Below are 72,089 nucleotides of genomic sequence, written 5' to 3'. Positions count from 1 at the left end.
GAGCAGGCACAGGGCAGGCCGGGGCTGGTGAATGCAGTTAGGCAGGGGTCCTCGACCTCAAACTATTTTACGCTGGGACCTCATCAGACAATAAAAATAATTCCAGGACCCCAAAAAAGTTACTACAGAAAGTCTTCACATCACATGTGTAGTCAGCAGACAACACATACATGGCAGCATTGTGGAGGCACAGGGCGAGATGTACTAAAGGGAAAATGCGGTAAAACCCCCGTTTTACCGCATTTTCCTATGTACTAAAACCCGTTCGCAGCCGTTTCGCAGGGCAGGGTATCGCCACCTTTGGGTGGCGATACCCTATAGAAGCCTATGGGCTTCTTTTCGCCGCCCGCCGCGTCGCCGCAACCCGCCGCCTCGCCGACCCCCCCTTTCCCCCCTCCCTTGGGCTTACCTTCTTGCAGGTCCTCCTGGACCCCGGAAGGTAAGCCCTTCCTCCCCCTAGCAACGCAGCCGGACGTCCTTCCGGCTGCAGGGGGAGGAGGAAGCGCCGGGGACAGCTTGCTTAGCTGTCCCCGGCGTGAAAACTGCAGAAGCCGGCTGGGAGGTGACGGAGACCCCCCGCAGACCACAGTACAGGTATCGCGGGGGGCCTCCGTCACCGCATCGCGATGCCAGCCGCATATGTTAGTACATATGCGGCGGCATCGCGGCGGGGGGGGCGCGAAGGGCGGCGATGTATTTTAATACATCCCGCCCACAGAGTGATGGGAGGAGTATAACATAACAGACAATTGAATAGATTTTTCAGACTCCTTGAATCACTGACTGAGATTAGAAAAGTCATCAGCCTGATGTCAGCAACATGAAGTCGCGACCCCATGCTGAGAAGGACGGGACCTTTGGGGTCAGGATCCACAGTTTGAGCATACCTCCCAACTGTCACGATTTTGGAGGGACAGTCCCGATTTTCGGGTCCTGTCCCGCTGTCCCACCCGCGGCAGGCATTGTCCCGCTGCGGGGGGGTGACAGTTGGGAGACCCCCAATCTAGTAGAATAGACGCTGTGCGCATGCGCACAGCGTCTATTCTCGTATGAAAATGAGGGTCGCGGCAAATTAGCATAAGCCGCGCCCTCATTTGCATACGCCCCGCCCCCTTTTCGGGCACTCGCGCGGCGAAGCCGCGCGAGTGTCCCTATTTCATACAGACAGAAGTTGGGAGGTATGGTTTGAGAACCGCTGCAGTTAGGGATGGCCATCGATGGTACATGGCCGATGTGGAATACTTTTGCCATCGATGGGGGAGAACCAGATGGATTGGTCCGGCACCCGCAGGTATTAGCCTGTCTCCTGGGACAAAACTGATTAACCATGCAGCCACAGTGAGTGCGCCACAAAGCTCCATTGGAAAAGCTACGGTCACACTTGGAATCCACTGTGAACCGGCAGGTGCCCCTAGGGCTTGGAGCCCGGAGTTACACGGTATTGCCACTTGTACACGTTGCACCAGGTAGAGTGCTCTGTCGCACCAACACGCTCCCTCAGCCTGCAGCCTGTGCACTACCACACTGATGCTCTCCCTGACCACCCCACAGCTCAGTGTACTGTTTTCATCGGAGACCAGAGATTTTGGCTGACAATTGCAAGCAACTCTGTCTTAATTTTTTTTAACCTCTATTCAAGTTTATTTATGATTGACATGGGTTGCGGGCAGTCCTTCTAGAGGGGAATAAAAAGACAGGGGGCAATTTAATTCTTAGGGCCATATTCAATGAGAAAAATTTGCCGTGCATGGCGAGAGATTTTTTCTCTCGCCGTGCACTCGCCCTGTTCCGGAGGGCTCGCTGCCACTCCTGCTCCCACTATTCAATGTGGTTAAGACTCGCCGCCACTCGCGGCGAGTCTTAACACCTGCAGTGGACGAGCGTCCGCGGCAGGGAGCTGGCAGGGAGCCGGGGGACGGTGGCAGCCAGGGAGATTAAAGTCTCCCTGGCTGCCCCAGAACATATGTGGAGGGGAGGAGGGCTCCCCGGGACCCAGGCAGCACAAGCTGCCCCCCCCTATAGCCAGCGGGGGACCCAGTATTCACTGCACCCGATCGTGCATATGTAATGATCGGGTGCAGTGAATATATGAATATCTAATGAGCGACTCGAGAGCACCGGCCCCCTGCTGGCTGCTCTGTGTAAAAAAAAAAAAAATTTAAAAACTATTTTATTTAAAATTAAATATATATTCATGTGCTATAAGCACATGAATAAAAATAACATGCCCCTTCACAGAAAAAAATTCCTGATTTTTTTTACACAAAAATAAAAAAAAAAACCTTTTAGTTTAAAAGTTCACATTCCAGTTCTCCATGAAAAGATGGCGAAAATCACTTAGAAAGATGGCGAAAATATCACATTGAATAGGGTGGTCCACTTTTGGAGAGCAAAATGCTCCTTCCAACGCGAAAATAGCACAAACTCGCCATAAAACACGGCAAATTTTTCTCATTGAATATGGCACTTAGCAATAATGCTCTGTGGATAGTTTGTTTGGGTTATACCTGCTGGATGTTTTTGCATTGCTATTTTGTTTTGTATTTGGCTGGTATACGGTCGTTCGGTCGAAAATATTATTGTAAACATACATTGGGTCGACTGGCCTTAGGTCGACACATGGATATGGTTAAGGTCGACAGGGTCAAAAGGTCGGCACCAGCATCAGGTCAACAGTCAAAAGGTTGACATGGGTTTTTCACCTTTATTTGAACCGACATGTGCCAACAGGTGGTACAGTAGTTCATGCCCTACCATCCACTATGGTGTGGAGGGAGATTATAATAGTGTGCCAAGCGTAGCGAGGCCCTGTACCTGAAGCATGCGTGGTGCACTTTTCTGGTGTCCATGTTGACTGTGTCAACATTCAAGACAAACAAAACATGAAAAACCCATGTCAACCTTTTGACTGGCAACCTTCCTAATCTCAACCTAATCCTTGTGTCAACTTTAGCCATGTCAACTTAAGCCCTGTAGATTAAAAAAAAAAAACAGACCAAGTTCAGACTCGCTATTTTGACTGAACCATGCACAGAACAATGAGATCTGTGCATGGTTCTAAAGGCCCCCATACATTAGGCCGACTTGTCCTAAGGACAAGTCGGACCCAATTCTCCTATGAGCTGCCCGGCAGCTCTCGGGAGGCTCACATACGATTTGGCACTTGATGTGCTAATTTTTACATGTGATAAATTGCACGCGATTTATCACATGTAAAACCGAGGAGATGCAGTGGGCGGAAGGTGCTGGAACAGGCAGTGAGGAGCAGCAGGGCAGGTGCTGAGCGCTAGCGGTTGTTCAGCAGGACGGGCAGCAGTGGATATTAGAAGTTTAGAATAACATGTCAAATGACTGGCTGGCCACTGAGAGCTCTCAGCCAATAAGAGGACGGCTAGTCATTTGACAGGTTATTTTAAAATTCTAATAACGGCCGCTGCCAATCCTGCTGAACATCAACTAGCACCCGCCGCCCACCCCGCTGCTCCTCACTGCCCGCTGCAGAACCAACTCTCGCCACCCAGATGCAAGGTCGGACATGATCTTATGTGCTGCCCGTCCGACCTCCTGATCTGGTCCGATGCACACGGGACCGCGCATCAGATCGGATGTCACATACATGCGATTCTGGGCCAATTTCACCTGATTTATCGGTCCAAAGTGCCGAAATAAGGTGAAATTGGCCCAAAATCACATGGGCACCTTAACCATAAAAATGTGTAAAATGTAAAATATTTGAAAATAATTAGCGTGAGGTCCCCCCTCCTGAGCGTAGCTAGCCCTGAGCTTATTGACCCGGTCCTTGACCCTGGTTCAAAAATATGGGGGAGTTTTATTGTCCCCCATATTTTTGAACCAGCACAGAGCTCCAACATAGAAACATAGAATTTGATGGCAGAACCATTTGACCCATCTAGTCTGCCCCTTTTTCTACCCCTCAGGTAATCTCAACCCTTTTTAATCCTTATTTCTTTGTCAGAGGTGTCATGCCACAGCCGGGGGACACTTTTTACATAAGGTCCCCCGGCCTTCACACGACCGCCGTGGCAGTTGGACGGGTTACCTGGGTCCCCCCTCAGGCTGCACCCGTCCAGGGCTGAAGCCCAGCATCCCAGGGCAGCGGACGCCTGGCTGATGTGTGTAAAAAAAATAGAAAAAACACATTGCTTTTTACAGGATGCCTGGTTGGTCTCATAGTTCACCTGTAAAAAATGTGCAAATAATGACACAGGACACCCAGAAATGTATAATTTTATTAAGCACCACTTTTACACCAATAATACTTACCTACTACATTCCAGTGTAGTCCTGTTGGGTTCACTGCTCACTGTGAGCTGACAGCACCACAGTGAGCAGCTTGGAATACAGCTGAGAGGGAGTGTCCCTTTCAGCTATATTACAGCCTGCTCAGTAAATCACCATCGATGGGCAGCATGAACATAATCATGTTGCCCGACACCAATGAGGCCCTATTTTTCTACATGGGTGACATACCAAATTGATGTCTGGCTGCATGGTAATGCTCATGCTGCCCATCAATGGTGCAAATCACCAGCTATGGGCAGCATGAACATAATAATGCTGCCTGACACCAATGCCCTAATTTTTTTACATGGGCGACGCGTTATTGATGTCAGGCAGTATGGTAATGCTCATGCTGTCCATCGATGGTGCAAATCACCATTGATGGGCAGCATGAACTTAATCATGCTCCCCGACACCAGTGCCCTCTATTTAATGCCCCTCCTGCCTACTCACTGGTGTGGCTGTATGGTGGGGTGTGCTGCTTGCTGTGCGGCAGCGGCTGTGTGTCTCTGGGTCCGGGGAGAGCTGCTGCTGCTGATAGAGGGCGGGTCCCGGGAGGCGCTAGTGGCTAGATATCGTTGGTCTCAGGTGCACAGTGCATTGTGCACCTGAGACCAGCGATTTTTAGCCATAATTGAAGAAGCATGCTCCTGCAACCAGCGTACCATTAAGGGCTGGTCGAGGGAGCGCGCTACCTACGATATATTGCCCACAGTACATAAGAACACTGGCAATATGGTCCCTTAGCGACCATATTGCCAGCGATATGTGCTAAAATTGCAGTGTGTGTACACGCCATTAGGAGTGTATTTACTAAACAGTGGCTTTTCAATGTCCCCAAATATTAGAAGTCTTGCCTGCAGAATTTAAAACGATAATGCTGTTAATTACATAACCAGCAGAATGTAAAAAAAAAGCTAGATGAAAAGCTTTTTATACTGTAAAACTCTGCTTTATTCTATGTTCATAAACAACCTCCTGTGGTGTACAATAAGACTTTATGATCACAGAATATGAGGCGCAAACATACATTTTACCTACATTAATAGTATCCTGTTTTCTTTACAGCAGGGCCAGTGCAAGGTTTTTCAGCACTCTAAGCAAAACTTCAACTTACTGCTCCCACCACCCACACATCAATACCGGTTCTTCCAGAAAACCAGGTGAAATTGTGGACCTGGCTACTTAGCAGTTCAACATCTGCCACTTGCATTAAGTGTAATAAGGATACCTCTCTCAGGGGGAAATTTAATAAGATGAGAGTTCTATTTTACAAGGTATGTTGCTATGGGCAACTAATCAGAATCTACTTCTTTTTTTATTTAGCACCTTCTAGAAGATAGTAGATAGAATCTGACTACCATAACAACATCCCATGCAAAATAGAACAACCCTCTTAGTAAATTCCCCCCCCCCCTTACAGTCATCCTTAATTTTGAGAAAGGATCAGGGGCGTTCCTCAGATTCTGAAACCTAAATTTGCCTGAGGCTCCCATACACTTGTGCAACTTGTCCAAGGGGAGAGGTCGCACACAATCTCCCGCTAAATCACATGCTGTCCTTTTGCATGTGATATATAGTATGCTATCCCCAGGGCCGTCTTTTCGCATGGGCTTAATGGGCACTTGCCCAGGGGCCCCAGGTGTATAAGGGCCCTATGCTGATAGCTGAGGATGCCCTTTTTCCAGGGATACCAGAATTTTGAAAATCGGCCCTGGGGAACTGGAGATATCCAACTTCAAAGCAGCAGTCCAGATCTGACCTGTTAATTGCAATTCCCAGTCATATTTCTCAGGTTCTCTCTGACTTAGAGTTTTTCTGAGTGTATATTCCAAAAGCTGAGACTCTCCCCTTTCTGTCAACACTAGCGGCTTGTCTCTATCATGCCCAGAACCAGAGATATCAGCCTTCCAGCAGCCGGTCCCTGCTCCAGCTCCAAACGTCTGGTGTACAGTTTTATATTTTTGTCAATGGATTGCTCTGGCTCCTGATCTCTGATCCCCAAGTTCCCAGCACCTCCTGAAAGTTGGGACTCTAGGTTTTTATACTATTGAAGGCTAAGAAATCTATTTCCAGATAATGGAGATATCTGCAGTCAAACAAGCTGCCCTTCCACCGTAAAAAATGACGAATATAAAGCCCGCTCCATTATCCAACCCTCCCCTGCGTATAAAACACCCCCTACCTCCCTGGATGTCATTTACAAGGGAACCTTCATACAGCTCAGTGCCCCCTTCCACACGTTAGTGTTCACCCTCCCACCACCTGTGCAGTAAAGGAGTAATTAGCAGAAGTTACTGCTCCAGGTCCTACACACTGAGTGGAAGATAGAGCACCCTCTGCCACCCGTGGGACATCAAAGCTGCTGCTGATAGCACCCTCCACTACTAGGAGGGGAGAATGGGTAAGGGCCCCAGCGCATTGCTTTGCCCAGGGGCCCACACTGCTGTTAAGACTGCCCTGGCTATCCCAGCAAGTTGTGCCATAGACTGTCCCATCTGACAGATCCTGCGTGCAGCACTGGAGGTGTAGGGCAGTGGTCAGTGAACTCGGTCCTCATTACCCCACGCAGTGCATGTTTTGCAGGTCTCCTCACAGAATCACAAGTGAAATAATTAACTCCACCTGCTGACCTTATAATATGTGTCTGTTAGTAATTAGTACACCTGTGCACCTGCTGGGTTACCAGCAAAACATGCACTGTGTGGGGTAATGAGGGCCGAGTTCCCTGACCACTGGTGTAGGGATTCCGATCCAATGCGCAAGGGACCGCGCATCGGATCAGAGTAGGGTTACCACCTAGTCCCTTTAATTCCGGACACATATTAATTACACAGGTTCTGTGGCTGGCTGACTTCAAGACTCCACTTCACCTGATTTTAAACTGCCACAGAACCTGTGTAATTAACATGTGTCCGGAATTAAAGGGACTAGGTGGTAACCCTAGATCAGAGCGGATCAAAAGCACATGTGATTTTACAGTTTTTTCCCAATTTCTTGGCCAGATGTGTCGGAATGAGGTGAGCTGGCCCTGCTTAACCTGCAAAGCATGGAATGAGTCTACCTTTACTTTCTACGTTTATTGTTTAGTACCTACTTTCTGCACAAAAAAGACTCCCTTTTAGACTCTTCTACTATAAAATTCAAAGAAATATCACATTATATTAAAATGTGTGTTATAAGAAATAATTGCAAAATCTAAATGTATAATTCATGGCTTTATTATAGTATATAAATATAATGTCCATTTATTATTAATGTAGCATTGGTGATCTGGAATAGGTCTCATCTGTTTCTCTTTGATTTGATACTCTGCGGCCTTTTGTGTGTACTTTATGCACAGTTCATACAAGCTACCCTCAGGCACATAGTTGTTGTTCTGAGACACTTGCACATGATTAGAAAATTCTACTGCTTAGTATTATTATTCATTGTTGTCTCCTGCACCAAGTTCATGTAACCTTTGCCACAAATGGTTTTATAGTCACATGTGGCAGATCACTCACATCAAAAGGCACAGAGGGGTACCTTTACTAAGATGGGAGTTCTATTGTATATGGGTTGTTGCCCATAGCAACCAATCTGGCATGATGGCAAGGTAATCACTGTATTATCGTCTCTATAGGGTTTTGCTGATCACTTTGTCCATAAATAGTTTGATTTGGTCCTGGACCACCAAACTGAGGCACCCCTGCAAGAGCCTTATGGCACCCCAGGGTTCATGGCCACACAGTTTGGGAACCACTGCCCTTCACTCTTACACCACCAGCAGTAGCCTGTACTGTTAAGCAAGGCAGGCTATAATACTGTATAAGGGATAGGGTGCCAGATGAACTAAGCTTCAAAAGTGATAATATGGAGAGTGATAAACAACCAACCAATCAGCTCCTATCTGCAATGTCACAGACTGTATTTGAAAAATGTCAGGCAGGAGCTGATTGGTTGGTTGTTTATAGGAGCGAGCGGCGACTAGCCGGGAGAGACCGTAAACTATCAGTCTGTGCTCCCTAAGGCCATGAAGTGCTCCCATTGTCTTGCTGGTATTAGGAGGGGGGCAGGGAGATAGCAGTGAAAGGATAGTGGGAGATAAAAGGGGGGAAGGTAAGAGAGAATAAGGTGGTAGGCGCCTCCCCATGGGAGTAGACCTATACTTATGGACAGGACAGGTAAAGGGGGGAGGATCAGAGAGAGCAAGAGGGCACACCATAAGGATTGAGAAGACTCACCAGCAGCTTTAAAGTTAAAAAGAAGCAATGGACCGTCCTAAGAGATCCAGAGAAGTCCCAGCGAGATTTAAGGGACTGGAGCAGCAGCAGAAGAAAGCAAGGAGGGCTCCAGCAGCAGGAGATCTGAGATCGGCACCAGGAGGGCAGCATCCAGCAGTGGAACGGGCCGGACGAGAGGAGGACTCCAGCAGCGGGCAGCAGCGCCGAAGAGAAGCAGCAGCAGCCGGGACATACACACAGAGTCGGGTAGGAGCATCCCCAGGGCCGCACTCGCAGCCAGAGTGCAGCCCGTCCCCTCCTTACCCGACTCCCAGCAGCAGCGGGCACAGAGCGTTGTCTGTCCCCTGCGCCCCCCCTCCCTCTGAGGGGTTAACAGAGGACGCCCGGCCCCCACTACAATCTCCGCAAGAACAGAGATCACCACCCGACCCCCGCTACCGCACAGCGCCGCTCAGCCGCATTCATGACCCGGCGACTGACCCCCAGGAGGAGGCAGCGCCATTCAGCGGCAGCCAGCGCTTGGCGGCATCACCCGGCCACTATCCCCAGCCTGTGCTCGCCCCCCCCCGGCAGGTCAATAAGTAATTCCCCCGAGCTGTTCACTCCATGGGCGAGCGCACAGCCGGGGGTTCTCCCCAATCAGGGTGCCCAACATGGCGCCCAGCCCTCTGTAGCTGCCCGGACACAGGGACCCCCCTCCCCCCAGCCACACTGTCACAGCCAGGCTACGCAATCAGCAGCCAGGCATTCGGGAGGGGGCGGGGGAGGGTGCAATCACGTCACCGTGTACTCAGAGCCTGCCCCTCCCACCGCCTTTCATCCCCTCCCCGACAGTTTACAGTATCAGCAATCAGCAGCACAGTCAGCTGCTCCCCCTAGTGGTCAGCCAGCAGCATTACATGGCTCCCAATTAACACAGGGCAGCTTATCACAGATATACCAGCAGGGGCTGCAACAACCACCTGTGCACCAAGGATATTTCCCAACCGCAGCACCCAGCGGGCGATTGCAACCAAGCAACCCCGTCATACCAACCCAACAAGGGTACGCGCAACAAATCTCAAACCCAGGTCATCAGGGCAGGCGAGCCACATTAGGTCAGCCCGCACACAACCTTCCCTACCCCCCTGGGAACCCCGCCGCAGGGTGGCCCACACAGGGACCCCCGTCGCAGGCAGCGCCTTGCGCTCCCCACCAATTCGGGGCATTTGGTTATTACACCCAGCCTAGCCACGCATCACAGCATGCAAACCCCCCCAGGGCTGCATTACCCGCAGCCCCAGCCCGGCCATATGCCATATGGGCCAAACAATAATGCATGGCCCTTCCCCGCTGCACCAGCGCAAACAAGCGCAGAGGCACCCGGTAGCACGGCCGCAAACGCCTGGCCACAGACCACCCCCTCAGAGTTCAACCCTGTACCCTCACGGCACCAAAACTCATCCATAGCACCCGCGCAATACGCAGGGTATCAACCCCAAGGGCAACAGGGGTTTGAGCACAGTTTTAGGCAGGCGGCCACTAGCCATGGGGCTTATCCCTCAATGCCAACCCAGTGGCACTACCCCCAACTCGGACATTCTGGGCAAACAGCACCACCACCTTCACAGCATCAAGGGACACAGCAAGCCAATGGGCATTCACGACAGGAAGAATCTACAACCATCAATTGCCCGCCCCAAGGTCAGCCAAGCAATATAATGGATAGCAACAACAGGACACCAAGCTCAAGCACGATACCTACCGGCGAGCAAGGGGCAGTAGGCAACATCACGGCAACAAGTGCAAGACGGATACCAGAGGCAGTGGCGGCAAACACTTCCCCGGAGAATGGGCAAGACAGCACAGGAGCGGCCGAGAGCAGTGGGGAGTCAAATGCAGGGTCATCAGACTCTGATTCCGATACAGGAGACATTGATAGTGAGGCAGAGGCAGCCAACCCAGGACAGGCGAAACTCTTTAAAATGCTTAGAAAGATGAGGAAGAGGGAAAAGGACAGCAGGAAGAAGAGTAAGAAAACCAAGGCCAAAGAATCAGAGGAGAGGGAATCTCTTACATGCGCATCCACAACCATTGACAGGGGGGTGCGTAGCGCAGTGTCAAAGGACATAAAAACTGGGAAGTACGTGGACATCTTCGCCATTACAAAGGAGACAAATAAAGCATTTGAGCTGGCAGCTAACAAGGGGCCAGCAGCCGAAGCCGCGTACAAGACGTACAACAGGTGGCTAAGTGGGATGTACAAATTTGCAGCGTGTTATCTCAAGACCAGGCCGAAGGAGAACATGAATGTGCTGATATACATGAACATGATACATGATATGGTGGAAAACAGCAAGGCAAACACATGGAGGGCTTACGACGAAGCCTTCCACAGGAAGCACAGTGGCCGGAAGGTGCTTACATTAGGAGAGAAAGATGTCGAAATTTGGCTGGATGTGACACAACCCAAGGAAGAGGAGCAATCCAGCGAACAGGGGAATGGGGCGGGGAGGCCTAGTTTTCAAGGGAAGGCAAGTGGCAAATGCTTTGCGTACAACCGCGCCCAGTGCACAAGAGGTCAGAATTGCAGGTTCATGCACGCATGCTCCCAATGTGGGAAGGAGCACCCAGCAAAAGAATGCAGTGGAAGGGCAGGCGGTTTCCCTGGAGAAAAGTCAGAAGGAGATCAGCGGTTTATGTAAGGCCATTACCCCAGTGAAATTGGGATGCATTTAAAAATGGCCAAGCGGATGCAAAGAACTCGTTAAGGCAGTGATGCCCAGGGAGGTATTCACAATACCCTACAGGAACAGGGGTCTCCAGCGGTCTGTTGTCTTTGCAGGAGGAAAATGGGGAATCCCGGAATGGGGTCCAAGGGTGAGACACGGTGGGGAAGCGTTTCAGTTCATGTAGTTCATGTGATAGTTATCATGTAGGTTTTAGTTTGATAGGGCGAGGGAAGGTCACGGTGAGGTGGCGGGCTATGGTTCTAGGAACCTAGCGTTGGCGGAAGTACTGCGGGCCAGCCAAAGTTTGGCGCCAGGAAACGGAGGCACCCCAGAAGAGGGGGTGCAAGATCCAAGGCCTGGCGTCGGAGGGGGCAATTGGGGGACCCCGGGCGGTTACAGGTTTCAGTTGCGAGAAGGGGTCCCCCCCCCCCGGGCGGCTTGATTCAGTTACGTTGGAGGGCTGGTGGATCGCAGTGCTATCTTTGCCACCTAAGAGAGTAGGATGATAATTGTTATCTGGTAAAATAAATGTGACCTCAATTCGCCAAAATAAATGACTCAGTTTGGTTATTCCAGGTAAAGGGGAAAAGGGAGGGGGTGAGGCTTTAAGGGTGGGGTTGCTTACTCTGTTTAAGGTAAATGGAATGGCGGGAGCATCAGACGCTCAGAGGTTTAATAGGAGCGTGCGGCGACTAGCCGGGAGAGACTGTAAACTATCAGTCTGTGCTCCCTAAGGCCATGAAGTGCTCCCATTGTCTTGCTGGTATTAGGAGGGGGGCAGGGAGATAGCAGTGAAAGGATAGTGGGAGATAAAAGGGGGGAAGGTAAGAGAGAATAAGGTGGTAGGCGCCTCCCCATGGGAGTAGACCTATACTTAAGGACAGGACAGGTAAAGGGGGGAGGATCAGAGAGAGCAAGAGGGCACACCATAAGGATTGACCCACGCACCCACCCTTGGACGAAGAAGGAGCAACATCCAAATAGCATTTAGTTACAGCAGAGATTGGCTTAACAGAGGCGGAAGTACTGCGGGCCAGCCAAAGTTTGGCGCCAGGAAACGGAGGCACCCCAGAAGAGGGGGTGCAAGATCCAAGGCCTGGCGTCGGAGGGGGCAATTGGGGGACCCCGGGCGGTTACAGGTTTCAGTTGCGAGAAGGGGTCCCCCCCCCCCCGGGCGGCTTGATTCAGTTATGTTGGAGGGCTGGTGGACCGCAGTGCTATCTTTGCCACCTAAGAGAGTAGGATGATAATTGTTATCTGGTAAAATAAATGTGACCTCAATTCGCCAAAATAAATGACTCAGTTTGGTTATTCCAGGTAAAGGGGAAAAGGGAGGGGGGTGAGGCTTTAAGGGTGGGGTTGCTTACTCTGTTTAAGGTAAATGGAATGGCGGGAGCATCAGACGCTCAGAGGTTTAATCACTGTCCATTTTATCACTTTCGAAGCTTAGTGCATCTGGCCCTATGTGAGGTTGATGAAGGTGTCTAGAGATTAGGCAGCACTTGTCAATCACTAATGGCCTAATTCAGACCTGATCACTTTTGTGCAATTTTGCAGAGGACTTTGATAGTCAAATCATGCCTTGTTCAAATCTGTGAATGGATCGCTGAACTGCAAATTAATTCGCAACTCACTCACTATAGAATGACTTCCCCAGTCTTTGCAAGTGTGCATAACTCTGACCCTTCCACAACTCTGCAACAAATAAAGGGCCAGAGGCACTAAGCTTCATAAGTGATAAATTGGAGAGTGATAAACAGCCAGCCAATCAGCTCCTGTCTGCATTTGTCACAGGCTGGATTTGAAAAATGTCAGGCAGGAGCTGATTGGCTGGTTGTTTATCACACTCTATTTTATTACTTTTGAAGCTAAGTACATCTGCCCCACAAGCTAATCGAGGCCAACGCTGATGTCACACACCCTCCCTGAAAATGGCTGGACACGTCTGCATTTTCCTGACATTCACAGAAAATCGTCGGTTACCATCCACTTACGCAGGCTTCCTGTCAATCATCTTGCATACGGCCAGAGATAAAAATTTGCAGGATGTATTGCATCCATACGCATTCACAGTCTATAGATAATCGTTTGCGCTACAAATTCTCAGCCATGCAATCAGTGCTGAATAACCCCCATAGTACTTTACCATTATTATCTATGCATACATAAATCTACAATCTGATGTTAAGTAGGTTCATATACACCATTTTTCTACATTTTAAATTTGTTACATTTTAAATTTTATGTTTTTTATTAAACTGTTTCTCATTAATACTGTAATTTTTAACTGTATTTTTATCAAATTGTATTTTAATTAAATTCTACCTACTAGCAATGTGCTATATTATTAATTTTGTATATGGTTTGTTACGAATTTTACATGAATTTGTTTCTAGCCAGCACAATGCACTTTGAATAGATAGTATGGAGTTTAGATCTTGAAGCCGGGCTAGGTCAAATACGAGTGGTTGATCCTGCAACATGTGACTGAACAGGACCACTTCAAAAACCCTCCCGGTATCCACAGCGGCACATCTTGAAAAAGGATATACCTGAATATCCGAAACGCGTTGATTGACCCGCTATCAGCAGCTCCAGTGGGACGGACAGATCACAGCGGCGCCACACGTATCTCCTCTGCCGGCGTTTGTCTGCAGCACGCCGTTCTTCAAGGGGATAGCCGCCGGACATCTACCCGCTGCGTCTCTGCTGCTCCTGGACTCCTTTTAACTTGCATCTTTGTCGGATCCCTGTTTGGATTTGGATTTTGTATGAATAAATCTCTTCTTACCTGTTTCCCGACGCCTCCGGTTATCGTTTGATAAAGAAACCTTTTTGTGCACTCGGGACAGAATTAACATGTAAGTTGATTCCTTGTTGGTATTCCCTGCTGTATTGATGTTTAGACAAAGAAACTGCTACGGGAACACCTGATTGAACCTAATTGTAAGTTCAATTCTATACGGCATCAGGAAGATTTCTGTTGCAGGGATTGTCATATCTCACATCCCAGATAACCTTCAATTGTTATCCACCAGCGCTAGTTTTTTGTTATAATTTTGTGTATTCTATGTATGTGTTTGGATCAGGGCGTTGATCCCTACAAGAAACCAGCAGCTAATTAGTCCAGCGCTGGGTACACACCTACAATTTGTTGTACGCAGGCTTCCTGTCAATCATCTTGCATACGGCCAGAGATAAAAATTTGCAGGATGTATTGCATCCATACGCATTCACAGTCTATAGATAATCGTTTGCGCTACAAATTCTCAGCCATGCAATCAGTGCTGAATAACCCCCATAGTACTTTACCATTATTATCTATGCATACATAAATCTACAATCTGATGTTAAGTAGGTTCATATACACCATTGCTCTAGGTACAGTGAAATGGACTAAATGTTTCAGAATCCATGATAGAATGGACTCTTATTTATTTCATATGAAATAAAATATATGGTACTTGTGTACTAGCACGGCACCTATCGCATCGCAGACCATATCGCATGCGATGGTATGCGATGCAACGCGATATTGGCCGATGTTGTACAATGGCATACAATTTTAAAATTGTATGCCATTGTATATGGCATACAATGCCATACAATGCGATGCAATGCGATTATAATTGTATAAGCACCCTAATAGGTGCTTACAATGGTTAAATGCACCCCCACGTGAACCCAAAGCGTGGCGAGCGCAGCAAGCCAGCGAGGGGCGGCGGTACGCGTCCTACGACCTTTTCATACCCCCACTCAGTGCCATATTAAGCCTTCGGGGGGCCCGGGGCACTTTAGACAGGGGGGCCCCCTTGCACTTGTCATTACTGGCCGCAAACTGCATGGGGGAATATTACACTGTCAAAACACATAGTAAAGGCAGTATAAACTTGGTCAATGGGTAACTTAAGGGGATATATATATATATATATATATATATATATATATATATATATATATATATATATATAGCAGGGCGTTTCTTACCGGCACTCCACGGTCTTAGCTCAGTCAATCAAAAAGAATTTTCAAACGGACACAACTGGCTTCATGCAACGTTTCGGGATCCTTTAATCACATCCCGTCATCAGGCAGTGTACTGCCTGATGACGGGATGTGATTAAAGGATCCCGAAACGTTGCATGAAGCCAGTTGTGTCCGTTTGAAAATTCTTTTTGATTGACTGAGCTAAGACCGTGGAGTGCCGGTAAGAAACGCCCTGCTGTATACTTTGGATACAAGGCACCCCGGCAATTGCATTTCTGAAAGGAGAGTGCCGGCTACTCGTCTGCTATATATATATATATATATATATATATATATACTTTCCAATGTTCTCCCGGCACTCCTGGCACCCATAAGGTTGCTTATACAATTTAATATCGAATATGAGTTAAAATCGCGTCGCATCACATTGCATGCCATCGGGTGTATGGCATGCGATGCAATATGATTAAAAAATCGGGCGACTAATAATCGGGGCGTCGTGCTAGTACACAAGTACCAAATATATATACTCGGAAGCCCTCATACACAGAGAAAAACGTAGTTTGTATTTTTTGATAATTAATGTAAGCAGACATATTTTGGTCTTATGTTACACACTTACTACCACAGGAAGTAATACAGGTAGATTATTCCTTATTTAAACACTCGGGTCAGAAGCATTTTGGATAATGTTTTTTTTTTTTCTGTAGTTTGGAATATTTTTATATTTCAATGAGGTATCTTGCATTTATGTTGCACAAACACATCAAATGCATGAAGTATGCAAAAATATATTTTATTTGTGCATGACACAAGGTTTTAAAACATAAAACAAAGGTGTACTATCGCACGCTCTGAATTTGAATGCCAAGCAATCATTTCCTTGCACATATTTAGTGCCAGTTACACATCATATCCCCAGTAGTGCCAGTTACAGATGTACCCAGTAGGTTTAGATGTACCTAAGTATATTTCTGAGTCTATGGTTATAGAATAATTTGGATAAGGGATACTCACCCTGTACAATAAATATTAGCCACAAACTATAGCTTGCCTATACCATTGCACGAATCTGCAAACTAATTTTTTTCTTAAAATATTAATATTTTCATAAACTGTTTATTTGCCTTTATATCTACAGTTAAATCTATACTTTTGGAGGATATAGTTACTTTAGTGAAATGATTTATATTGTTTATATTTAGACAGTGTTGAAATGCTTGAGAACTGCTCCCAAAGCAGGACTTTGTTGTGCGTCTACATCCTTTGTCCCCTCCATTGTCTTCTCTCTTGTGCGATTCAATGAAACCAGTCAGCTTGGAAAGATTTGTTCTCACGATACGCTAGCAGGGAAAGTGGTATTCTAGCCCCTTAGTTACAGGGCAAGGAAGATAGTAGAACTAAATAAGAGCTCATCTTTATTAGGTATTTTCTGATCTTGTATTTAATGCCAGGGTAGATGAGAACATCAGCTGATTTAATGAAGAGCTGTCCCTTTCCTAAACTTCTTTTGGCACATTAATGTGGGGGGAGTGGCTTCTAAGCTGCAGCTGTCCATGGGTTTACTGACAGATACCATTAGCACTCCCAGTTTGTTTGGGATAAGAGGCTCTTAGTCAGTCACTGCTGAATAGTAACTGATCCCAAAGTCAGAAGTAAGCTGCCGGAGACATGCAGTTCTTCTATCTGTTACCTGTGCTTGTGTGCTCACACCTGATACCTGGTGTAGGTGCAGCTGGCAGCACATCAGCATGTGGCCCTTGTAACCTGGATGATTGTAGTTTTATCACCTGTGTAGCACCTGAGCTGCTCACCAAAGATGAATGTGGCTGTTGTGAGCGCTGCCTCAGCATTGAAGGAGAGGAGTGTGGTGGTCAGGATGAGAGCAGAGCTCGATGTGCTCCTGGTATGGTCTGTGTAAGCCGCTCCAGTTATGGAAGTGCATCTTCTTCTTCTGATGGTACAGGATTCTGCTTGTGTGAAGAGGACGGTGCTGTATGTGGCTCAGATGGAAAGACCCATTCCAGTGTGTGTGCTCTCCGTCTGCACAACTGGAAGACACAGAGCCAAGGCAAGGGTTCTATCCACAAGGTCCATGATGGCGAGTGTAAATTTGGTAAGTGTTTTACAATTCACCTGATACCTTCCAACTTCTGCTACTGTACTAGCATAATGTAGTTATGACTTTGCACATTGTTTTTCTCATTTATTTAAATTGAACACTTAATGCAAAGTGACTATACTGAAAGGACAGTTATACTAGTTCCTTCTCATACTGTAAAGGTGCCCATACACTAGTACAATATTGCCCTTTTCTACATTCCCCTCAGACCGATAAATCATGTGAAAAGTGTCATATCAAATGTCATTTACTTCCAATTCTGATCTGATGCCCGGCCTCATGTGCATTGTTTCGGATCCGGTGATCGCCATGGCTGCCACAAGGATTTTTTTGTATCCTGGGGCAGTGAATGGCATCTCATACGATACATCGTATGCAAAAGGACCACATGCGATAGTTGCCGTTGATAGTTGCCAAGATATCGCATGCAAGGCTGAATGCAATACCTCGGCTTAGTGTATGGGGTCTTAAGTTACAGCGCTGATTCATTATTTTGGGAAAATAACTTTGATAGCTGTTACCACCAGCTATGAGCTGACCACTTACATTTCAACAAAAAAGTATGAGTAATTAATGAACATATCTTTTATAGACATTTAAATAAGACAGATGAACATAGTTTTTGTTGTTGTAAATTACTACTGATGAGCAATTTGCTGATATTCTCCACGGTTTATTTGTATCGGATAATTTATGGAGATCAGGGGATAATGACCAGAACATCATTGGGTAAAAATTACAAAATGTATCACTGATTTGTTAACCTTCGTGCCAAAGAAGAAGATTAATAAGATAAATATTCCATCATTTATTTGATTTTTTAGTAGCTACAGTCTTATGATCCAATATTTTATGGCATCCTCATTTGTCATGGACATGTTTGGAGGAGTGACACTGTTCTTTTGTTTTCTTTGTTTGGTGCTTAGTTTTATCTTGTCCTTAATTATCTTTTTGCACCCCTCATTATATCCAATGCAACTGTCTACAGAACTTCCACATGCAGAATAACCTGTCTTACGGCCAGATGTACTAAGCTTGAAAAGTGATAAAATGGAGAGTGATTAACCACCAGCCAATTAGCTCATAACTGCCATGTCACAGGCTGGGTTTAAAAAATGACACAGGTAGGAGCAGGGGCGTAACTAGAACTTGGAGGGGCCCATAGCAGAATCTTGAAAGCCCCCCCCTCACATACCATTGTCACTACAATTAAGCGTGAAGAAGAAAGAGTGGCAAAGAGGGTGTCGGGGAGAGAAAAAGAGAGGAGCGATAAAGAGAGAGAAGGGTGGTCAAGGAGAACACTTCATGGAAAAAGAATGAATGAGGTAAAAGATAGGGGTGTCGGAGAGGGGGGTGCGAGCACGAGAAAGATAGAATGTCAGGGAGGAGCTCAATGTGTGGGCACTTTAAGGGGTGGCTGAGGACAAAGGGAGGAGAGAAAGGGGATTAGGGAGGAGAAGAGAAAGGGGGACTAGGGAGAGAGAGCAGAGGGCGGATGGGGTTAGAAAGGGGGTCTAGGGAGAGCGAGCCAAGGGAGGATGGGGAGAGAAAGGGGGCTAGGGAGAGAGAGAACCGAGGGAGGCTGGGGAGAGAGAGATCCGAGGGAGGATGGGGAGAGAAAGGGGGGCTGGAGAGAGAGAGATCCGAGGGAGGATGGGGAGACAAAGGGGGGCTGCAGAGAGAGGTAGAGTTGGGGGGGGGGGCAGGGAGAGGGGGTGGTAACGCGAATCAAGTACAGTACCGCCTAATCCCCCCTACTCCCTGTGTACCTCTCTAAGTACCTCCTCCAGTTCAAAGCCGCACAGTGTACCTGGTCTCATTTGTGCCATCAGACCTGGTGCTCATGGTGCCACAAGCGCTGGATCTCATGCTAACAGCTCCTGCTGTAGCGTTTGGCAGCACTGGATCTCCCGCTGACAGCTCCTGCTGTAGCGATCAGCAGCGTCTGGTCTCCTGGCAGCCCCAATTCTACCCTTCCTGGGCACCAGGACTCGCAATGTCATGTGGGTAGGAGAGGGGAATAAGAAGGTCAAAAGACCAAAGCAGCCGCTGACGGAGTGCATAGGACGGACAGCAGAGCCGCTGCCACTACCTGGCTGCACTATTTAAAAAACAAACAACTACTTCGAGAGAGGGTGCAGGGGATGTGTGCTGGTCCATGGGGCCCCTCAAACCCCCGGGCCCCGTAGCAGTTGCACCCCCTGCACCCTCCATAGTTACGCCACTGGGTAGGAGCTGATTGGTTGTTTATCACTCTACATTTTATCACTTTTCAAGCTTAGTACATCTGGCCCTTAATATGTTTTAATGCACAGTGAATGCTTTGCTATTAAATGTAAGTTAGAAATTGTTTATTAATTCCTATACATGGCGTTTTTCTTTAGGTTGCAATCCTGCAGCCCTCCCAGGTAAAATCCACCACTGTGCTCAGCCTGTGGACCAGATGCACTAAGCTTCAAAAGTGATAAAATGGAGAGTGATAAACAGCCAGCCAATCAGCTCCTACCTAACATTTTCAAACACAGTCTGTGACATGGCAGATGGGAGCTGATTGGCTGTTTTTCACTCTCCATTTTTTTGAAGCTTAGTGCATCTGGCCATAAGTGAGGCCAGATGCACAAGACTGCACTGGTTTCACTGTGACTGGCCAGTGACCCGCAATAGGGCAGTCCCACTGAGCTGCTATACATGAGCTGGCTTCCTGTAGCGAGCCACTCCCTGCCTTGACATGCAGACAAATTTGGCTTCTATGGGTTGCAGCCAATAGACGCTGGGGGTATGCGCATGCGCAGTACCGTCACAGATAATTTGCATGCTTCGGTCATCTGCACTGTACAGGCGAAACGGGGAGCAGTGTGTGTGTGTGGGTTGGGGGGGTTTGCCGGCAGTATGGCCAGCAGCGACAGCCCCCCTACTTCAATGTGGTAGGATTATGGGATATGTCCAATGGATTTTATATAAAGATATTGGCAAATCACATACATTAGCTTTTTCACTAAAATGCTGGATATTTTTGGTTGTCCAACTTCCATTGGGTCCCCAAAGTCCAGACTTATCCCTTATTTCAGCTCACCAGCTCTGGAGGTTGCGCGCTGAAATGTGTCCCCTTGTTGCTGCTATTTGCGCCTGAATGGAGCAACTTCTGAAGTGCGGCACCATATAGAGGCAGCTGCGGGGCAAAACAATTGAGTTTTTACTTAGACCGAAATGTATTTAGATTCAGTAAATACCTTTAGCTAATTTGTCTGGGACTGTCCAATTAGCAATTATAAGCAGCTATAATAGCCATGAGAGGACCTGGGATCAGGAACTAGATCTTGTGTGTTATCGCATGATCGCAGGTAAATTTTCAGCTGATAAAAATGGTTTACTGACCACGCACGCTGCGACAGTCATTGCTGCGGAGGGTTCCAGTGGAACTCTGCTGGCTAATTTTTGTGTTAATTTTTCAGCTGGAAATGGAGGAATATCAGTGCGGGCCCTTTGTTATACATTTGTGTGATACCAAATATTTGAGGATAACCACAGAAATCTGATGTTTTATGGAAATTTTCAGCAAATATTTAATGATATATGACCTCACTTTGCAATATATCATTCTGATTTTGTAGCACAAGGGGAGAGTTTATTTGGTTACTTTGCACAAAAACATTTTGCGCAGTGTGTGGGATACTCTACCAATCAAAATCCTATACTTTCAGGATAAAAATTGTAATGTGTGCAGCTAGTCTCCTGTAATGTTTAGTTATACTCTTTTTGGAGTCGATTCTATTATTTACGTAAGGTATGTGGTGCTGTTGCTGCAGCCGCATTTATACATCAGCAATGGCACTCGATTTTGCACCCTTCAATGGTTTCAGTTTGTTTAAAATTGCTATTTGCCCTATGGGGTAACAAACACTTTTGAGCAAACTCCGGCCGATGTAAAGTGTGGCCGCTGCTATGATGATTTTTATCAGCGAATTCATACTGCAGCGAATAATAAGATAAACCACTAAAATGTAATCTGTACAATTTATTCCTGGGCATATAAAAGCAAGTTGGCTACAGATGGCATCACATTTTTGGCCAATAACTGTTTCATCAAAAATAACTTTTAAGATTATTTTGTTAAGTTTACTGTGTAAAAGATTCATCACAAATGTGTCAGATTTTCTATCATCTCTTTTGTGTCATATCTAGGAAATTTTTCCACATATTAACCATAGTGTCACTCAAAATTGCAATAGGCATCAGTTCTCAATTCTGTGGAGAACAAAGCCATACGATGAAAAGAAACACAATACACCTGGTGGCACTTGCATGGAGAAGCCGTCTGTAGCAAGCAGCAACAGTGACCATACAATAAACCTTTCATTCAACTCCAAGAATTTCTTTTCAGATAGATCCTTTATCAGTCACTGATGTGTGTACCAGAGGTGTGGGTTAATAAATACTATTACTATTATTTTGCAAGCTCCAATTGTAGTGCCCCAAAAGTGTGTTTTAATGATTTATTTACTACTGTGAATGTTGGAAAAGTCCAAATCACAAAGGACACCCATTGCTTCTGGTTCTTTAGTATTGAATGCTTGAAATTGAGAAATCTGTTTTTTTTGTTTTTTTTAATATTTTGTCAATAAAAGTACAAAAAAGACAGCGAAGACCTTTTATTAATATGATGGCACATAGGGCATTATTCTAGTTCACTCTTTCTGACAAAATACTTCTTAAATAAACAAAATAATGTGCACTGCAGGTGGGGCAGATGTTACTTGTGCAGAGATAATTAGGTTTGGGTGGGGTTTTACTTCAAAGTGAGATCTATATTGCAGTGTAAAAAAAAAGCAGCCAGTATTTACCCTGCACAGAAACAAAATAACTCACCCAAATCTAATTCTCTCTGCACATTTTACATCTACCCCACCTGCAGTTCACATGGTTTTGTCCATCTAAGAAGGATTTTGTCAGTAAGAGTGAACTAGAATAAGGCCCTTAGTGTGTGCGGAAAGAGACAAAGAAGTGCTTATGTATGCTAATTTAATGAAGGCACTAATTTTGTAGGCATCCTTTGGGAGATGTGGTCAAAACACAGTGAACATGAGGTCATATAACATGCAATCTGTTATGTCATTATAGCCTGTAGAACCAATGACCTTATCACCTGGTTCTCTGATTTATGTTTTTATATCAAAGTGAATAGATTTATTCTGTTTTTACATCTATGCTTTGATCATGAACCTGAGCATTCATTTATAGTTTAATGAGGTAGTGTTTGCGTGTTTCTAATTTATTCATACCAATAAATAATATACCAAGATTTGGTAACAAATTACATAATTTGTTCTGATATTTTTGATAATTTTTTTTTTTTTTTTTTCACATAGCTGGGAACTATTTTTAGACTAAATATACGAATGGGTCAGCATTTTTATGTCTGCATATGTGCAAGACATGTATACAATTATAGCATTACAAAGATCTTAAATATTAGGATTTCTGAAAACCAGTTTAAAATATTTTTATAATGTTTTTATTTTCCTTGAAACTGCGCAAAATAAAAAAAAAATCCCACACAAGTACTCATGTAACTTACTTATGTATGAAGTGAAGCTCATCGTCTAGTCTCGTCTAGTTTGTATGTGGCTTAAGATCAGCGTAATGGAAAGGCAACAAGGGCATTACATACAGGTGATTTTACATTGCATTTTGTAATAGCATCACTTACTTTCTATGTTTATTCTGTACATTGCTGATGCAGCATTTTAATCCATTGACAAAGAAGAAAAAAATTTGAAATTTGTGTGGTCTTTGAATACTTGTATGGTTGACTTCCTGTGTGTTGGTGGGAGTACTGTATAGGGGAGCGACCACACATGTAAGCAACACTAAGGGGGATATTCAATCTCCGGCGAGCACCTCCCATTGGGGAGATGCCCGCCGGGCCCTATTCAATGCTGTCTTCCCCGACAGCATTGAGCAGGGTATCTCGGCAGAACGAGCCCGACATCACTAGCTGTCGGGCTCGTTCTGCCGAGAACAGCCGGGAAGTGACGAGCTGCCGGCTGCAGCTCGCCTCTTCCCGGCCGCAACTCGCGGCCACGCCCCCTTTTAGCTCCCCGGCAGGTGGGACATTGAATCCCACCTGCGTGTTCCCGGTCGAGCTGACCGAGAACGGGACTGGGTCATGGCGGTCGAGCAAGCTCGACTGCCGTGACCCTGACATTGAATACCCCCCTAAGAGTTTTATGGATGTGAAAAGAAAACAAAAACAGAGGATGCTAGGGGTCCAGTAACTTATAGTTATGCCCCAGATGCAGTCAATTAGAGCAATACAATTATTATTTATACAGAAAATAACACTCTACTATAAATGCCCCTCTTCCTATACTCTCTACTCTTGTATTTTCCTGTCTGCCTCTCTTTCCCTACTTCCCTTATCGCTGTCCAACCCACTTTCTGCATGTGTCCCTCTTTCCACAATTTTATCAATACAATTTGCCATTTATAATGCGAGGCTTCATATACATGGAGAAAATATGCTACCAGTAGATGCCCAGTGAGACTTTGTTCTGGTTGCAGGTTGGCTATCACACGGGGTACTATGTTCAACACACACCCTTCACCCATTTTATATATGTGTTAAATATGCAGGATAATTTATCAAACCACTTTTTACTAAGCAAATATGAAAACCCCCATTAGTTATATTTGGTAGTGAACCCCCTTTAGTGCTGAGATACACTAATGTCATGTGCCTGCAAGTATTGTGGTACAACCCAACAGGATGACTTCTATACACTAGGGTGAGTTTTTGGCATCTGCAACAAGAAGAGCATCTAAAATGATATCTGATACAGTGTACAACTAGTCAGTAATACTGAGTCCATCTTGTGGTAAACAATAACAGAGATATATTTCTTCCTCAAGCATAATTACCAAAACATTTTAAGTACAACTTCCCCTCCTTATGGTAGTTTTGCTGGAAGCGCTTCTCCCTTTCACTGTTTAACACGCGGCTTCAGATAAAGTCCTTTTAATTATATGGGAAATTCCACTCTTTTTACATGATGCGCTTCTTTCCCTTCTCTTCTATATAATGGTGGCTCTTTGGCTTATAATGGCTTTTCCCTGCTCTTGGACTCTCTAAATATCAGACCTGTACATTTCTGCTTGCTGTAAGATGACACAGATAAACCTATGACATTATAGTCGTTATGAGGACCTTATCTTTTGCACACACCTATTTTGTGCTTCACTGCTGATTCCTCCCACTCCAGTGATGCTGTGCTCACTTGGCCACTGAAAACCGGCATCAATGGTATTCCGGGCTAAATCCGGCAATGTTTCCAGGCTATTTTGTTCAACTCTAGATAGTCCTCATCATTAAGCATTTTTCTATGTATCTTAATGTGTCATTTTATGAACCGTTGCTTGATAATCATATAAGCTTATGGCAAGAAGGGTGCATCAACACATTTTTAGTTAATTAAATAAGATCTCATGCTATGCATACTTTAAACAAAGTAATTAATACATTGGAAAAGGTATGGGTGATTAGGGCGACAGTGTCTAGGTTGACAGTCAAAAGGTCAACCACTATTGGTCGACAGATAAAAACACATGACTAAGATCCACATGGTCAAAAGGCCAACATGGAAAAATGTTAGCATAAGTTTTTCACGGTTTTTGTTGTCTATGTTGACATGGACACTGTATTAGTATACCCTGTCCCCTCGCATTGCTTGGTACACTATTATATTCTCCCTCTATGCCCAAATGGTAAAGTATGAACAAATCAGTTTAAAAAAAGAAAAGAAAAACCTCATGTCGACCTTTTGCTTGTGTTAACCATTTGACCATGTCTACCTTTTTCATGTGTCAACCTTTTGACTGTCAACCAATGGTGGTGGACCTTTTGACTGTCGACCTAATGACTGCATACACAATGGAACACAGAAAATGGAAACATGTAATAAAGGTTGTGCTGATGGGGGTTATTCTGATTTGTTCGGTCCCCCGTGCATTCTCATTAAGGCTAGTGATTCCAGACAGTCCACTACCTGTGCACCATCATATCCAGCAACAACACTTGTACCAGCCCTATGACGGGCACAGTGAACATGGACACTAGAAGAAACTATGGACCTTATTCTGATTGACTGGCAAGGCTGCCCTCTGCCTGCATGGCCACCCGCCCCTCCCCTCGCACGCCTCAATCTCCCCGCAGATCTCTGAGCACCCTGTGCGGTAATCGGGCAGGCAGCTGACTTCAGCTGTCTGCCCCCTGCACCCACGTTACTGAGTCATTACCATGGGAACGCCCAGTGTTTCATGGGCGTTCCCATGGTAATGACTCAGTAACTGCCGCTGCCCCACTCCCCCCACCCGCTCTGCTAGGTGTGAGTGGGGCGGCGAATGCAGATGCTAAAAATCAGTCTCCCATGCGAACACACGGGGGAACGATTACATCAAAATACCCCCCTATGTATTAGAGACTGCAGCCATTTTCTGTGACGCACCTGTAACACACCCAGGTGACAAATTATTTGTGTTCCATCAGGTCACCTCCCAGACTTCCCCTAGGAATGCTCATTGCTTTTCCTATATGATTTCTAATGCCAGCTCTCCCATACACAATAGCACATTAGAGATTTCTTGGATATTTCATGCAATTGCTTAAATGTACCTGCATCACCATGTGATTTGCATGCACAACTGAATACGGACCAATGTTTTTGTTTTTTTTTACTAATTTTAGAGTTAGCCTTTGTATAATGCAGTGGTTCCCAAACTGTGTGCCGTGGCTCCCTGGGGTGCCTCGGGACACGTGCAGGGGTGCCCTGGGTTGGTGGTCCAGAAACCAACTCAAATTATTAATGGTTCATTATGTATGAACAAAACCAGTGCTGGTGGCTGCCAATCATAAAATGTGTACAAAGAGAAGCAAATACTGTCCTTTACAACATAACTGACCTTAAGAATCGCATATAAACCCAGTCTAATTATTTTATTTTTGGCTTAGGGGTGCCGTGAAAAGATTCTGCTACTCTAGGGTGCCGTGATTCAAAAAAGATTGGCAACCCCTGGTATAATGGCTAAGGTTTGGCGTGAGTAAGGGTTAAATTGAAGTTTGGGTTAGCGTGAGGTTATTTAATCAATAGAAAACCTCCTAATCGATATGCAAACTGTCAACATCCACCATCAAGATTGTGCATTTATTTTCGGCATGTTACATGTCTTTCTGTCAATGCTGACTTTCAGAACATGTCAAGTCTGGTGGCCAGATCATTTGAACTAAAGGATTCTTCTTTCAGATCAAGATGTTCCTGAGTTTCTTGAAGCCAGTATTGGCAATACTGTATATTCCCCCATTCCTGCACTTCATAATAGTATTTGCAATGCAAGAGTCGTCTCTGCAAAGAATAACTTGCAAATAATTACATTGGTTGAAAGAGGAGGCCCACTCATCTTTAGCAAACAAGGGATCCAATTAATAAACATTGTGGTTGTAAAGTTGAAGTAAATCCATTTTTTTTTTTTAAAGCAATGATTCATTTTTTTTCCACATGTACATTTTCAGTGTATTGGCAAACCTGTGAGGTTACATGCAGATTGATTTTCCTGGAGCAATTCCAAGGGGTAGGAAATGGGCATTTACCCTGAAAAATACTATGTAGACAAGTTGGTGCACTTTTACATAAACAAAAGGGTGGGTCTGTTTTTTCAATGTTTCTTAACCCTTTGAGTGCCAATGTTGCTGTGAGAGATCCTCAAAATACAGTACCTGTTAAAAATGCCAGCATTGCTCACAGCGAGTGTTCTTTTTTGGGTGCAATATTTAACTAAACTTCAATTCATTCACTTGGCTGTATTTGTATTTATTTATTCTAATAAATGTGAGCGATGCTGGCATTTTTAGCAGATATTTTGAGGATCTCTCACAGAAACATTGGAACTCAAAGGGTTAAATAATTGCATTGGCAAATAATGATGCTTTTGAAGTGATGTATATCTGATAAAGGTAGCTGGAGCATAGCAATGTCCAAAAAACAATGGGAAGAGGTCTAATACACAGTGATTTTTCCCCATTTTAAAAATCAAAGTGAAATCTGGAAACTGCATTTTTTTTTAATTCAATACATTTATTTTTTAGGCAATATTTAAAAATAAAAGCATATTCCATTAATTTCAAAATTTGTAATACTTGTAAAATCTCAACTTAAAGTATTAGACACAATGGGCCGAATGTATTGCAGTGTAAATCCGGCACCGTGCGGGGTGCTGGCCAAACGGAGTTATTTTTTAGTTGGTTTTGCCTTGTAACTGCATGGCTGCCGAACTTGCACCGTAATACATTTGGCTATTGACACGGATAAGCCTTTTGAAATGAACAGACAAAAGGACTTAAGGGTCCACAGCATTAGTAATGGTTGTGTTTCCCCACTATGAATAGAAAATCAGTTATTTTCTATTGATGTAAGATAAAATTATGACTAACTTTCACCATCAGCCAATCACATACTGGAGGGTATTCAATGAAGTAATTTTTTTCAGGCTTTAGTATTGAATTGTTGGTGTTTTCGTACACCAGTAATTTTGCCAAAAACACATGGATTGGCAAGTGTTTTTCAACTGTGCCATTTTTTCGACTTGCTAAAAAATCAAAACTTATGGAATGTTTAAAAAAGTTGTAAAAACTAGAAAAATATTGAATAGATGGAATTCTATCTATTCTTGGTAAAAACTTTCGGAAAAGACTTTCGGAAATTTAAGCAGGTATTGAATACCCCTCTTAGTTGTAAAACATCTGATGGTGAAGAGAAGTCCAGTGAACTGATTGCAAAATGTAGCAGGTGTGTCCATTTGTATCAGGATTTTTTTTACCTAATTGGCCTACAATAGATCAACAACTGTATTTATTTTTAATAAAGTCAAGGATTGAAGTCGGTGAAAGATGGGGTACATGTTGTTTTGCAAACAGCCTTGGAGTCACATGCCGCTGTGGCGGTACACAGCGGGTATGTTACTCACCTGCCTGTGTCCGCCGCCAGCTAGCATGTATCCACTGGTCTCTGAGTCCGCAGGGTGGTCAGCAGGCTTGTGTGCAGCGGCAGGGGGGGTGGCCGCGCGGCTTAGGAGGAGTCCCTGTGAGGCCAGCGCTGCCATCTTGGTTGTGGGCAAGTGAGTGATTGGGTAACGTCTGGGTCTTTTCTGAATGCCTGTCCTGTCAGCCAATGGCAGTCATCCTCTAGGTACTTAGGGGAGCTGCTTAGGCTGATCTGGGTCAGTACAAAAAGTCCTCTGAGCATATTGCATCTCACAGAAGATTCCTGACTCCTATAGTGCCTGTTGCAGCTCCAAGCCTAACCTGTCTATTCTTGCCAGCCCGATCCCATTGCATGATTACAGCCTGGGCCGCCCTACTGTCTGGTCCAGTCTAACTGGTCTCTTGATTCTGACTGTGCCTCTCCGCTCCAGTTCTGGATTCTTTCAGCCAGTATCCAAGTATTTCAGTGTTTGCCATAGGATCCTACCATTGCTATACTTCATTGTCTCTTTCCGGATACTTCTTCTCCACTCATCCATCAAAGTGATCTCACTCTTCAGCTTCCAACGTCATCCCTAAAAGTTGTCAGTTACCGTACCCCAAGTTTCCTTTTAAGAACTTTGTTTTATGCTTATTGACTTTAGTTCACTCAAAGAAGTATTTGAGTGTCCCCTTCCTGTATTATTTATGAAAAAGTCCTTCATTAAACCTGCCCATTTCAACCCGTCATCTCCTGGTCCTCCTGTAGTTCCTGAGCACCACACAACTCCACCAAATCCTACTTCCGTGACACTTGGGTTGGTTTCACAATGACAGTGTCATAGTGTCTTAGTGCCAAGCAACAAAGGCTGTTTGTTTTTGGCTCTGGTAGAATATGTCAGAGGTTCATGAATGATTGTTTTTATATATTAATGGAGCTGTCCCATTCATTTCAGTGGTCCATTCCCTACAGTTGGATTCCCAGCATCTGCTCTTCTATAAAAACCTACTGAAATATATTGTTCCCTTTGAAATGAATGGAAAAGGTTCCTTCATGTTAGTAGTTTTGAAGCAATCTTAAGCATCTCAAACCAGAGAAAACATTTTCAGTAGCTTCCACATTGATTTTCTAAACTGAAACTTGATATATTTCCCATTGTTCTATACGTAACAATGGAGAAGCCTGCAACTGCAATGAATTTTTTTTTGCAATGTTTGGTAAATAATTTTGTAAAGTCTGTCAAATTTGGGGGGAAGTTTGTAAAACTGGTTATTTTTGTTTTTGCTTTTCTTTTGTTTTGTTTTTATCAAATGGCAATTTTTCTTAAAATCAATTCCCCATTACAGGTTGGGACAGTCCATCACATTACTACATAAACTTCCCCATAGTAATATTTGGTCTGGATGCTTAGCAATACAGTACTGTACTTCCTGCTCTTCTGTTACTCCTTCAGTGTCTCTCTCATTGCCAGAGTGATAACTCCTCTACTAGCCATGTTCAGTATGTTTTCTGTTAAGGAAGGATGTGCTGTGTCTTTTGCTTTTGTGTGGTCCTTTTGTGATGACACTATACAAACAAGTTATTGCTAATTTAAACATGTTTGACATGTTCTTGTATTTTTTGCTAAAGTGAGAGCTTGTATTCTCGCAGACAGGACACTGCATATGTATATACAAATAGATGTAAACAGAGGAACATATGGAGGTTTTTCATTAAAAAAATATATTCGGATATGGAAGTAAGGGAGAGCAAACCATGTTAACATTTATTTTACACATAGCTTGATATCTAGTCCATACAGTGCCATCTTTGGTTTCATCTTGCGGGTATTTCTATTTATTTTCCTAAAGAGGAGACATTACGTTGTTCTCCATAGCAAACCAATTAGGTTGTAGGTGGCATTTATCTAGTTCATTTTATTGAATGATAGCTCAAATCTCATTGGTTGCAACACTCTACATGTCCTCTTGGTGAGTAATGTCTTATATGTGCAATTTGGAATAATAAAATTTAAATCAAGTTGATTGTATACCCAGAATGGGTGAATCTGAAAAATTCCTTTACTTATTATGGGATCATGGTTCCTTTTCCCAGACTTTTGTGAATGACTGATGGATACGAGTAATAACACTGACAACATAAATTTTATTGTCAATCATATTCAAGCATTTTTCTGAATGTGACATAGGTTTTGTTAGACTGGCTTTAATTAAGTCCCTTATTTATTGAAGGTATCCATTATCTCACAAACTATAGCAATTTAGACATAAAACTATTTTTCATTTTCAAAATACCCTAAATTTGTTCAAAAATGTTTTGCAAATAAACAAAATTATTTAGTTTTTTTGTGCTGTATAATCACTATGAAATTTTCAAAAACATCACAAGGGAGATTATGTATTAATAAACACAGCGGATGTCCCCCAGCATTTGTAAAAGACTCCTCCATAGGAGCTAACACGGCATTGGTTTTCACTGGCGGATGAAGGCTGCAAGAGAGAGATAAAAAATCTCTCTACTGTGAGTAAGTATCTATAGACTTTAACCAGTTTATACCATCTAATGATGGTGTAAACAAACAGGGCTTCACTTTTCAGAGTTTGGTACATTAGGGGTCAGCTCATAGTCTCCATGTATAATAATGGGAACTTTAATCTTCTGCACTAATTAGCCTTCTGCATGAGAAATATCCTGCATAAGATAAAGAACACATACACATGGGGCGATATAGCCTTTTTTTTTCCTAAGCAATCTGTCTCGATTGCTTAGAAATCAAGCACGGATTGATCCCATAGCAATGGTGATGCCCTTGCGTCGCCATCGCCCACTCAGATAGTTAGAACATGCAGTCAAGGTCTAGTAATATCACCTGCATGTGCATGATAAGCACTGGGTTAGCACAGATTGCCCATACACACATGGCTATGTGTGTATGGGCGGTCTAGCCAGCTAGTTGTGCTGCGCGATCTGTGCTAACTAGATCGCTCCGCAGCACAAGTCGCCCTGTGTGTATGGGGCTTAATAGTACATAACATAAATTTATAGCATTATACATAACTTGCAGTTTCTACATTTACTGAAATCAAATCTTGATAAATAGAACACATAGTTGGGTATTCAATTCCGGCCGCTATTTTCGACCGGGGAAATAGCGGCGGCTGCCTATTCAATGCTGGCATTGCTGACAGCATTGAAGGTGGAATTTGACGAAACTGATCCGACTTTAAAACCAGTTGGTTCTGTTTTGTCGAAAACAGCCAGTGGGCAGGCGGAACATTGAATTCCGCCTGTCGCTATAATGTCGAGTCGCGTGAAAACGGGCCAGGATTCCGACTTTATGAACATTTCGACAGTCGGAATCCAGGATTGAATACCTTGCATAGTAACTTAACACTGATAAATAGGTGTTTATGTAATAGATTAAAAGGCCAGTATGGTTAAAGCGCAATACACATTCTAAAACGATTATTTTCAATTCTAAATATATTAGTTGGAAAAGCTAAGCTAAAATAAGTAATTGTATACACTTAGCATATTATTTACCAGAATGTATGATGCGATTATCCTCATGGGGAGTGGCGCCTCTTGTAAAATACTCCTCTGGGAGATGCAATGCTAATCATCCTGGCTTTTTAATAGACAAAGCCTGAGCTTTCATAATGCATTATTCCTCCTGAATATTTATTTACTTCTCTCTACACCAAGGGTTTTCATACTCACTTTAGTCCTATAGCTGACTCAGATCAGGAGGGATTAAGAAAAGCTTTGGTCTAGTCTGGGGTCTGTGCTGCATTGAGGCCTATTATTCAGAGGCTGATCCACTTTTGAATAGCAAGTGTCTGTGTCTTTGATGTGCAATTGAACCTGACAGTGCTGAGAACCGCAGTTTGCCAATATGCTTGTTACACTTTGCACCTGGGTCTTCTTTATCATTTTATCATCTTATTGTTATTTTTCTTTTTTACGATTACTCACTAATTATCTAAGGGTGTCCACCAAAAATGAAGGCTTGGACAAAGTAAAAAAATATATTTAACTGTAATGTTATGATTGTATTTATTTAGTTTGTAATGTTCCATTTCAGAGACTTGGAATATTAAATAAAAATATATGTTAAATTCCATGAAAATGATAATCTAATTAATATACAGATGTATCGGTCTAGTAGTTTTTCCTCTAGTGGCATGGCCACATACACTGTGAAACAGATATGATGCAGCAAGTCCTCCAATTAGTGGTGGCTCTTACCCAAGCAGAGGAGAGGGGCTGCCGGGCACCACCTCTCCGGTGCCACCGCTGCTGGTCCCTGCAGGTCCCCGCTACCGCCACCCGCTTTTCTCGATCACCATCGCGGGACTGGCAAATGCGCAGTAGCCTCTTTGGTACTGCGCATGCCCTGGCCCCAGCCGCAGAATCGTATTGACGGTCCCGGGTCTGGCGCATGCACAGTATTGTCTGCAGTACTGTGCATGCGCAGAACCCATTTTTAGGGGCTGTCCCACAGCTGCGCATAGAGTTGCATCGCTGAGGGAGGGAATATCTTCCAATGGGACCGCATTGGGTGACTGGCAGGTCGGACTTCCAATAGGAAGTCACTGTTAGTCACAGTGAATCCAGTGCAGTCTCACAGACTGCATCTGGCTTCACACAGTGGCGTATTTTACCTGAGGGGCTGCAGCCCTGCTGCCCATAGGTAAAAACCGCCACCGCCTCTAATGTTACAAACATGCTCTCATATCCTGATTCTGGGATTCTTAGGGGTAAATTTACTAAGGTGGGAGCAGTGGCGTAGCTACAGGGGTCGCAGCGGTCGCAGGTGCGACCGGGCCCCTGAGCCAGGGGGGCCCAACCCCCGCCACCAGGACGATTTTTTGCAGCATGTTTTGAACATAGTGAGCGCCGCTATGCGGCGCAGCACGTCTATTGTTTATTGACGTCATGACGCCGCAGCGTCATGACGCGACAGTGCTTGAGCCTCCGGCGCCCACGTCCTTCCTTCCAGTCAGTGTGAGTAGCGCTAATAGTGGGGGGAGCTGAGGTGACGGGAGAGCCTGGCAGATCATCACCTGGTGGGATCCGTCGTAGCCTGCCTACTGTGCAAGTTAGTGGCCTGCTTCCTGCCTTGTCCTGCCTCCTGCCCCATACCCTTATGTATATGTATCTGGCGCTGGAGGGCATATGTACCTGGCACTGTGGGGCATATGTACCTGGCACTGTGGGGCATACTGTATGTATCTGGCACTGTGGGACATATATATATCTGGCACTGTGGGATATATTTGGCACTGTGGGACATATATATATCTGGCACTGGGGTATATATGTATCTGGCACTGTGGGGCATATGTATCTGGCAACTGTTGGGAATAATATGTATCTGGCACTGTGGGGCATATGTAGCTGGCACTGTGGGGCATATGTAACTGGCACTGTGGGGCATACTGTATGTATCTGGCACTATGGGACATATATATCTGGCACTGTGGGACATATATATCTGGCACTGGGGCATATATGTATCTGGCACTGTGGGGCATATGTATCTGGCACTGGGGGGCATATGTATTTGGTGCGCTGTAGACATAATATACCTGATGTATTAAAATATAAACAGACCGAGATTTTAATTTTGTTGTATGTAGGGGGGCCCCAAGCTAACCTTTCGCACCAGGGCCCATGAACCCTTAGCTACGCCCCTGGGTGGGAGCTCTACTGAAGATGGAATGTTGCCCATAGCAACAATTAGATTCTACTACTTATTCTATAAACACCTTCCAGAAGATAATAGATATAATCTGCTTGGTTGCTATGGGCAACATCCATCTTTAATAGAACTCCCATATTAGTAGAGATATGCAGTTAGTAATCCCTGCAGAGCCCAATGTAGGGGCCAACATTGAGTTTCCAATTTGGCACATGAAACTGGTTCCCGTTGATAGGTCGTCAGTGTCTAGGTCGACTACTATAGGTCCACAGAAAATAGGTTGACACATGAAAAAGGTCTACATGCAATAGGTCGCATGCTAATGGTCAACACATGGAAAGGTTGATATAAGTTTTTCTTCATTTCTTTTTTTAACACAGACTTGTCCTTACTTAATGATCCAAGTTTGCAAAGAGGGGGTATAGAATAGTGTGCTGAGTGCAGCGAGCCATATGAGGGGATGAGCTAAACATAGACATAGACACCAAAAGGTGAAAAACCACTGTTTACATTTTCTTGTGTTGACCATTTCCATATTACCTTTTGCACGTATCCAACTTTTTCATATGTCGATCTATTGCATATCAACCAATAGTGATCGACCTATTGACTGTCCACATGTAAAGCCATCAAACTTGGAGGGTATTATATTTGGCTGCAGGTCTTCAGCTCCATTTGCTGAAATGCAGCCCAAAACTTGCAAAGAACATCCACCATGCTTCACTGATGCCTGCAGATATTCATTATTGTACCACTCTCCTCCATCCCTTTAGTGATCAAACTGCCTTCTGTTACAGTCAAATGTTCCTTTTTTTTGCCGACCACTGTGGGGGAAATTTACTAAGATGTGTATTCTACTTCACATGTGATGTTGCTGTGGGCAACCAATCAGAATCTACTTCTTATTTATTTAGCGCCCTCTAGAACAGGGCTGGGCAACACCGGCCCTCCAGATGTTAATGAACTACACATCACAGGATGCTTTGCATAAGTTTTGCTATGTGGCCATGCTGAAACGGATGCATGGCATGCTGGGATGTGTAGTTCATCAACATCTGGAGGGCCGGTGTTGCCCAGCCCTGCTCTAGAAGATAGTAGACAGGATCTGATTGGTTGCCCATAGCAACATCACATGTGAAGTAGAATACACATCTTAGTAAATTTCCTCCTGTGTGTCTTTGTGGTTCTTCAAAAGAGGCCATGAACAACTCATCTTGAACCCCAGTCTGCTTTGAAATCTTTGCCTGGGAGAGACCTTGCTGATTCAGTATAACTACCTTGTGCCTTCTTGCTGTGCTCAGTCTTGCCATGGTATATGACCTGTGACATGAAACTGTTTTTCACAACCTCACCTTTTGTAGCAGAGTTTGGCTGTTCCGCACTCAGTTTTAAACACTTTTTGCACACCTGCCTAAAACTTTGCACAGTGTTTTATGTCCATTAATCCAGCTCTCCCTCCAATAGTACTGTAGTTATCTTTGTTCATGGGGGCAGCAGAGATATTGTTTTTATTCATTTTTGGGTACTCTTTACCTAGCACGGCGCCCATCGCGGGCATCGCGGCCATCAAATGCACTAAAAAACGGGTGCGACGCGATGCCCGCGATTTCCCATAGGCAACAATGTTAAAAGTGTGATTGGTCGCGATTTTACTGTTCAATGCCTCAATGCCCGCGATTTTTCCATAGGAAACAATGTTAAATGGGCCACAGAGTCCAAATAGTCCCCCTGAAGTCTGAAATGGCCCCCACAATTCTTAACGCCACCCCACGATCAACGTGAACCCGAAGCGTGGCGAGCGCAGCGAGCCCGCGAGGGGCGGCGGTACGCGTCCTCCAACCTTTTCATACCCCCACTATCCACGTCGGCGTGGAGTTGAGAATAGGTAAACGCGGGCATTGAGGCATTGAACAGTAAAATCGCGTCCAATCACACTTTTAACATTGATCCCTATGGGAAATCGCGGGCACCCGGTTTTTTAGTGCATGCGATGGCCGCGATGCCCGCGATTTTTTACCCCCGATGACCGCGATGGACATCGTGGGCGCCGTGCTAGGTAAAGAGTACCCATTTTTGTTTGGATGGTCTTTACCAATCACCCATTCTTTATCAATAAAGGTATCTATATAATCATGATATCCACTGATCGTAATTAGGTCATCACAACAGTGGACATGTCCAATTTGGAAAACAGAGCACAAAGACATCTGTTGTACTTATTGTCTAGTCGGGAAGAGACACCAGCTTCAGACTTGATCACTAATTCAGACTTGATCGCTGATCTGCAAATTTGCAGAAGACTGCGGGAGGTTAGCCACCATCCAGTGAATACCTGCTCTGTGCAAAACTTTTGCAATCCGGTATTCTGTCACACATCCATATGCAATTCTCGAACCAGCAAATAATTTTCCCAGTAAGTGCAAAAGTTTCACTTAAAACGTCTGGATGCACCTGTATTTTTTTGACAGAAAACGGACTGTTACTTCTGTCAAATCACGAGGCGATTGCCTTTAGATATTTTTGCTATGTTTGACACTATTTTGTCTCACGCATGGGTGCTACGATTTGTACATATGTGCAGTCTTTTGATAATCAAATGGATTTTCAATTTGCACATCAGCAATCAACTCTGAGGCTCAATATACAACCTACATGATACAGCTCCAGGTCTAGGGGAATTTGTTAATAATACTTATATTTGCACACAGATCCAGTGCATTTTCTATACATATTCAAACCTGTAGTTCCTCAAGGCTGATTCCTTTACTTCATTTTGCAAGCCTATTGTATATTTATATGAAATCATTCTATTAAGATTCTTGTGAATTTGGTTGGGTTTTTTTGTTTTAATAGAGGTTATTATATATTAATGCATACAACATTATTTATGCTGACATATAATCTAATTAATAATTTATTGTGCCTTGGTTTATCTTCCATAGCTGTGGTCTACACACATATATATATATATATATATATATATATATATATATTTTTTTTTTTTCATTATTTATTATTAGTGCTGTTCCATTGGTAAGAGATTACATGTAAGACTTGTGCACTGTCTCCTGTGCCTCCATACTCCTATTTGGGAAACTGAACACGTGCATTCTAGTACAGTAACCCCACATTGTCCAAGCAGTTTTATATACTTCAAGGATGTGTGGTGTTCATAATGGTTGTAACGTCCACATGTTCATAATGTTGACATTCAGCTTGTCGACACTGGTGTCTATTAAATGCAATGCTATTTCACATTTCATATGTCGGCAATCTATCATCTATGTCAACTGTTGACATTGTGATTGCATTCTATTTCTATTTCATGAGCAATATTGTTTAAAATGAAAAACCTAAATAGTTAAATTCACTCGGAACATGTAATGTCATGTCATGCTGTCTTGACCTGGTTCAAATATTTAAAATGTTCTCCAGCTAAACCCATGTGATCCTCAGTCTTGCTTGTGCAGCATGATTGTGGAATTTGCTGTATAAATTTGACAGCAAACATAGCAGATGCTGCTTTTACTGAGATGTTTCACCCTGGAACGTTTCTGCAGTTCATAACTTGTCAGTAAATTCCTTCTCACTTGTAAGGATGATTAATTTGTTAAAACAAAATAGAAATAACAGATCAACTGAACTTTACATGTGTACATTTAGAGTAATCCACTCAAGCTGCAGGCATGAATAACAGGATAGACATTTTCTACATTCCATATAAACGCAAAAGCAAATAGGAGATAATTCTACAAAAGGAGACTTCGCCAGAGTGTGTTGGACAGAATAAATTGCATGATAAAATAATTGGGCCGGTTTAAGGGGGGGGGGGGGGGGGGAACTCCTAAGGTCAGTACCCCTGGGTCCCCCTCCATCTAGGGTCACTTTGTGGTACGTATTTTAAAAAAATGTTTTGCTAAACATGGGAGTGGGGTAATGCTGCAGCCAATGTGACATTGATTAATGGTGCTGAGCACACTGACTGAACCATAGGTGCCGATTTATGTTTTTGCTGGTGGGTGCTCAAGCCAAAAATATAGGGAGTGGCTTCATGGGAAAGGGGCATTGCAACAAAATAATACTGATTTATATTATGCAGCACAGTTAAAATTATGGCAACAGTGCCAAATACATAAATGCCCACACAGTGCAAGTACAAAAATCCTCCCCACAGTGCCAAATACATAAATGACCCCACAGTGCCAAATACATAAATACAGTACCTGTGCCAGCGACGAGGGAGGGGGAGTGCAGTGGGACATGGGCGAGTGGGCCGCTGCCGAGCAGGTGGGTGCTCATCAATTTCCGTGGGTGCTTGAGCCCTCAAGCACCCACAGAGTCGGCACCTATGGACTGAACAAGTGTGTAGTGTATTACTGGGAGTTGACTAAGTCCCATAAGACTTGGCATAGGAGTTCAGAGGCTGAGAGGCTTGTGCTGACCTCTGATTGGTGGAGCTCATCACATACTTCTCAGGCCCATGGAGGACAGCAGCAGTGGCCTTGTCATGGGAGGGTTTTTAATCAGAGGCAGTGCTGAGCCTGAGAGGTCTCCTTCAGAGTAAGCTACTCTTTATCTGGCTCATGCTTGTTGAAGGGGCTCTGTGGGTTGCCAGGTCAGTTGCACATCTGCAGGAAGAGAAGAGAATGCTGTTGCTCTGCTGAAGTAGCAGTCTCACCACCCTCCTTGCATGATGTGATGTCACCACTGTATTGCTGTGCAGCAGACAGTGTTAGTCAGCAGATGAGAAGTATTATAGAGTGGGGGCATTGCACTGATATACCCATAGTTGAGAGGGACCAATGTCCACCCTTGCTGCGCCTTGTATTTATTTTTTGAGAGGAGATGTGGCAACACTTTCCTAATTTGACCATGCCCTCCCCCAGTACCTTTGTTGCCAGCCAGAGGCAGTGTGTACAGCACAGCTCATTCATAGCAGAGGCCAGAGCTTTTGCAAGTGCGCACAGTTTAATCCTCAATGGTTAAACCTTTGTCTGGTTTCCCTGTGATGGATACATGCCATCACATGGCTATATGGATATCCCTAGTTTGTTCAGTGTCATTAATGTAACATCACAATGGCAGTGCATCACAATTACAAACTGCATATTTTCAGTTTAGAAACACAGGTTTGCATTGCACTTAACAATTGGAAATAGGGATAAAACAAACTTGGTAGTTACCGGCAGTCAAAATAGTATGAGGGCCCTGCTCACAAGCTTACAATCTATAGGTAAGTAGGCATTGATACGTAAAGATAGGAATTCTCTATTGCAAAATGGTCCACCAAATTTCAGAGGTTCTTGGTGGGCAGAATGATACGGTGACCCAGCAAAGTTGGTGTGGGGTCAGGAGGATGGAAAGGTCAGAAAGATTATAAGTGAGCATGTTTGTACTGTACATGGCACTTAGGAGCTGATTGGCTTGTACTTTATCTCCCTCCAATGTTTATTAAATAGACCCCAAAGTACCAAACCCATTGGCTCCTAATTGTAATCTGTTAAGCATACATACTTACTGAACAGGTGTTTGATGTCTGTGAGCGACATCACGAATGGAGCAGGCATTTGGCCACCCAGTTTCCCGAAAGTACCTGCCAGTATATGGTCATTACAATGGCGTAACTAGAAATGTTACACCCCCAGTGCCAAAAAAGTTTCTGGCATCCCCTCCATACATTAATTATAAATGTTACCTACATGCTGGTCACCATGGGTTACATGCTGGTTGCCAGGGTAGTTTCATATTCATTGCCAGGGGTTTTTATTATTCATTGCAGGGGTGACATGCTCATTTCCAGGAGGCTACATGGAATCTGCCATGACCCTGCAAGCGTGTTCTCGGTACTTGTGAATTTTGGCGGCGCCCCCGATGTCCGTCGTATGATGAACGTATTGCATCGCATGCCATGCACCCGATAGCATGCGATGTGACGCGATTTTGACCCCCTATACGATCAAAAAACGTATAAGCACCCTAATGGGTGCTTACAATGTTAAATGCACCCCCACGCCACCCCCCCACTATAAACGTGAACCCGAAGCGTGGCGAGCGCAGCGAGCCCGCGAGGGGTGGCGGTACGCGTCCTACGACCTTTTCATACCCCCACTATCCACGTCGGCGTGGAGTTGAGAATAGAATAGTGTGGCGAGCGTAGCGAGCCACCGAGCCCGAAGCGTGGCGAGGGGACGCGGATACCTTCACAGGTAAACGCTTCCCTTCGCGGGCTTCACAGGTATCCGCGTCCCCTCGCGGGGCTCGCTGCGCTCGCCACGCTTCGGGCTCGGTGGCTCGCTGCGCTCGCCACACTATTCTATTCTCACCTCCACGCCAACGTGGATAGTGGGGGTATGAAAAGGTCGTAGGACGCGTACCGCCGCCGCTCGCCATGCTTCGGGTTCACGTTTATAGTGGGGGGGTGGCGTGGGGGTGCATTTAACATTGTAAGCACCCATTATGGTGCTTAACATTGTATAAGCACCCATTAGGGTGCTTATACAATGTTTAATCGCATCGCATCGCATTGTATGGCATTGTATGGCATTGTATGCCATGTACAATGGCATACAATTTCAAAATTGTATGCCATCGTGCACTGTCGTACAATATCGCGTCGCATCGCATACCATCGTATGCGTTATGGTATGCAATGCGATGGGCGCCGCCAAAATACACAAGTACCGTGTTCTCCAACACCACCACTGTGGCTGCAGTGGCGTTATTACACCACTGGGTCATTTAGCAGTTTGATCATATAGACAGCCAGATGCACCAATATACCTGCAGATATAGCAGGCATTGGCTGTGATGCAGGGTATTCACAGACGTATGGTAGGTACATGCCCACCAATCCACACACAATATACAATCTATTTTATTAAAACAGACAATATATTGGTTAGTGTGTACACAGAATAAGGGAACCAGAACAAGTATTCTGTTTGGGATTTTTGGCCCAATTCATGGTAGTAATAGGCTCCTCTGGGCAGTCATGTAAGTTTGTCCCAGTTGTGGCACGTGATTGCAGCAATCAATCGCATAAAAAGCATCCAAATTGCATGTAATTGACAGCCAGTCTGATGTGATGCATGTTCCCAAGCGCATTGCATAGGAAACCGCAGGGGGGTTTCTGGTTGCACAGAAACCCCCCTCCTCTTGGCAAATGTGAGCTTAGAAAGTGCAGTACTCGTTCTATTATGTCTGTGAGTTTATTTATTTATTTATGATGGCTTGTGTAACCTTTTCCTGACCACTTTTCTTATTTAAATGTTTGAAACAGCCTATACTATATAGACCATCTGTACTGTTATATATTAATACTGTATTCCATACTGTATCCAGTGTATAAAAGACTCATTTTCAGGGCTGTTACCACTCCCCAAGACTCCCGTAATTACTCCAATGTGTGGCAGAGTAGAAGACTTTGGATTCCATTTGGAAACCACCCTCTAAAAATCCTGCGTTTGCCACTGCATTGCACCCAAGCCTGTTGGATTGCTTCCGGGCCACCTTGGTTAGGATCGCATGCAATATATTGCATGCAAAAGGAGTGCATGCTATATATCGCATGCAAAAGGACTGCATCCGATATATCACATGTGATCCTGTTCCCAGAAAGCTCAAGGTGGATTGTGGGCAATTTCTCTGAAGGAAGTAGTCACCCAAGTGTATGCCCAGCACTACAGCTGAGAGTTTATTGCAACAATATTGCGCATTAAAAAAAATGCTATTTCCCTGTGGTTTTGGAACAGATAGGCTTTTTGTAAATTGTACACTATAACACCACCAAAGAAAAAAATAATATGATATGGCATCTTATGGAAATGGCCTTTTAGTAACTCTAGCCCCATGTGTTAAAAATATAATTAATAAAGGTTTTTGTTTTTTTTAATAATATTAATTAGCATTTTGTCTCTTGTCACCTTTTATACATGTTTTGAAGGCTATCAAAATGACACCATAAAGGTTTTTGCTGCCATTTCATTTTCAGCCATTAAATAGCTGTTAATAAGGGTGCTTAGTTTCACTAGGCTAATGACAGAACAGCGAGAGAGGGTTTCCTGCCAAGAAAATGAGTGACCCCTGACTGTTTACATGTAATTATAGCCACAACACTACTGAGGGATTAGATGAACAAGAAATTAGCTTTAGAAAAATGCCAGTTTAATTCCAATTATCTAAGTTTGAAGAAAAGCTACACATAATTGGAGATCATTAAAATGTGTCAGATAATTTAAACATACTTTACATTTTCAATCACCCTTAGTTGTAAAAGCGGAAAAGCATAGTAACATCAGAAATGGGCATTTCTATGTGGAAATCTGACATATGCAAATTATTCTCATTACGTTGTCTGCATTTTATGCAAGTAGCAAAAATGTCTCCTTAGCTCCCAGAAGATAGGAGTGGGCCAGTGACAAAGTTATCGACGAAACACGTTTGGGTGTGCCTTACCAGATGCAAACTTTAACCGGCCACTAACCAGGAGAGCGGGGAGGGAGAGACGCGCGCCTGCAATTCCAGCGTGTCTGTGTGACACAGGAGGCGGCAGCAGCACCCAACTAACGCACTGAGGAGATACTGGCTGTGGATGCGGTAATCTACAAAACCATGTGGTATTTTAGCTCATGATGCTGAAAAGCAGGGTACAAGTTGTATATTTATCAACTGAATTTTAAAGCGATGTATGTCTTTTTTTATAAAAGCAATACTTGCACTATGAAGCGCTTCCTTCCATCTTCTTTCCCATATATATATATATATATATATATATATATATATATATATATATATAGAGTGAAAAAAATCAGCGGCACTCGGAGACTGAAGAATCAGGTGAATGAATCTGGAATATTTATTCCATGTGCAGTAGAAAACGTTTCGGAGCTCGAGGGCTCCGTCGTCAGTTACTTTGAACTGACGACAGAGCCCTCGAGCTCCGAAACGTTTTCTACTGCACATGGAATAAATATTCCAGATTCATTCACCTGATTCTTCAGTCTCCGAGTGACGCTGATTTTTTCACTCTATACATACCCTGAGGACCCTTCCCCTCTGGCTAAGAGGGCAAGTACCCACGGGCATCTACCTCTAAGACCTGAGTGCCGGCCTCTCTTTGGATTATATATATATATATATCTCCTCAGCAGGGACCGGCACTCTCCTCACGCAAAGATAAATGCTGCGGTGCCTTCCAAGGACTGTGGGGTCCAGAATATGTGGAGGTGCGGGCGGCACTCAAAGCAGACTCAATAATGAATAGTAAAAAGCCTTTATTCCAACGGCGTTTCGGGGTATTGTACCCCCGTTTTCAAGGACAGACCTTGAAAACGGGGGTACAATACCCCGAAACGCCGTTGGAATAAAGGCTTTTTACTATTCCGTATCGAGTCTGCTTTGAGTGCCGCCCGCACCTCCACATATATATATATATATATATATATATATATATATAAACAAGCAAGCCAAGAAGCAGGGCTGGATTAAGCCTTTCTGGGGTCCTTTTGTCAGCACCACTTCCAGGCAATACCTGGGGAAGGTGGGACCAGTGTGATTGCCCCCTCCCCCTTCCCCATAACACTACTTGTCCACTACCATTGTCTACCCGCATGATGGGCAACTACTGCTGCCCTGCTATACAGTGTGCTCCAGCCAAGGGGGCCACTTGAGTAAGGTGGGACCTGTGTCACTCACCCCTTTTGCCCCCCTCCACTTTAACACACATTTGCCCAGAACACTAATATTTGAGCATATGCAAAATCCAAAACTTGCTGAGTAAGGGCCTGATTAGGAGTTGCACGCAATGCCAACGTTCACGTAGCAACTCTGCACATTTACAAAAAGTGCACAAAGGCTATGCTGCAATCAGTATGCATGGTGTCACAAATCTCTGAAAAGTGATGGGTGCACTTGGGCTGTAATTGGGGATGGCTAGAATTGCCTGCAAAACTGGTGCATTTAATGGGCGTGTCAGTGAAAGTAGCTGCACACACAGAAGCAAAGACATGGGAGGTTATATATGGAGAAACTGCACATGCAATAAGGCTGGTTTAAGTTTTGAACAAGGATGCACCAATCAGTATATAAGCAAGTATAATCAATATTTCCAAGTGGGGGTCTTCTCTGTCAAATGATGAAGAGAGGACCCCCCTCTATTGTCTGTTTGTCATCTAGAGATAAGGGAATTTTTTCTTAGATGGGGGAAGGGCACACATCCTTTGTTTGATAGAAATTATTCTCTTCTTGCAAAGTTTGTATCCTTTAGTAGTTATTTTCTGGGGATCACCAATGACTCCACACATGTAGGGTATATAAATCATAGCTTTGCCAAATAAAAAGGGGTTCTCATTTAATGCAATAGCATATCCAGACTAAAAAATAGAAAGCTGTGTTAGCTGCAATATTATACTTAAATAGAATGTTTCAATAGGGACGGCAATTTTTTTCTAAAAACTTTTAGATTTTGTTTGATATAAAACTACATATAAAATCCAGCTGTTAAATTAATTTATCTAAATTTGCTATATGCTGAAACAAGATTTGCAAAGTATTTATTTGTGGTGTTTATAAAATAATAAATGATTACAATGATACATGTTTACTGTTGGTGATATCAGTGATACTGATGTTGGAAAATGAGGAGCAATAATGTCTTATGAGAGATAAATCTTCAAAGAGGAGGGGGTTAATGATTGCACCGTCAATTAAATCTACTAACAATTTTTTTTTTTTTTTAAATAGTCCTATCTATCTATCTATCTATCTATCTATATATCTATCTACTGTATCTATCATTTTGATATTGTCTTTATTACAAATACAGTACCTTTATTCTTACATCTTTATAAAAGGAAGCATCTCCGATGTATTTCCATTTTATAGTAGCTTCACACCACACAGACTTCAATGGACAACAGGAGGCACTTGGCAGGTATTAATACTAAGGCTCAAGGGGAATAATTTGAGGGTTTGTGTGAGCTGCATTATCTTCCAACAGTCAATTAGGCAGTTGCAGATATACATGTTTCAATGGTGAACTTGCAGAAGGCAAGTCTTGTAACAGATGGCCCTTCTTGCCTCACATCTATTTTGGAAAGATGATGTGACCTCTAGCAGCTGCCAAAGTGTCTGTGGGAGACCTTGCTCCTGTGTGATCTGCTCATTATTCTATGTACAGTACACTACAACAATGGGTCATACTGTGCCATTGCCTTTTGGTGTAATGGAGTAACACCAGGAAGGTAACCATTATGTATTTCTTTTGACATTTTTACCACAGACTTATAACGTGCATATTTGATTTATTATATAATATCGATGTTTTATAATACATTGTTTCATTAGATCACATTAATATCTTATGTATAGCATATGGTGATGACAGCAATTTTTTGTATGTTTTGTATAAAACTATTATATTATTAATTTATACATACCCTGTAATAAACCCAGCACTGTTATCAGTCTTCCCTGCCCTGTAAGCTGACATTCTCCTATATTATATTTCTTAATAGAAACCAATTATTTGGATTTCAAGTTCTCCAATGAATACTCAAAATAAGTCTAGCCACATAAAGAATGTGTGTGTGTTTGCTTGAGTCTTTTAAAACAACATGTAATACAAAAATGTATAATGTAGGAAGAACAACTAATAAATATTTTTAATAACAATAATTAATGCCTAAGATGTCAGGCTGACAACATTATATATTTATATGTGTATTATCTGCAACAGAATACATTTGCAAGTGCTTTATATACTGTGTGTTCTGTTGGATTATGTTTGTCTACTAATAAAGTTGGGTGCATCTCTGCGTTGGTCCACCAGAAAGAGCAAGTAATGGGCACAGACCTGAGAGATGAGTGACAGAATTTTGCCCATTTAGGCAAAAGGCTAAAAACAAAAAAGACAACACTTTAGCTCACATTCAAATTTAGAAATTTATCGATAGCTTGCATATCTTATTTATAGTTACATGCCAAACAAGGGGGGGGGGGAGGCAGGTACACTATGCGATCATTACTGCTAACATATACCATATATTCCATTTTATATTTAATTAAGAGGTTGTTAGCGTACAGGTATAGTTGGCCAAAGATATGAACCTGCCCACCAACATTGAGGTCACCTCTGTTGAGCAGTCCCTAACACCAGTGCTAGATTAAGCCTTTGGGGGTCCCGGGGCACTTTAGATAGGGGCTCCCCCTTATACTTGTCATTACTGGCCGCAAACTGCATGGGAGAATATTACACTGTCAAAACACAGAGAAAAGGCAGTATAAACTTGGTCAATGGGTAACTGCAGGGAAGGGGTGAAATATATACATACCACATGAAAAGCCTGAGTTTGTCCCTCTGCACCTTACTCTGTAGGACTGTAGGAGAACTGACAGGCTCAGTGCTGCCTGTGATTAAAAACCCTCCCATGACTAGGCTGTTGCTGTCCTCCATGGGCCTGAGAAGCATGTAATGAGGTCCACCAATCAGAGCTCAGCACAAACCTCTCAGCCTCTGCCCTCTTGTGCAAAGTGTCATGGGACTTAGTCAACTCCCAGTAATGCACTGCACACTTGTGTAGTCAGTGTGCCTTGGCACCCAATGCTCTGCACCATTAATCATTGTCACATTGGCAGATAGGTGAAGCTGCAGCCTTACCCCACTCCCATGCACAAAACCTTTAGCTAAACAAATACATAATTATAAAATAAATACATGCTAACCACAGGGGGCCCCTAGCTAGAGGGGGGCCAGGTGTACTGACCCCCTTTGCCCCCCCCCCCTTTGATCCTGCCCTGCCTAACACTCTGGGGTTCATGTCTGCGGCACAGGGCACCTCCAAACCAGTAACTGCAAATTTCCATTTTGTTCTATTTGACAGTTCAAAAATTAATAAATATGAAAATATTTCTTTACATAAAATTTTATTCACACTCTTGGACCCATATTGTTTTACAGGTGGTACTTTACTGTGGGTACTTAATCCTCTGGGTCTTATTTAATTAAGTGGCAGTATGAGGGATATTTTTAATCAGATTCTGACTGGCTAAAGAAAATCCTTGATACCTTGGAAGTTATCGGGTCCCGTGGTCCTGGTAGCGCAGGAATCTGTGAAAACTGAATATTGGCCTTAAACAGCTGCAAACTTTCATGTCAGACAATGTGCAATTATGTAAATATATCAATAAAATTACCGTATATACTCGAGAATAAGTCGACCCGAATATAAGTCGAGGCACCTAATTTTACAACAAAAAAACAGGAAAACTTATTGACTCAAGTGGGACAATCACTCGAGTATAAGCTGAGGGGGGCTTTTTCAGCATAAAAAATGTTCTGAAAAAGTAGGCTTATACTCGAGTATATATGGTACTAAGAATTTTTTATGAATCGCTCCCAGCCTGTTTTGGTTATGTTATTTTCATTCCATGCATAAAGACTTTGTTACCATTGATATAGTTTAGCAGTTCTCAAGCTGTTGTTCATGACCCCAAAGTGTGTTGCAACCATTCCAGCATAGGGTCAGGACTTCATATTGCTGACGATCAGACCGATGACTTCTTTAATCTCTCAGTCAGTGAAACCAAATTTGTTGCATTGTCTGTTATTCCAGAATCCTCGCATCATTTTGTGCCTCCAAAATGCTGCCATGTACGTTAACTTGCTAGAGTCCTGTAATAATTTGTATTGCCTGACAGGGTCCTATTAAAAAATTGTTTGAAAACCCCTGATCTATTTTGTGCTTAAAACATTCAACCCTATTTCTTATATTTATATGAGGTGATGGGGTGACTTTAAGTTATTTGTTTTTGTTTATTATTATATCTATGGGGGTTATTCTGGCTGATTTGCAAGGCTGCAAATTCACAGCCATGCGAGTCCACCAAACCCTGCCTTGCCAATGGTGGCTGGCTGCCACCCATTCACAAGGCAAATTCCCTCGCAGGGCATGCGAAGGGATGTTACACAGTAACATCCCTTAGCAGCCTGGTGGGATCCGCCCCCATCATTTGATGGTCTCTGACCATTGAATGATGGCAAAGGCTCGCGCATTTGTAAGGTTGCCTCAGAGCAACCTTACAGTTGCGTGTCTGTTCGAGGGGAATTAGGCAGGCAACAGACATCCGGTGATGACAGCTGCCCGCCCCCCTGCCTGTCAATCATGCCTCATTACCATGATAATGCCCAGTGTTCTCATAGGAACACCCATGAAATGCTGGGTGTTCCCATATGGTAATGAGGCAGCCCACCCCTGCCCGGAAGGCTACTTGCATGCACCTGGTGAACAATCAGTACGCCGTGGCCGCATGCAAAATGCACATGCACATGTGCAGCAATGCGCATGAGCAATTAAAAAACATCAGTCCCCGTGCAAATGAGGGGTCTTGTTAATGTACGTGAATAAGGTCCTATAGGTTTACTTTTAATTAAAATGTTTATTCATTATAAGAGTTTCCATTTTCTCTTCTAACAGCACCTGTGATTACCGTGGCACCAGGAAGGATTCATAATATTACTGGAGCCCAAGTTTATTTATCATGTGAAGTAAAGGCTATTCCAACACCCAATATCTACTGGAGAAAGGTATGGAAGGAACAATTTGGACTGCAATGGGAACTTTTAAACTGATCACCACTGTAAACATGCACCCACAACAGTGATGTAATTTAATTCTGGACACATATTAATTACACAGGTTCTGTGGCAGTTTGAAAAAAAAAACATTTGTAATGGAGTCTTGAAGTCAGCCAGCCACAGAACCTGTGTAATTAATATGTGTCCGGAATTAAAAAGATGAGGTGGTAACCCTACTCGGGGGGGGGCCCAGGGCATACCTTCCAACATGACCCATTTCAGGAGGGACAAAAAGCTTTCTCTCTGGTATTCCCTCTTAATATATGATTGACGTCACCTGTGTTGAACTATGTAATTTGTAATTAAGACAGTCCAGGTAGAGATGATTTTGTTACTTCTGCAATGGGATAATTAAGATTGATGGCTTATAGAGTAACAATGCCTGGGCACTTTTCATACTGTAGCTCCATTTAATTGAAAGAAAATATTTTTATAGAGTTTTCCTGTTATGGACCAAAGACACCTGAAACAACCTTAAAATATGCATAGAAAAATAAAATCTACTATATCATCTGTATTGTCTCATGCATGAAAATCAGCAGCCTCTGTACTACTTACACACTGGGACAGGAAACAGGAGAGGTAGTGCTGCCACTGTGCTCAGGCTGGGGGGGGGGGGGGCTGACAGAGGTGGGGCCCTGGGTACAGTATCCCCTGCACATCACCACCCTTAATCAGGCTACAGTATGTTGCCAGGGGTTTAATGCCTGTTTCCAGGGATTACATGCTCACTGCTAGTGGTTTCTTTGTCAATGCCAAGGGTTAGGGGTTTCATGCTCATTGCCAGGGCCTAATTGCTCATTGCCAGGGGGTTAACACACTCTTTGCCAGGGTTTTTTTGCCTACAGAACATCAGTGATCCTGGAATCTGGAACTTCCATGCAAATGACCAAACCAGACCCTTTTCATGTGTCAACCTATTGCTCATTGACCTATAGTGGTCGATCTAAGAACTGTCGACCCAGACACTTTCTACCTACTGACTGCATACCATGCAGTACCACGCACACTGCCCCCATTCTAACAGACAGGAAGACAAAGGCCCTTATTCTGATCGGTGCGGATATTCCCGAATTCTTTCGGTGCGGGCCGCACGCATCGCTGTGCGGCAGCGTGCGGCCATCGTCCGTAGAAACGCCCACGTGTCCTCCGCATTCGGACGGAGTCACTCTTTAAGAACAGGGCGTGTGTACGGACGACATACAAACCGTGCGTGTGCGGGGGAAACGTACAGATTCCTGCACGGTCTTCCCGCACAAGCACAGAACGTACGGAAAGCTGTCCGTACGCCCCGATGCGGAGTATTTACGCACAATCCAACACTTTTGTACTGAGTACACACAGCGATCACATGACCCACTTAGGCTATTAGGCAACCTCCTGAAAAAGGGATTGTTAGCAATTTCAATCAATTAAATGCTCATCTATACTGACCCACATTCCTACTACATTCATGACACACATTAACCCTTACAGCATGTGACCCTAACATACATCTATGTACACTATTTACATTTAGCTTATTTAAAAGATTTTAAACAAGTTACACATAAACTTTTGCATGTTAGAAAAAAACACGGACAACTTTGAACTTTAAATAACTATTTATTAATATAAATAACCAAAAATAAATTCTAAAATAATTAATTTGGGCCATCTATGAGCCGGTCAATTTCGGCCAAAATCTGCCACATGTAGGCTCTAATTCTTAGGAGGGCCCCACGGCGACCCTCCTCTGCTTGGGCAGGCTCATCTGTGGAGGAAATTCAAATTGAAAAATGAATAATGATATTCATGCATACATTTAACATAGTCAAACCTACATTTTAAACATGCATTGTGACAGGTGTGTGTGTGTATATATATATATATATATATATATATATATATATATATATATACACACATATATAACTATATATATGAGACATACACCTATACATACATGCATACATACTACATGGAAAGCCTGATTTTGGCCCTCTACCCTTTACTCTGTCAAACACCTCACAGTCATACTGCTACTTCTCAATCCAAACCCACCCATGACTAAGCTGTGAGAAGCATGTCACGCGCTGCACCAATCACAATTCGGCAAACAAAGTTCAGTGTCTGTTATATGATGGAGCCTGGCAGGGGAGTTACACAACTCTCAGGAATGCTCAGTACATTTGTGCAATCAAGCATGGCTTGCCTGCTGATGGTCTGCTCCAGAAATCATTGTCAGAATGCCAGTTAGGGGAGGCTGCAGCACTAACCCACTCCCATGCTCAAAACCATTACTAAGACCAAATACACACACAATTATGGTGCAAAACATACATGCAGGCCGCAGGGGGTGGTTAGCTAGAGGAGGGCCCAGGGGCTCTGACCACTTGTTACTCCAGTCTAAGCCACGCATGTCCATACTCCATTTATGCCATACTGAATCTAGTTTACAAAGATCATTCACCAGTAAACTCTACTCACCCTATATGAGGCTACAGATTGTAGGCAAGCAGCAGGGACATGAAACACTTACATTAGCAAGTCATCCCTTTCTTCCAGGATACAGATTAACTACACAGGTTCAGTGGCACTTAAAATCGAGATGAAAGACATCCTCACAACCTGTGTCATTAATATGTGTCCTGGCTGAAAGGGATGGTTTGCCCACCCTATCTAACCCCAAAGTGTGTCTGTTGCTATCCCGTTTGTTTTGTCATTTTATAGTATTGTAAAAATCAATAGAATCACCAGTGCTACATAGCAAATAGTACACGCCAAACGGATAAATAAATCCTTATGTATACATACCAATTCCGGCCGGCTGGACAACCTCATCGGCCTCCACCTCCTCCTCAGGGGCCTCCAATGCCCCATCCTCGGCCTCGCTGACGTCCTCCACGGGTGCCAGTGCCTCCACAGCCCACCCCTCGTCATCATCAATTTCCTGGGCCCCCTCCTCCGGCCTCCCTTCCTGCGGCTGGTCCTCCAGGGCCACCGCTGCCTCCTCTTCCTCCATTTCCTGCGCCCCCTCCTCCGGGCTCCCTTCCTGGGGCAGGTCCTCGAGGGCCACCTCTGCCTCCTCCCGGGCCTGTCTTGCGCGAGCACGTGCTGTGTATGTGAATAATCAAAAAAGTGGCAATTAGTGGTAATTACTATTAAGCCTTATCAAGCTATAAATGCAAAGGTTAGAAGTACAGATAATTGTACAGGCAAACAGCTCCTTAGTGGCCTTTACAAAACACAGCCTGTAACATGGCAGGTATGCTGTGACATTTGGGCCATTGTAAGCATCACAAGCATTAATCCTCCCCAATAACATATTTTATGACCATTACAGGGTGTCAAACAGGAAGTAGCACTCATATATTGTATGCCATGTTTAACTCATGGATCAGGCAGGTTACCTTATTGGTTGAAAAATGGTCATGTCAGCAATATTGTATAATTGGCCATTTAATGGGTAAACACTTACATCGAGCAATGCTGGCCCGTATTTGCTGGAGCTTATCAGGCTGGCGCCGCCTGAGATCAGACCATCGCCGCTCCAGCTGTGCGATGGTCCTGCGCACCTGGGTGCGCGCGAATATGCGCCTGCGGGCCGATGCATATGCCTGGCGCTTCTGCCGGTTAGTAATGAAAGGGCCGGCACGCCCCAGCCTGGTCTCCATAAGGGAGACCAGAGTTCGCAGCTCCGCGGAAGAGAATGGGGCTGCTCTCCCATAGGCCGCCATTTTAGGAGTGGCACAAATCAAACAATCATGTGCTGTCATTGGTTGATCAGAGTGATATTTGGTATTAACTTTATTGTTCATTTTTACACTAACAGCGTGTATGCGCCCGACCAGACGGCTAACCCATTGCATCGCACACCCATCCTAAACAGTGTAAAATAAGATGGAAACATATTATATCTAATCTATAACATTCACCAAACATGGGTATAAGCAACAGGTGAAATAGTGTGCATCTCTAGACACTTACACCTAACTCACTGATTATTTGTGGCTAAGTGGTGGACTGGATTGACATATGGAATGGGTAGTGTCAGTTGTACTACATAGCAAACAAGTGCACAGTACAGAAGTACATTCAAATATACATGTCATGTCTGACCTCAGTTGTATTTGGTCATTGGTGTTGGAATCTGCATTTAGCAAATAAATCGGTACTTATGTAGTAACTGGGCTGCCGATTTTGAAATCGGGTCCATCGCATCGCATCGCACCCGACCATATCGCATGCGATGCGATGCGATGGACCCGATTTTTCCATAGGATTCAATGTTAAAATGGACTGAGTCCATTTTAACATGGAATTCAATGGGAAAAGGGGTCCTTTTCATACCCCTACTATCCAAGTGGGCATGGAGTTGGATATAAACCTGTGGCGAGCGTAGCGAGCCACCGAGCCCGAAGCGTGGCGAGCGTAGCGAGCCCCGCGAGGGGACACAGAATACCGTCCCCTCGCGGGGCTCGCTTCGCTCGCCACGCTTCGGGCTCGGTGGCTCGCTACGCTCGCCACAGGTTTATATCCAACTCCATGCCCACTTGGATAGTAGGGGTATGAAAAGGACCCTTTTTTCCCATTGAATTCCATGTTAAAATGGACTCAGTCCATTTTAACATTGAATCCTATGGAAAAATCGGGTCATCGCATCGCATCGCATCGCATGGTCGTATGCGATGCGATGCGATATCGCATCGCATCGCATCTGATTGTATGCCTTAACTTAAGGCATACAATCAAAAAATCGGCAGCCCAGATACTACATAAGTACCAATAAATCAGACTTACTGAGTTTGCCAGGTTTTTTGGGAATATTTTTCCACACCAAGGGGCGGGCCGTATGCGCCGCACGGTTGACGCTGGCGTACGGAACGCGGCCGTACGGAACGCAGCTTGCAGCTGATTAACGCCAATTACAGAAATAGTATTTAAAGTGGTCCTAGAAAGGCTAACACTTGTTGCAAACATGCCAGGCTCAGACTCAGAGGAAGAGCAGGTGGTGCAGAATCTGTTGTCCCGCATGGAGGCCAACACCACCTATGTACCCCTCAACCCAGAGGACCGAGCTGGCCCATCAACAGCAGGCCAATCAGCAGCTGGGCCATCCTCAGCAGAATCATTGGGAACACAGCAGGTGGCTTCCCAACAGAGTAGCCAGCCCAGCACTTCAGGTACAGCAACCGGTGGGCGTGGCCGTGGCAGTGGCAGTGCCCGTGCCAGTGCCCGTGGCCGCAGTGGGGCAACACGGGAACCCACAACAAGAACCATGGCATATGAACCGCGGGAGCTTGACATCCTGGTGACCCGGGCACGTGATTTAATTGAGTGTCCAGCGGTGAAGTTGACACACACAAGGAGATGGAAGATCTGGGAGGAGATAACGGCGGAGATTAATGCAGTGGCTCCACAAGTTCGACAGGCAGAGCATGTTAAGAAGAGGCAAGTACATGTGTGTTACATTAGAGTAGTACAAGTCCAGTAATGTTTACATTCAATATTAGATCTAGTTGGGCAATGGGTGTTCACGTTGCTTGGAGGCACAGACATGTTGGCCATGACATTGAATTGATAGTTATTGGAGGGTGAATGTTTTTGTATCTGCTAAGGGTTGGTATGAAAAATGAATATAATGTAAGGTTGGTGTCAGTAGGCACATGTTGTATTATGTATCATATTGCAATGGGTGCTACAGCAAACATGAGGAGTTACATGTATTAATATGTACACTTTGATTGCAGGTGGCACGACTTCAAAGGCAACCTCAAGAAGAAATTGACCGACCGGTGGCAACACAGCCAGACCTCTGGGGCTGGCCCCATGCCATCCAAGCTGGAGCTCACCCCCCTGGAAGAGATGGCCCAGTGCTGTATTGCAGTGGAGGAGGTCCGGGGGGTGAGCACTATAGACAGCGAGTCCCCAGCGGAAGTGATGGCTTCTACTCTTGAAGGTAATTATTTGCCAGGCCATAAGTAGATGTTTTAAATGTTGCATGGAATGTGTGGTAATTGGAATTTTCTTGTTCAACAGCATCGCCACCGCTTGGTCAAGATTCTCTTGAGGAGGTTGTGGAGTCTGTGCCACCTGGCCCCAGTAGCAGGCCCGTGCAGCAGCAGCCGGTGGGATTGTCCGCGGCTGAATTGTCCATGTGGGGCCGTGTGCTGGATAGTATTGTGCAGCAGGGAGAGTCAGCATTCGAGCGGGTGCGTAGGGCCGAGGAGGTGCTGCAGGGTTTGACCACCAGCCAGCAGATTATTGCTGAGAGCCTGCAGGCTATGAGTGCCAGCCAGCAAGCTATGGCTGCCAGCCAACAAGCTATTGCTGGTAGCCTGCAGGTGCTGGCTGATCAAGCCCTGCGGCAAAACGACCTCCTCCTCCGCCATAATGAACTTATGGTGGAGCTAGTTACCAGCAATAGGGCCCTAATGTCACCCGCTTCGGGTGCATTACCAACGTCATCACTCCCTGCTGCCAGAGGGGGAAGAAGATCCACCCCCTCACCAGCATGTGCTCCACATGAGCCACCATCAGCCTCTGGCCGTGGACGAGGCACAAGAGCTGCTGCACGTGGCAAGGAGCCTGCCAGGGCCAAACGTGCTCGCAAATGAACTTGTGTCCCCATTAATCTCCACCGTTATGTCTTCCCAAATCTTCCATTGAGCTGTGTGTGTCAGCAGCCTGTGTCCAAATCCGTGCCCAGGGTCACCACTTTTGCCCGCGGTTCAAATGTCATGTTTGGTTCCTCTGTTGCCCTGTTTCAGTGTGCTGTACTTGAAGTGTTGGTGCTATACTTTTGTTGTGAAGCCACCTGATGTGTTCCCAATGATTCTGCTGTGGCTATTTATTATTTATTATGTAATTTTTGTCCTGGTATGGTACCATTTGTTTTGTTATGTATTTTAAATTTGTGCCAAAGTTTGTTTAATAAATGTTATTTTGGCCCCACAAATGTCTGTATTAATTTATACATGCAGAAGTGGCATGTGTATTAGTATTAATAATATTAATTTGTGGGCATTATTTGCAGTGTAAAAGTGTGTGACAAGTGCAGCATGTAATGTTCCCTTTAAGCTGCAATGCTTCCAATTGTAGCAGTGAGAAGCGTGTAATTAACAAGTAATGGGTAAAGTATGTGATTGTATTGGGTTCAGGTGACATTGGTTGAGGTGCGTCCGTCCTGATTAGGCGTTCCGATTGCCTAGCGCATGACCGAGTGGTGTCCGCAAAGCAAGAGTAACCTTTTGGACACCGCACATTTCTTCCCTTTTTGTTCGCGTGCATTCGGCGTGCACATTTCTGTACGGGATTAGTGAGGACAAGTACGGAGACCATGCGTGGCACATGCGCCTAGCGATCGCCACGCATGCGCAGACGGCTAAAAAACGCCATCCGAAAGAATGCGGAAAAGTCCGCACCGATCAGAATAAGGGCCAAAATTAGGTGGTGCTTGAAATCACTATTCTTCTGGTAACAATGGTTGCCTGCAATGAAACACATGCAGTCATCATTGCTTAGTACAAAAAGGGCTTCACAGGCAAGGATATTGCTGCTAGTACAATTGCACCTCAATCCACTATTTATCGTATCATCAGGAACAAAGAGTTTCCATAATTGCAAAGAAGGCTTTAGGGTGCCTAAGAACTTCCTGCAAATGACAGGACCTTTGCTTAAAGTTGACTCAGATGCGGCATCAAGGCGCAAACAGTACAGAACTTAGGGCCCGATTCAGGTTGGCTCAGTAAGCTGCAAACATCGCAGCTTACCAAGCACCTGAGATGCTGCCCGTCTGAACATCCAACATCCCGCCACTGCTAATTCCCTTCGGTAACATGTGAGGAGATGTGTAATGAAAACACATCCCCTCGCATGTCTCTGCTGCAGGAGCAAACATTCGACGGTTGCTGACCTTCAAATGATTTCTCCTTCCTTGGCAAATAGAAGTCAGTAAAAACTGTCTTTCATTTGCATGCGCCTGGGAGAAGTCGTGGTGGACAATGTTCCCATTGGAATCGCCATTCGGTACTTTGGTCTGCACATCCGCAAATACGCGCTTATGCAGACCTCCAAACATCGGAATGGGGCTGAATTCATCCCATTCTGAATTAATCAGAATTCAGAATTAGGCCCTTATCCCATTGAGAATTTGTGATTAATCCCCAAGAGACGAGTGGACAAATCCCCCCACACACACATTCTGTCAAACTCCCAGCATTGATTAGGTAAGAATGGGTGCCCATCAGTCAGAATGTGGCCCAGAAGTTGAATTGCAGAGATCTTGAAAAAGAAGGTTTAACTCTGAAAATATTGACTCTGCATAAACTTAATTTAATTGTCAATAAAACTTTTGTCACTTACAAAATGCTTGTAATTTTGCTTCAGTATACCATAGTAACATACAGGGCCGGACTGGCCATCTGGCACTTCTGGCAAATGCCAGAAGGGCCGATGGCCTTGTGGGCCGATTTCTTGTAAAGACTGCAGCGGTGCAGTAGCACCGCTGATGCCTTCATTGTGCACTGCACCGCCGCGTCCCCCACCCCCGGCGTCATTAGCATATTCACGTCATGTGATGCTGCAGCGTCATGACGTCAGCTGCCGACGCACCGGCGGCAGATACAAGCAGGAAGCCGCCTGCATACAGCATGTGTTCCTGGCACCCTCTCCAGGCAGTCTCCCTCAGCAGGCAGTCACTTGGTGCAGGGGGAGCACTACTGCAGTACCCCCCCCCAGGGGTGATCAGCTCCCAGGTCAGTGTAACTATTCCCTTTCCTTGGCACTGTGGGGCATATGTATCTGGCACTGTAGGGCATACTGTATGTATCTGGCACTGTGGGGCATATGTACCTGGCAATGTGGGGCATATTTACCTGGCACTGTGGGGCATATTTACCTGGCACTGTGGGGCATATGTATCTGGCACTGTGGGGCATATGTATCTGGCACTGTGGGGCATATTTACCTGGCACTGTGGGGCATATTTACCTGGCACTGTGGGGCATATGTATCTGGCACTGTGGGGCATATGTATCTGGCACTGTGGGGCATATGTATCTAGCACTGTGGGGCATATTTACCTGGCACTGTGGGGCATATTTACCTGGCACCGTGGGGCATACTGTATGTATCTGGCACTGTGGGGCATATTTACCTGGCAATGTGGGGCATATTTACCTGGCAATGTGGGGCATATTTACCTGGCACTGTGGGGCATATTTACCTGGCACTGTGGGGCATATGTATCTGGCACTGTGGGGCATATGTATCTGGCACTGTGGGGCATATGTATCTGGCACTGTGGGGCATATTTACCTGGCACTGTGGGGCATATGTATCTGGCACTGTGGGGCATATTTACCTGGCACTGTGGGGCATATGTATCTGGCACTGTGGGGCATATGTATCTGGCACTGTGGGGCATATTTACCTGGCACTGTGGGGCATATTTACCTGGCACTGTGGGGCATACTGTATGTATCTGGCACTGTGGGGCATATTTACCTGGCAATGTGGGGCATATTTACCTGGCACTGTGGGGCATATTTACCTGGCACTGTGGGGCATATGTATCTGGCACTGTGGGGCATATGTATCTGGCACTGTGGGGCATATGTATCTGGCACTGTGGGGCATATTTACCTGGCACTGTGGGGCATATGTATCTGGCACTGTGGGGCATATGTATCTGGCACTGTGGGGCATATGTATCTGGCACTGTGGGGCATATTTACCTGGCACTGTGGGGCATATTTACCTGGCACTGTGGGGCATACTGTATGTATCTGGCACTGTGGGGCATATTTACCTGGCACTGTGGGGCATATTTACCTGGCACTGTGGGGCAAATGTATCTGGCACTGTGGGGCATATGTATCTGGCACTGTGGGGCATATGTATCTGGCACTGTGGGGCATATTTATCTGGCACTGTGGGGCATATGTATCTGGCACTGTGGGCATATGTATCTGGCACTGTGGGGCATATGTATCTGGCACTGTTGGGCATGTGTATCTGGCACTGTGGGGCATGTGTATCTGGCAATGTATGATGGGCATTACGGTGTGTTCAATAACGTGTAATGCCTCCTTTTTGTGATACCACTCCCCCTTTTCATGAGGCCACGCCCCCTTTTTGCGGCGCGGCTAAGCCGCGCAAGGTCCCGCCCGCGTCTGGTGGGCCTGTGTGCTCAAAATGCCAGGGCCTATTTTTGGTCCCAGTCCGGCCCTGGTAACATCTGACAAAAAGGTCTAAAAACATTGAAGCAGCAAACTTTGTGAAAACCAATTCTTGTAGACAAAAAGAAAAATCAATGTCTTGAGCGCTATGTCCAGCGGAGCATATGTAAGATCCAACTTACACTAGTTTGAGGACAGAGTCATATCGATTCCTCTCTTGTTTATATAGAGATGTTCTCGGACCCAAAGAATGAACTCAGTCCATGCACTCCACCTTTTCTTTCCTCTGTAAATCTAGCAAAGAAACAAAACACCTTTGTATACAGGGGGGAACAATTTTATTCACTCTACAAACTCACAAAGGTATAAGGGTAAAAAGCATATAATCACCAGCCGGTGATAACAAATGGGGATGGATCTCACCAACCACTCCTGTGGTAGTGCCGCTGAGAGGTGTCAATTCAAACAGCCACTGGATACCAGGATGGACGTGGATGCTGTTTTCTCCAGCCACGGGTACAGCTACTCAATGCATTTCAGCTGAGGAAAGAAAAGGGGGAGTGCATGGACTGAGTTCATTCTTTGGGTCCTAGAACATCTCTATATAGACAAGAGAGGAATCAATATGACTCTGTCCTTAAACTAGTGTAAGTTGGATCTTACATATGCTCCGCTGGACATAGCGCTCAAGACATAGATTTTTCTTTTTGTCTATAATTGTTTGAAGTTTTGGTGTAACTTTATTATCAGTGTCTAAGCTGCTTTGTTGTCCTTGCGCAACTGTACAAAAATTATTCCCAAAACCAATTCTTATGTCATTCATAAAACCTTTGGCTATGCTCTAAATAGTGTCCCTATAAGAGCATAGCAAATTTCAGTTTCTTAGCACCCATAAAAAGAAAAAAGTTTTGCAACAGAGAAAGCCTAAGTAGTTACCCGTTAACCAGGAAAAATGACTCAGTAACAGTGCTCTACCTCATACACAACTTCCTTTTATATCATGTAAATGTATAATATTGCAGCATTTTACGTTATGGATCCAGTATAAATGGGCATATTGACAGAAAAATTGACTTGTAATTGACTCCTCCTATATTTCGACAAGGCTGGGCCAAGTGACATTGATACATGTTGTGCAGATTTTATATGTAGCTATTTTCTGTAACTATATGCATTCCTGCTAATACTATTTTGGGGGATTCTAACAAGTAATTGCTTTATGTGAAGGTCACTGAGTCACCTAAAGGAGTAAGGTTATTTGAGGAGCTACCTGGAGACAGAGTGAACGTTGCTGTACAAGTGCGCGGGGGCCCTTCTCGGCATCAGAGTACCAGCTGGGTAATGGTAAGTACAGATTTATAAAACTTAAAGTTGTATGTGTATCCAAACTCAGTTTGCAGAGGGGAGAGAGATGGACGGGGACGGGGACGGGGATGGAGACGGCACTGGGCCATGGAAATGCCCATAAAACATATGTGTTTTATGGGCGTCCCTATGAAACCGCTTGGTGTTTCCAGGGCTATGCAAGCGGGCCGGTGCCTGCCGGGGGCAGGCGGCTGATGTCACATGATGTCAGACGCTCACCCTGACTTTGTCTTGGCTGTCGTAAATATGTCAGTAGTGACTGAATTACAGCGGCTCTTACCTCTGTGAAGGATGGGGCTTCCGTGATGCGGGCCCTACTTATAGGGATATATAGGTGTTGATTGGCTGGAGAAAAATTATGTCAGAGTGGAGTTTCCCAGGTTGGCTGCTTTAACATCATGTTACTGCAGGCAAGATGGCTCTCCCCTTGTTTGGGAATTGGAGGGAAACTTGGCATGCTGGAAGTGTGGCTGCGGCCCGTGACTTTAGCAATGTAGATGGGTTCAGCGGAGTGCTGTCAGAGGTAGTAGAATGCAGTAAAGCGGTATGCACCAGTGTGACATGATTAGCCCTCTTGGGTGACCGTGGGAGACACCGGCCAAACACCGGGGCCTTGATAGTCATTTTACTGCACAATGACCTTCTGTAGCACTTCAGAGTAAGCCTAGAGAAGTACTAGAAGGTAACAATGTGTTTCTCACCAAATAATGACACTGTATACTGTATGCCTGCTATCAGCCTAGTAATAGTGTCAGTCCCACTGTGATGGCTAAATATTACTGTAACAGAACTTGCCTTACCTCCTGATATTAACCACTTGAGTGGTATGCCGAAGCGGACTGTCCCAGAAAATTTCCGGGCATACCACCAATATAAAGATGTGCGCCAGTAGTGCCTGCAACTGTGCACCACTGGCTTATTACCTCTCTGGGGCACCCCCCTAGTGTTTGCTCCACTCTGCCCTCCTCTCGCTTCCCCTCGCCCCTCCACTCGGGCGATCATACGCCGGAGCTCCCCTGTAGCTGCCCCCGCCACCATTAGTTGCAGTGAGCAGGTGGCAGGCTCGGGGATGTTCGGCGCGGCTCGGGGGGACTCGGGAGTTCGGGCGCCCGAGTCCTCATAAGCCGCTCTGAATATCCCCAAGCCTGCCACCTGTTGTGAATGGTGGCTGTGGCAGTGGCAGGGCCCAGGAGCTCTGGTGTATGATCACCGTAGCAGAGATGAGGGGGAGCGAAAGGGAGAGGGGGCGACAGGGAGGGGGTGGCCCACCACTCTGTAGTGGGTTTTGCTGGGTCAGGACAAACCTGCCCTGGTAGGTTTGTCCTGCCCCAGCAAAACCCACCACTCAAGGGGTTAAAAGCAAAAAATGTTCAAATGCCAAGACAAATGCACATAACATTCTGTTATATGGATTTTGTTTGAAAATTATGTACCAGTTGCAAACTTTAAAAAAACAGGTGTTTTTCCTTAGATAAAGCCTCTGATGAAGGAAGATGAAGGCACATATCAATGTCATGCAACTAATATGGTCGGAGAAGTTTTTTCTGAAGGGTCAATCAAGGTCTCAGAGCATAGCACACGCAGAATGAGAAAGAACAATCGTGCTGGTTCTGAAACAAGTGCTTAGTCAGGTAATAGCACAATAGCATACAGCATGTGTTAAACTGTTAAATGGAGCTTTGTTCATTTCTGCAGAATAGGCAATAATTACTCAATCAATTCTAGGACTAACAAATTATTTGAATGGCTATTTCCTATAGGGCTTTCACACCAATTAGGCCGTATTCTTTTTTTTTCCAATTAAAACTTTAAAGATTTTTTATGTGTTTTCCTGAGATGTCGGTTACATAAATACAGTTGTTTGCAATCCGCGAGACCAGTTGTCATTTCCAAGGACAATGTCCATACAAAATAACTAAATAAAGAGTTTCCCATTAACTTCACATTCTAGTAATTACTGTTATTCTATGTACTGTTCTTAATAATCATTGTAATAGCTGACCATTATAAAGCATCAAAAGAAACTACACAATGCATTACAAATGTGCTTGTATCTTTCCTCAAGAGTTTGTTGTAATAAGAGATCAGGGGGTCATTGTGGTTGGCTCGGTAAGCTGCAAAGATTGCAGTTTACCGAGCATCAGTGCCACCGGCCACCACCCGTTTGAGCGTCCCTGCCGACTCCCCTCTTTACCATATGCGGGGGTGTGTAACGTAAGCACATCCCTCGCATGTCTCTGCAACAGGAGAAGTCATTCAATGGTCGCCGACCATCGAATGAGTCCATCTGCCTTCATAATAAAAGTCAGTGGAACAAAGGCGGGGCGGGAGGCTGACGTCCCCGCCACCCTCATGTTTGCGAAGGTCTCGGCATCTATGCAAGTCCCCCAAACCATTCACAAAGGAGAACTGCACATGCGCATAATAGACCAGCATGCGCAGTTCCACAAACATTGGGATGGGGCCAAACTCAGAAGAATGCGAGTCAATTAGAATGACCCCCCAGATGTATTAAGCGTAGTAAAGGGATAAAATGGTGGTAAAGTGGAAGGAGATAACACACCAATCAGCTGTGTTTGAAAAATGACAGGAGTTGATTGGCTGGTGCATTATCACCTTCCACTTTATTACTTTACAGGTCTTAATACATTTGCCCCATTGTGTCTTATTGCATAGCAGTCAGATGATTATTTATAGCTTTTTTTATCACGTGCTGCTAAAATGGTGTCATATCCAGAGTAGAACTGACTATTAGAATGAAACACTTGATAATATATTTCCTATAGAAGGTAAACATTACAGGTCATTATGATGAATAAAATTGTTGGTTTGGCAATTTTCACACCTATTTTGACAAACTCACTTGGCATTCAAAGTACATGATGCAACAGGCTGAGTTGAAATATAAATCGTTCTCTTGTCGTTGCCCCATCTCGGTATAGATTCATGATATGGGAGCATATTTAGTAAACATGTATATGAAAAATGTAAATACTGGCCTTAAATATTTGGGGGATTTGTGTTGAGGTTCCTCAAGGGAGGAAGTGAGTCTATGACATCTGCTTACTGTGACAGTATGGTCCCTGTTACTATTGCAGAGCAAGTAATGAGAGAGTAAGAACAGGTGTTCAGAAAGTCAGATCAACATTCCCCAGAGCTGCAGATTGGTCCACCTCAGGCCCAACATGAACCTTGTGATTGGTGATGAAACCACGTGAAAGATTTCATCAGATATCTTCATTTTTACATCCTTGCTAAACAAACCCAGTATTGTCCTCTGCTTATAAACTCAGGGGAGCACCACCAATGTAACAATTACACAATCGTTATTATACAGTATAGTGTTATTATATAATCCTTTTTGGTGTTAAGTTATCTCAGCTATTTTTCACTTGCCCTGTGAAGAATAACAAAACCTTCCCTCTGTTATCATTCATCTTCCGAATGGAAACTAAGGTCTTAGAACGCAGGAGTACAAAAGAGGAACTTAGTAAAGGGACAAACATTCCGCTTGGTAGTTCATTGTTCATTTCTGGGTATTTTAACATTACATTACCTGATATTGTAAATATTTGATTCTATTCGTTAAAATGTTGAAAAAGGAGAGAGAATCCACTATTGCGGAGCACTCGGAAACTCTGGCACATTCTGAGACGTAAAAATGGTTGAATGGCCATAAGTACTTATTTCTCCCATTCCTCAAAAATCCTGATTTTCAACATGTTCAGGCTTCTAATCCATTTCTTCTTTGGTCAACAAGAGGCATACATGTTATTGCTCAATTCACAGATAATTTCTCTAATAAAAATTCCAACATTTACTCAAGCATTTGAAAAATTTGAATTCGTAGCTCCCTTTCCCTACTATCAATCTCAGTATTATATGGGTCAAGTTGTCCATGCATTTACAGACAGGGATTGGAATAATACTCTCAATGTGGTCTTAACATACCCTAACCCGGATTGTAATGCTGTGTACACACGGGGGCGATAGGGGCTGAAATCGCTGGGAATATGGTCGCTGAGCGACCATATTGCCAATGATTGGAGTGTGCACCAGCGATAAATCGCCGGGTGCGCGCTCCCGTTTTCAGCCCCTGAATGGTCGCTGGTCGGAGGAGCATGCTCCTCCGACCAGCGACATCCCCTGCCTCTTCACCCAGCAGTGTTTAAATTGGCAATATATTGCCAGCGATCATATTGCCCCGTGTGTACACACCTTAAGGCAATTTCAAGACATTATAACTTTTTACATAACATAAAAGATTATAACTCCTTGAACTTGGGTTTGCCTCAATGGAACCATAATTTTAATTAGAATGCTCTATAATTCATGGTGTATTTTTCCAGCGAGTTCATATAGGGAGTTATTTCTAAATGTTCATCACCGAATCTATATTAGTCCACATCGTAGTTTCATGATGGTTTCATCTCAAAGTCACCTGTGTCCGAGTTGTCGTGCGGACAACACTGATCTATTTCACTGCCTATGGTTGTGCCCAAAGGTTAGGCCATTTGGCTTAAGGTTTATAAATTTGCTATGGATAATTTGATAAATGACTTACCCTTTATGCCGGAATGGGCTATTTTGGGTTGCTTCCTCAAGGCCAAAAAGTTTCTCGAGGTGGTCGTAAACTTTTATTAATCCTAACCTCAGCTGCTAAAAAAAAATTCTACAGATATTGAATCACTCTGAGACTCCTCCTTTTACACTATTTTAAGAAAATCTATTTAATATATTCCAGATGGATTGGATATAAGTTTCCCTTAGCAAATAGTCCAAGGTTACCACTTTCTTTGAACTTTGAGAATGTTATATCTCAACCCTCCTGACCCGACAAAATTATTGATTGCTAATGCTTTTCATCAACATCCTGGTACCTAACACGATTAATAGCTAATGATCCTCCTATCTAATTAATGCACTTTTTGGGTTCCAAGACGTGTCCTTCATATATGCATTGTTATCAATATGTACCTTTCTCTAATGCTTTGCTATCACATATTACTTGATATACATCATTTTTAATTACTTAGTGTACTTGGTGATGTGTGCTGTGTACAAATAATTCAGAGTTTTCTAAAAAAAAAACTTTTGAAAAAAAATGTTGAAAAAGTAAATATGATAAATTCAATGTACTGGAGATGGTATTCATGTTTTTTTTTTTTTTCAGGATTGGCGAATTGGAGAACATTTGCAATTCACAGCAATTTGCGTTTTTATTGTGTATAAAACATGTAGAAAATAGTTTTATATTATGGTGCTGTTTTTATATGATATTAAAGCATACAAATCAATTTGTAATAACTAGAGACAGGATTATATGCAACATAAAAAGCTTGAAATATGCATGCAAATATGCATCAAAAATACTTAAAATATGCATAAAAAGTGTTAAAATATGCTACATTAAATAATAAAAAAGTAATTTTTAACTTATTTATTTAAAAATCAGCATACAATTAGTTGCAAATAAACCTCAAAAATAGGCCCACAGCATCTGCAGATGTCTAGTGCTGTACACAGGATTTTTTTCCTTCCTGGCTGCTACAGCATACTGCAGCATCCAAAGCTCTTCTTGCATCAACTATACGGACCCTCATCTCCAGCGCCGATGGATCACATGTCAGCATAGCGTGTAAGGGCGGCACAGTGGAAGGCTTCCTCCCTGCGCCGCATACTCACTGTGACACGGCATTTCCTCCACGCCGCATGATGTCACAGCCCTTCTGCCCACCTTCTCTGCTGCAGAAGTCTGTCTCTTTGTGTAAGTCCCAGGCCAGGGGCAGGCAAAGGTTCAGGAGCTTCGTAATGGCATCAGCCCCAACTGACTTTTAACAACATATATTGGCAGCCTAGAGCAGTGTCCAACATATCATACATCCAAGGTTCCCCCACACTGCGCACATACTGCCCCAGCCTGCACACTCTACCACTACCTGGCCAGCAGCAGCAGGGCAAAGCAGTGCTGTGACTCATGGGTGGTAAGAGGACGGGGCCTAAAATATGCACCATCACTAGATTTTAGGTGAAATATGCAATAACCAGTGAGAATGGTCAAAATATGCAAATGCATATGCAAATATGCAAATGCATATAATCCTGTCTCTAGTAATAACATTTCAAAGGTGCAAACAATTGGTGCTAAGAGAACAAAGTAACAGAACATTTTTTTGTCCTACTATGTAACAAATATCCCCATATATCCACTTTGTTTTTTTCTGTCACATGGGTGCTTTGGTCACCAGCCTAGAACTTAGCACGTCCTAATTTTTTTAATCAGCAGTCACCAAAAGTATTGTGTTCCTGCTACATGACCATTTATATGCTCTATGCACCCATGAGGTGGTGTATCTGTAATAGTTGAAGGGGGTGCCATTTACACGGGCCCATGGATCACCAAGGCCCCCCATTACATTCTACTGAAGGCACCATCTTTATGTTAACATCCTTGTAAAGATGGCACTACCGGCTGAAGGCATATTGGTGCCTGCAAAAAAAGTTTATATTGAAACACCTCTAAACACATAGAAGTTCTGAATGTCTTAGGATAAAAAAAAATATAGCCACAATGGCTTTAGGGAGCTACTGTAAAAGAGATGCAAGATAACATTTACAAGAGACATTGTATGCCACATATTAGGTGGGTTCTGTCCTTTCCTGATTTTACTTCAAAGTGAGATCTATATAGCTGTGTAAAAAATAAAGCAACCAGTATTTTCCCTGCACAGAAACAAAATAACTCACCCAAATCTAATTCTCTCAGCACATTTTACATCTGCCCCCCTGCAGTGCACATGGTTTTGTCCATCTAAGAAGGATTTTGTCAGAAAGAGTGAACTAGAATAAGGCCCTGAATGCATCCCGCTCCGGACCGCTATCCAGTGTCTGTTTTACAGCACTCATGTGGGCACACCCCGATCTGCCCACCTTCCCACTGGCCATGCCCCAAATAGTTTGACCAGGCTTCTCCCGCAGGAGGAGTAAGCAAAGTCGGTACTGTATGTAAGTATAATAAAATGGATAAGTTGAAGAAAAGTGAAACCGGTTTAAAAGTGTGAAATCACTGGACAAAAATGCTTGAGTCCTGCAATCAGGAATTTATAATGTTACAAATCTTTTCAGTTCATTTTATACACACTGTGGGGGGGATTTACTAAGATGGGAGAAATTTAACTCGACTACTCAATAAATATAAAAGTTCTAGATGTAAATAAAATGTAGACTTTTGTTTGATGCGGTTATGTTTTATTGGACAGTGCATGCAACAATCAGTATTTATTGAGTAACTATTTACTGTACAAAATAATAATCACATGACAGTATTTACAGAAAGCTTAGAAGTGTTGAATTCTTGCCTTTCATGTAATCTACATGGTACAAACTATTGTACAAAATTCTGAACATCATACTTGCTATGCGATTCAGATGATTTTCTAATTCCACACTAGTAAATAACAATAAACAACATTATAAAATTGCCACGGCAATCCATCCTTTTTTTTTACATCAAATATATATACAGTAATAAATCTCAAAATATATTTATCAATGCAATATTTATTCCACACACTGGGGCTAATTCAGTATTGATCACTTGTGCAATCCCTGACAGGAAACTGTTCTGCGCATGTGCAAAACGGGTCCTATGATTGAATCTCACAAACGTCTATGCCTGATGGACACGCAGAGGAGATACTGGGGCGGCTGCAGCTGGTGTATGAAAGAACAGGCCGAGGCGAGGCCAAGGACTGCATTGCATTGCAGTTTCCTTTTCCTCACAAAGCTCTGTGTGACTGATGTCTGAGTATGGTCAAACGTACGCAGGCTTGCAGTTAAAGATGAACATTGTGTTCGATGGTCAAGATGATCAACTAGAACTGCTATCGCATTGCAACGGTGATAAGATCAGATCTTAAAGAATGTGTGTCAGACCATGGAGAAGTTGCCTATAACAACCAATCAACTTCTACCTATCAATAATGTATATTCTATAAAAATTATACCTAAAAGCTGATAGGTTAATATGGGTCGTCTCCACCGGTCCTATTTAGAAGCTTTAATATATGGAAAAAGAATAAATAATAATGGGGCAGATGTATTAAGCCTTAACAAGAGATAAATGCAAGGGTGATAAAGAGAGATAAACCAATCAGCTCCTTACTAGAGATGGGTTGGTCGTGAGTGAGATGCGTCTTTTGAATGGCTCACTTAAAAGAGACAGCGAGCCATTGCTCCCTAAAAAGTGAATGGTCATTCATTTAGTTTCATTTCGTTTTCACACAATGCAGTTGCCTGAGCACAGCAATGCCACACATGGTAGCCTAGAATAACCGTACTGACTGACTCGGGGCTGTAGTTCCACACCATGTCTGAGCTCAGCACTGCCTTCTGTGGCATCTGAGATGTACAACTCTGGAGAGTATTGCATTGGAGGTGGAGCTGCTGAGTGCTGCTGCTGAAACAGGACTGATGCAGAACAATCTGGAAGCACCACAGGATTTGATGCTGCTCACAGGAGTACCAAGTATCAGAAGCAGCATAGTATCACAGAAAGGTCTGTAGCACAACCACACATTCTCACTCACAGACACACAGACTTTGGCTAGGCAGTGCACATGGTTTTGTTTTATTTATTAGATCTGTGTTTGCTGGGCTGTGTAGTACTTTTAACTTTCATTTCACAGCACGATTCATGAAGTAAAGATCATGGGCCAGTTGCACTAAGCTTCAAAAGTGATAAAATGGAGTGAGAAACCACCAGCCAATCAGCTCCTGCCTGACATTTTTCAAACACAGTCTGTGACAAGTCAGGTATAAGCTGATTGGCTGGTGGTTTATCACTCTCCATTTTATCACTTTTAAAGCTTAGTGCATCTGGACCACAGTGAGCTTGGCTCCATCTGTCTGTCTCTCCCACTTTACTTCCTGGTGTATCACACCTCTATTACACCAATGGACCACTAACAGCCGTGTGCTACATCATAGTCTGGTATCAAAGGGTCCCCCATCTGGCTTAATGTACACACTCAGTGGTGTAACTACAGAGGGTGCAGGGGATGCAACTGCTATGGGGCCCGCCAGACAGGCATCTTAGGGGGGGGCCCGGGTCCAGCAGGTCATCCCCTGCACCCTCTTAAAAGTTTCATGCCGGCTTTGAGACAGTCCTGTGCGGCTGTGCGCTGCGCTGGATCCTGAAGGAGCGCTGGAAGAGGGGCGGGGCATACTGACACCCCTCCCCTGGCTGCGTCGCTCCACACTTCAAACGGCTGGGAGTTGGACTCTGCCGTAATATTCAGCATCAGTGATGGCTCTGCCGATGTGACAGCCAATGGAAGCTGCACAGCGGAGACACACTCAGAGGCCCCATCCGCCCAGTGGTAGTCTGGAGGAGATGTCTGGATACAACGCCTGGACCTGCAGTGAGTGAATTGTGTGTATGGGGCAGTGGGTGCAGTCAGTGAGTGACCGTAAGTAACTTCTATGTGTAACAGTGTGTGCATGCTGTGTGTGTGGATGATGTGTGTGTAACAGTGTGTGTGTGCTGTGTGTGTGACAGTGGGTGCGTGCACATTGTATAATGTAGTATGTATCTGTCCTGGCACTGGTGGGGGGCCCTTTCCATATTTTGCTATGGGGCCCATAAAGGACTAGTTACGCCCCTGTACACACTTGTGTGTGTGGTGTTGAACACATTGAGGCCTGACGCTGTGGAGGTAATCATTTTAGCGGCTTTATCGGACAAGTGGGTCTGATGACATATGGGATCATACAGTATTAGTGTTCAGCAGGATAAATAGAAAAATAAGTGAAAATAACCACCTGTGAGATTAATGTTAACATTTGCTTTACATTACTAGAATCAATTGAAAGGTAAATAAAACGAACAGATACTAGAGTACACTCAAACCGTACATAAGCATTTTTTATCAAAGTGAGCCAGTGAGTTACCCAAAAGTACAGGATTTCTTCGCTGAGCGCTCATTTGATCCCCACTCTCTTTAGTGCGTCACTTTGCCCATCTCTACTTTACTGACTTTTTTCAAACACAGCCTGTAACATGGCAGTTGGGAGGTGATTGGCCGGACGTTTATCTCTCTATCACCCTTGCACATAGGCGTGCGCAGCCCATTTTCTTTGGGGGTGCACCATTGGAGGGGCGTGTCCATCATGCCTACTGGGCGTGTCCATTACCGCCTCCTATGCGTCAATGCAAACTAAATAGAATGTGACTTATTTATGTATATGGGTTTCAGAATTAATCATTCCCCTCCACACACATACTAGAAACAAGGACAGTGTGCACCGACAGCGCTGCAAAGATTTACACTATAATGCCCATTCCACATGACACACACTATAATGCCCATTCCACATGACACACACTATAATGCCCATTCCACATGACACACACTATAATGCCCATTCCACATGACACACACTATAATGCCCATTCCACATAATGCCACGTAAGTAACGCCCATTACCAGGGCCGGTGCTAGGGTGTCCGGCGCCCTCCTGCACACTATAAATTTGTGCCCTCCCACACTTTACAAAGGGACAGCGCTTGCCAAAGGCGCACGGGGTACAGAGAGAGAGAGAGGGGTACAGAGAGAGAGAGAGGGGGTACATAGAGAGAGAGAGGGGGTACAGAGAGAGAGAGAGAGAGGGGGGGTACAGAGAGAGAGAGAGCGGGGTACAGAGAGAGAAAGAGGGGGGGGTACAGAGAGAGAGTGGTAGAGAGAGAGAGGGGGTACAGAGAGTGGGGTACAGAGAGAGGTAGAGAGCGAGAGGGGTACACAGAGAGAGAGAGAGACATGGAGACAGAGAGTATACTATTAATCTCTGAATGTGGGGTGCACAGGTCAGAGAACAGTTACCTGGAGCAGCTCTGTATTGCAGGGGATCTCACATCATGAAGCCCGTGAGTGGCGGTGGCGGGGGGGGGGGGGGGGTGGACAGTGAGGAGATGCCAGACGGTGTGAAGTGAGCAGTGAGGATGAGAACCCACTTGCCGGGTGGAACTTTCAAGAAGAGGACAGAGGAGCTGCGCGCTATATGTTCCTAGTGTGAGTCAGCCCAGGGTCACTGACAGTCTGCAGCCTGAGCTACGCTGTCTCAGAGTCAGTACGCTGGACTGATTGATCAACCAGCAGGGGGGTTTTCAGGGACTATTGAGGTAACTCCAGTGCTTCCTCCGCATCAGCCCGCCTCTGCCACCTCATGCTGTTCCTTGCTGCTGAACCTGCTCTGTCCCGGCACGCAACAACCTCAGTGACCCCCCACTGTGCAATGTCCGCGGCAGGGGGAGCGGCAAACTTTAGCATAAAAAAAAAAGTTAGAAACGGCGGCAATCGTGCAGGGGGGTCATTAGGAGGTGCATGTGCACCCCCGGCACCCCCCGTGCGCACGCCTATGCCCTTGCATTTATCTCTTGTTAAGGCTTAATGCATCTGCCCCAATGTTTGTTTTAAGGTGGTACACGGCATGTGTTAAATCTGAAATTCTTTCTTGTTGTAATACAGATATATGGAAATGTTATATATTAAGAATAACAGTAGAAAGTACAAAACAGCGGCACTCTGAGACATTCATAAAACAGCAATATATTCAAAAATGGTGCATAAAGTGGTCTGTTTTGGGGCCCTTAGACCCCTTTATCAATGTGCATAATCCATACAGTGTCCATAGAGAATAACAGTAATAATAATAATGAATTTACTTGCTTAGGTCATTTTTCTTATATATTTAAATATTGTTGAATAGATGCTGAAGATGCATCTACAAAGCAATAGTACTATACATGAACACATTATATCAGAGCATACAGAAAGTACTGATATGCATGATATAAAACCCTACTTTAAA

General features: G+C 44.4%; 1 protein-coding gene across 1 annotated transcript; it reads left to right on the top strand.

Moving 5' to 3' along the window:
* The first annotated feature begins 16,641 nt into the window (after positions 1-16,641).
* Positions 16,642-67,688, top strand: IGFBPL1 (insulin like growth factor binding protein like 1). The gene is made up of 5 exons (XM_083183831.1): positions 16,642-17,342; positions 48,533-48,642; positions 60,084-60,200; positions 61,693-61,852; positions 65,395-67,688. Exons 1-4 carry the CDS (start codon positions 16,898-16,900, stop codon positions 61,846-61,848), a joined length of 828 nt encoding a protein of 275 aa, XP_083039957.1. The 5' UTR covers positions 16,642-16,897; the 3' UTR covers positions 61,849-61,852; positions 65,395-67,688.
* Positions 67,689-72,089: the final 4,401 nt, after the last annotated feature.

The sequence above is a fragment of the Crinia signifera genome, chromosome 1, assembly GCF_055691185.1.
Source record: "Crinia signifera chromosome 1, ASM5569118v1, whole genome shotgun sequence".
NCBI classification, from domain to species: Eukaryota; Metazoa; Chordata; class Amphibia; order Anura; family Myobatrachidae; genus Crinia; species Crinia signifera.
The sequence above is the reverse complement of the archived record's forward strand: the minus strand, read 5'-3'. Positions and strand labels throughout refer to the sequence as shown.

Bases quoted from the DNA above. Each gene is read 5' to 3' on its own strand.
- IGFBPL1 (XM_083183831.1), top strand. From the start codon at position 16,898: ATGCAGTTCTTCTATCTGTTACCTGTGCTTGTGTGCTCACACCTGATA. The intron at 48,643-60,083 runs GTATGGAAGGAA...CTTTATGTGAAG, and splicing joins CCAATATCTACTGGAGAAAG to GTCACTGAGTCACCTAAAGG. The intron at 60,201-61,692 runs GTAAGTACAGAT...GTTTTTCCTTAG, and splicing joins AGAGTACCAGCTGGGTAATG to ATAAAGCCTCTGATGAAGGA.